At 37.3% G+C, this 72,089-nt stretch overlaps 1 protein-coding gene and 1 non-coding gene across 2 annotated transcripts; both read left to right on the top strand.

The window, feature by feature from the left end:
• Positions 1 to 43,590: 43,590 nt before the first annotated feature.
• Positions 43,591 to 45,947, top strand: LOC122917769 (cytochrome c oxidase subunit 7C, mitochondrial). Its single transcript, XM_044266036.1, has 3 exons — positions 43,591 to 43,794; positions 44,911 to 45,054; positions 45,845 to 45,947. Exons 1-2 carry the CDS (start codon positions 43,720 to 43,722, stop codon positions 45,025 to 45,027), a joined length of 192 nt encoding a protein of 63 aa, XP_044121971.1. The 5' UTR covers positions 43,591 to 43,719; the 3' UTR covers positions 45,028 to 45,054; positions 45,845 to 45,947.
• On the top strand, positions 45,688 to 45,750 carry LOC122898298. The gene has a single exon (XR_006382967.1). It is a non-coding gene; the product is annotated as a small nucleolar RNA Z39 (small nucleolar RNA).
• Positions 45,948 to 72,089: the final 26,142 nt, after the last annotated feature.

The raw sequence follows: 72,089 nt of genomic DNA, 5'->3' as shown, positions 1-72,089 counted from the left end.
TTGAAAGTGAGGGCACTAAGTCTTAACACAGTTAAGTAATATGCCTAAATTAGTAAGAAATGAGCCAAGGCTCATAATCAAGTCTATTTTACAATAAAGCCTGTTTAACCATTATGCATACAGCCCCCCATCTGCTTCATTCATCCAAAAGAGGATATTGCTCAGATGTTTGATAGCTTTACTCAAAATGAAAGAATGTGCTAATCTTCCATGCTCAGAGAAGCAAGGCAGCTAGGGGTGTGTGTGTGTGTGTGTGTGTGTTAAAATTGGAGGTCCAGCCTCTCAATCTAAAATTACTATTACTAAAGACTAATAGAATGTAATGAAACTCTCATCCCCATAGCAATATTTATAATATTAATTGTAACCCATAATTTCTATTTCCAGAGTTTGCTAAAATGCATTGCTCTTTATATCTTAAGATATATTTTGTGTCATTTATGATGTTTCGTATAGATATTTGTTTTTTAAAAGGGGCAGGCTAAAAATTGGCCATGTCCAAAACAAATAGGACAATAGAGTAACAAGAAATGGATTATGTACTATGTTTCTGATTTGGGCGAGATGACTATGATGAGAATTTCTGTTTAAAAAGAAATAACCATATGTAAGCAAATGTTTTCATTCTTTTACACAATTGACCAGACCAATGATAATATGTAAACCAAAGAAGTTTTATAAGGGAAGGACATTTTTGAAAACTATTTCAATTATGCTTTAAAAACATTCAGGGGTATGTAGGTGGCTCAGTCAGTTAAGTGTCTGACTCTTGATTTCGACTCAGGTCAGTGATCTCAGGGTCATGAGTCCCTACACTCAGCAGGGAGTCTGCTTGAGACTCTCTCCCTCTCTCTGCCTCTCCTCACCCCCCACTGTGTGTGTGTGCTCTGTCTCTCTTTCTCTCTAGAGTAAATAAATAAATCTTTTAAAAAATTAAATAAAATTAAAAGGTAAGAAAAAACTGTGGACATTCAAATGTTAGCAGATAACATTCATGAAAATCTACTAATAGGAAGAAAATAATAGCAGTTTCTAGCATTGATAACATTCTTATTATGAGGCAATAATAGAATAGCTAAAGTTGGTAACATTTAGTGGGTAGGCTTTTCTTTAGTCCACCCATCTGTTCTAGGGTTGATCCGTATTCCTTTCTGAAGTATTCTGCCCTTCTATATCTCTTCACATACCAGATGTGCTTCAACTCAAATGCTTCATTTGAAAACATATATCCAAGGGATCAGAGATATAGACTGAAGAGTATATAAGTTAATAGTCTACAAATTATCCTCAGAGAAGATCTTTATTTTGTAATAATTACAAGTAGAGTAGAAATCCAGGTAACTACTATTAACATTATTATTGTATTTCCCACACTTAATGCTTGTTATGTGCACACTAAACATTAAATATTGCAGCAGCTCAAAGTAGCAGGTACTATTTTCGTTTTACAAATGAAGAAGCTAAAGATTTCAAGTGATTCATCCAAGTTCATATAGTAAAGTGGAGAAATTTATGTGGTTCTTAAATTATTTCTCTCTGCATGTATGTATGTGTTTGTATGAGGTGAAGTAGGAGTAAAATATGTGCATTTCTTATCAGAAGTTATCATAAGAAAACCATTTGGTCTACATGTAAGGCTAAACTCAATTCAAATACATAGAAACTGTCACTGAACTTACACTTCCATCACTTTTTTTCTACTCTAATTTTGTAATACATTTTCTGTGTAGCCTTTGCTTTTCACCATCCTGTTTGCATTACAGTACTTTTGCTTTAATTGCATGAATATGCTAAATGTTTTTCCAAATATTACAATAATAAATACAAGTAGGGACATATGCCAGCATTTAGAAAGTATTTGCTGACCAAGAACAATAAATCAAGGCCTCAAAAAACAGAACTTAAGATATTTTGAGTTTAAGATCATTATTTTGCTTTGTCTGTATTGAAGGTGAATACAAAATCATTACAGCTTCCTCATCAAAATTCTGTGTGAGATGAGTAAGTGAGACACGCCATTTCTTTAAAAATAATACTATGTCAAAATCCAAAAACTTTGCTATCAAAACTGACACTAATTGGCATCCTTGTTAGCACTCTGAAAAGAGAGGTCAAAACTGGAGGTTCATAGAAGATGAATTGCCCCTTCTTATAAGTGGTTCCTCTGGGTTGAAGAGCAGAGATGTGGAAACCTTAGAAAAAGTCTGACATGTACCTTTACTATAAGAAAAACAAGAGACGTTAATGTTGATCTGTGTGTATTGATTGTTTGACATCTTGGTTGAATATTATATAGGAGGAAACTTATGAATAGTTGTCTAAAATAATTTAAAAGGTGAGTAATAGTAATTCCACCATTTTTTACTTGAAGATTTTGAGGCTATGGGTGGATATGTAGAGAATTCCAGAGAGGTGCAGAGGGACAGTACCTACACCTCATGTTATATACCACCCCAGTAGGGTAAGGGGTAGCATTACATTAATATTTCTACAACAAAATATAGGAATAGGCACACCAACTGCAATAAAGAGAGGCTATAAATACCCTCGTGGCACTTCAGATTGAAGTTTTCTGTTGAAAAAATGAGTTCACGTGAGGTTTTTGTTTTAAAACTTTCTCTTATCCAAGATTTTGTAACTTCTGAATTGCCAATATGGTAGTATATGTTTGTACAAGAACTGGGCTTATTTGACTTGAAGGAAAAAATACTGAAAATTAACTTAAATAAGGATTTTGTTTTTAATTAATATTTTCAACAAATATTTATCAAGCACCTACTATGTGCCAGTTCCTATGACAGGTGACACAGTGATGAACAAGACACATGTGGTCTTATATTTGAATGGTGTTTTGTGGCCAGCTTTCTTCATCTCCAGTGAAATCAGAAAAGGAAGCAAACATTTTAATGGTATCTCATAGAAATTAAGTAAAATAAGGAAAAATACTTCTAACTTCTAGGGTTATTTAACACAGGAAAAGGTTATCTAAGAAGTGTATGGAATCCACTGTTCTCTGGAAATCTTAAAAGATGAATCATCTGTTTTGGATGATTTGGAGACAACAGAATCAACACCATAGCTTTTTACAGTCTCTTGTTAGCCAATACTCTGTAATTCAATATTAATTTTCTGAGATCTTCCCTGATTATTATAATTTAATCATTTTCACAATACCAGAGTCTATAGGTTCATAAAAAAAATTATATTGCACACATGCTTGTACACACAAATCTAAATAGCCATGAGTAGAGATTTGGTGTTCATAAACCAATAAAAATCCAATTAAATTTTGGTTATTTAAAGTAACTAAAAAATAAATATAAACTAGTCCATGAAAAAGCCAGTATATTCATTCTGATTTTTCTTATTTTCATTAAGAATTTTATGAAAAATGGAAATCAAGTAGTCATTGCCATTGTCATTTGAAACATAATATTGAGGACTTTGTTGTTACTATTTTTTATCCACAGTGACTTGGGAAGCCAAAAATATAAGCGTATACACCACTGTTGCTTAGACGGAAAAGACATTTTCTGTTTTGTATTCTTCTAGAAATAGTGCCCTCTCACTAAGCAAGATTTTCAGAGACTCAATATGTACAGTTTATTAAGTATTAATATATGTAATAGTGATTCTAAATTTTTCTAGTTTATTTCTTCTTTTATATTCAGTAATGATCATTTTGTGAGCCATGCACACACAGATGATTAAACCAAACAGGGCATTGAATAGCTATTTTTCACACGTATATACTTTGGCAAACAGATTTATATATACATATATATATATACACACACACACACATATATATGTATACACACACACACACACACACACACACACATATATATATATACACATTTGATGAACAAATGAAAATTGCTGAAATTTAATGACCAAAGCTGAAATTCTACCATCATGCAGTCCCTTGCTAAGGCAGGCTGGGATACCAGGAGTCATCTTTTCAAAAGATACCTTCCAAAAATTCTAGGAAAAAGTTATTCTTGTAGAAAAATAATGATAGCTACTCCTAGAATAAAACAGAACTTTTTTTTTTTTAGTTCAAGGCTATTTCATTAAAAAAGATTTTCCCAGGAGTGCCTAGCTGGCTCAGTCAGTTAAGCATCTGACTCTTGTTTTGGCTCAGGTCATGATCTCAGGGTCATGAGATCAAGCCCTGCATCGGGCTCTGCGCTCCCCACAGTCTGCTTGAGACTCTCCCTCTCCCTCTCCCATCCTCTCCGCCCCTCACCTCAATCACACTTTCTGGTGTCCTCTCTTTCTCAAATAAATAAATAAACAAATAAATAAAACACATTTCCCATATAAATGGGAATTGAAACATTCTTTAGAATATGTTGTACCAGCATGGGGGACATTTGAGATGCTTTACATTTCCACTGAGGCATATATTCTGGACCATCTGGGAAAATTAAACAGCTCTAAAGTTCCATTGGGCCATCAATCTAACCCTTCTTATGGGTAGGTGAGAGAAACAACCATCAGGACAAGAAGTTTGATTTGTTTTTTTCTATCAGTCACAAAAGCTAAGAAAGGAGAGGAAAGCCATGCTCATTCATTAAATAAATGCAATGAAACTAGATGTGATTAAAGCAAGTGATGGATGTGTTAAGTGTAGCTTAACATTGTCTAGACAATAGCTAGACATTGGTCTTATTTCTTAGAATCAGCCACAGAGAAAATACACTCCTTCCCTATTGCCTTAGATTGCCTTAGATTGCATATAATCTTGACCCTGCTGGACATGTATTAGATGTTGTCCTGCTAATCAGTCTAGATACTAAACATGGCAGATGAAACTCAATCCTAGATCCTTCATGGATGCTGATGATTAAAAAATCCAAGTATTCATAAGGAAACAATGAAAGAGGACCTTCCCAAACAAATATTGAAGATTGCAAGGCCAAGCTATTTAATTCTGAATCCCCTAAAAATGTTTCCTCCAACTGGCTTGTATGCATGGGTTTGGAGTTGAAAAAGAGTCATATTGAAAGACTGTGTAATTTTGTATTGATAAAAGGTGCTTCTTGTGAGACTGTCAAAAAAATATCTGTTGTTAAAACTAGCTTGGAGGTGCCTTGCTGGTTCAGTTGGTAGAGCATGTGACTCTTGATCTCAGGGTCATGAGTTCAAGACCCATGCTGGGCATAGAGCTTACTTAAAAAAGGAAATAAAATACATTTTTAAATCAATTTAAAAAAATAAAAAGACTGGGTTGAGATGCTGGGCTGCCTGTCGCTCTCTGGCTCCAATTCCACACAAAGATAAAAAGTCAGGTGACATCTGCCTGATTAGTCTTTGTCTTGTTTCAAATTACCCTACTAGTTGTTAACTCAAAGGTCCATTGCAACAAAAAATGGGAGATGGATCCTGAATGATAAAATACATTTACCTTCTCTGAAATGTCATCTTACATAAGAAATGGGGCATTAATAATACTTCCATCGTAGGGTTTTTGTTAAATAAATTTACTAATGCAATGTAGAAAATTTATTGCAAAGTCCAGGGAAAGCTCAGTACATTTAACTATCATCATTATTTTAAGAATTGTAGTATGCTGCTTTGCACATGTGTAATGGATTCCTCTTTTAAGTGCTACTTTTCTAAGTGATAGCTGTGCATTAGGAGTGCTGTCCTACATTAGAAGGAACCCCAGACTGAATGGAGGTGAATTTCTATTCTGGTTCTTGTGTTGCCAGGGACTGGGCTTTTTTATATGACCTGGTACAAGTCACTTCATTATGACAGAATTCAGGTTCCTTGTCTGTGATATGTATTGAGCTCAACAGTTATAAATTGCCTTCTTGACCTCTGGGTTCATTGAATGCCTATGATTAAAATATATAATATATGTTGTTTATGCAGTCATAACCAAAAGTGAGTAAATATGTTCATCCCTATGGCTTTCTGAATAAGAAGATTTGAACAAATACAGTTTTCATGTTTTTCACATCTATCCACAATTTCTTAAAAATGCTTAGCTATCATGTCTTTGCACAATGTCAAAGTTGCGAGCAATAGCACCTACAACCCTCTGATAAGATTAAATATGTACCTTTAGTACTATAGAAGTTGCATACCACCTGACTTTGAATATATGAAATATCTAGATGGTCAATTCTATTTATTATTTAAGCACCTCCCTTAAACTAGTACATTGTTATATTACCTATCTAAGAAGGATAGTTTGAGAATATCTGCAGTATTTGGCTCTAATAAACCTTAAATGATCTGAATATATACTGGTGGTTGCCTAAAAGCTGTCCCTCTTTTCTTTACTAAAAGAATTCTGCTTTCATTCGGGTAATACTGGCCATGTATTTCGAAAAGACAAGTTCCCAAGGCTGTGTCTTGATTAGTCCACACCATTGCCCTTTCAAGTGATTGGTTTAGAAAAAAGCATGTGACTGACTCAGTTCTAGGAAATGAGACATAAGAAAAAGTCTGCAGGAAGGCTTGTGGGAAAGGTTTCTTTGTTCTTACGAAAGAGACAAGAGGGGGAATGTCTTTTTACCACTTCTGGCCATTATCATCTCTGTGTGATTCGGGAACTGCAGGAGCTGTTCTGTGACCAAAAGGTGAGCCAGCCTAAGAAGCTGCAGAGTAAAAAATGGAAAAATCTGGATCCTTCATGATTTTATCAAGTCGCTGAATTTATCCCACTGGAACTTAATCAACTTTAGACTTCTTGTTTTGTGATACTGTAGATGTCCTTATCGCTTAGGTCACTTTAAGTTGGGATTTGCATTACATCTGAAACATAATGTATGGTAAATAATGTATTACTTGGAAGAGCTAATTGCAATAACAGACATCCAAGATTTCAGTGGCTTAAGCCAATAGAAATGTGTTTCTTGCTCACAGTCACTTTTGAGTCAGCAGAGATCTGTGTTCCATGGGCCATCCATTGCCCTGTGTGGTTCCACCTTTTATATGCAGGCACATAATGAAAAAAAAAGAGGTAACGAGGAAACAAAGAGATACATTCCATACCAGGCCTCTGTCCTGTAACCCCACCTCGTCACTTGGGAAATGTATTCAATCCATGAGGAAGAAGAAATAGGTCTGACATATACATAATATTATTTCTCATTTTTCTTTAACAATTATATGATTAACAATTTTTTTAAAAAATCAGTGTTGTCTTAATCATGTGGGGTAGTAAACACAAAAATCATCTGCCGTACCACCTAATCAACTAAAAAGTGCTCTACCTTAAGAGTATCATGCTTTGGTGGAACGCCTGGCTGGCTCAGGGAGTGGAGCATGTGACTCTTGATCACAGGGTCATGAGTTCAAGCCCCACACTGGGCAGTAGAGCTTACTTAAAGAAAAAAAAAAGGATCCTGGTTTGAAAGATAAATTTTCCACTCATATATAGTCCACAAAGAATTCTTCTTCCTACTCCAGTTAAAATTAGGGATAGCCTGTCTACATACTGGAAAGTGATACAAAGTGGGTGGGGTTAATATACAGTATCTTCCCAAAGATCAAGTTTATTTTTCAATAGAAAGATATCTATTCAGTCAGACTGAGGACTTGATAAGGTAGATAATAAAAAAGAGTGACTTTCAAAATTTGGTTTAGAATGCAAAAGTGAATGTTATGTTTATTGATTCAGTGAATCCTAGTCATAGGAACGAACTTTCTCTGGGTGGTTTGTCAAAACCTAAAAAGTATCTTTAGTACCACTTCTGACTTGTTTTACTTTTAATGTTTCTTTACTACACTATGAAGATTCAAGATTAAAAGGAATTGTTGAATAAGCTATGGTTTCTTCTACATATCTTTAGGGAGTGTGTGTATGCATGTGTGTGTGTGTGTCTGTGTTTGGATATTCTCAGCAGCCTCATTTTACATACCGTATTTTAGAAATAAAGTTTTTGGTGTGACAGAGCAGTACACAGATCAATCACAAACAGTATCCTGTTGTTGTCTGTAGCCAATATCTGATACTTATGGGGAAAACTGGGAGAAAAGATAACACTGAACCACCCGTGGGAGATTTTTCATGTCTGGTGGGTGACAGAGAAAGTGAAGCAAAACCAATCCCATTACCACTAGTTATGCTTCAGCCACTCCAATTTCATTCATTTTGCTTTTATTTCTGATGTGCAGAAGCCGTTTGATAAATTCCCTTCTGGGGACAGGCCAGTCTTGGAAGAATGTACATTAAAAAGTTATGAAGAGTACATAATTTATTAAACCCAACTCATTATTGGAAACTGTTAGCATACAATTCATTTAATAGGAATCACTGGTGGAGAAAATGACTGTTGTTTTGATCTGATCACATAAGCTATGGCGTAATTTTCCTTGTCTGTGGTGATTTACTTAATCTTGAACAACATGAATACTCACTTAAAGTCTGCTTGCTGCTAGGAAACAGACACGTATGTTATGTTATTTATTAATGGCAATGGCTTTACATTTTTATTATGTTCTGTAACAAATAGACTCTCCAAGTTTTCAGCAAAATGATTGAATAATTGAATAGAGTAGCTATATCCCTGAGTATACAAAGGACAAGGATAGGAAGCAGTTTTACTGACAAACACCAAGGCTTAGGAGCCTGTCATCTGTTAACAAGTTTCACTCAGGAAAACAACTGATCAGTCAAAAAAGATTTTCTGTCTGCCTACTATGCACCAGATAAAGCCTTTACATTGTAAAGTGAAGACATAAAACTTCAGGGAACTAAGGAGACAAGATATATACATTAAAATAGTTAGCAAAAAAAAAAATAGCTAGCTAGAGATATAAGGAAGCATGTCATCAAACTCTAGATGATACAGACATGTACTAGAAAAGCTTAGGGAAGGTGAGAGCTCAATGCTGTCAGATGATCAGGGGTAATCTTTATAGTCTCATCTCTGGCCCTAGGGAGACTTTGTTCGTGTAATTTTGAACACTGTTTTGCAAGCCGATTGTTACAGACCTATGGCAGGATAATTTCAAGCGATAATATTGAAATATATTTATCCATTTCCCTATTAAGGAGCACTTACTTAATTTCCTGTGTTTCCCACTACAGAGATACCGTAATAAACAATTTTGAAGTAATTTTGCTCTTTTTGTCTGTAGGATACATTTCCAGAAGTGGACTTGCTGGGTAAAAATGTATACGTGTTTTTCTATTCTTACTATTATCCAGAAGGCATTCAAGCTCACCTTTCCCACAGCAAGGTCAGGAAGTCTCATTTTGCCCATGACAGCCAGAGGTGGCACTATCACTGTCCTAGTTTTTTTTTTTTTTTTTTTTTTACCTCAACATTTTTTTTTTTTATTAGATGCATTGTAAGGGCAAAACAGTAATTTTCTTTTTTTTTTTCCAATTTATTTATTTTCAGAAAAACATTATTCATTATTTTTTCACCACACCCAGTGCTCCATGCAAGCCGTGCCCTCTATAATACCCACCACCTGGTACCCCAACCTCCCACCCCCCCGCCACTTCAAACCCCTCAGATTGTTTTTCAGAGTCCATAGTCTCCCATGGTTCACCTCCCCTTCCAATTTACCCAAATTCCCTTCTCCTCTCTAATGCCCCTTGTCCTCCATGCTATTTGTTATGCTCCACAAATAAGTGAAACCATATGATAATTGACTCTCTCTGCTTGACTTATTTCACTCAGCATAATCTCTTCCAGTCCTGTCCATGTTGCTACAAAAGTTGGGTATTCATCCTTTCTGATGGAGGCATAATACTCCATAGTGTATATGGACCACATCTTCCTTATCCATTCATCCGTTGAAGGGCATCTTGGTTCTTTCCATAGTTTGGCGACCGTGGCCATTGCTGCTATAAACATTGGGGTACAGATGGCCCTTCTTTTCATGACATCTGTGTCACTGTCCTAGTTTTACCACAGCAGGAATCTCTCGTGACTTCCATTCTTACTTTCTGAAACTCTCAGTGGGTTTGGTATCTTTTTGTAAATGGTCATTTGGATTTTTTTTTTCTTTTATGAAATTCTTAGGTCCAACCTTTGTCTATTTCCCTGTTGTGTTGCCTTTCTTCTAACAAATGAAAAAATCTAAACTTTTACTTGCAGACTTTTAATGTTTAGTGAGGCTACATATTGAGTCCTGTTGCTGGTACTGTAGCTGTCTACAATGCCCAGTGCTAGGCAGACACCGTGGGGAATAGAAAATGCTCAAGTTTGGTAATAGAGCTAAGAGAGGTATGGAAACATCTATACCGCAAAGCAGTCCGCAATAAACACTTCAAAATAAAATATATCACACAGTTGGAGACTCCAGTCACGTTATTGGAGCCAAGAAGGAGAATGTATTTCTGGCTAATGAGGTCAAGAGAAGATTTATCAGTGAAGAGAATATGAATCTGGCTTTAATGGCTTGGTATGATTTTGGTGAGTATTATGTCTGAAGAGAGCAATCCACATGGGAGGAATTTTTAAAAATAAGAGAGACTTTAAAAAAACAAATGAGTAATTCAGATACCAGAAGAATTGACCTAAGAAACATGACCTTCTTAACTTTTAGTAAAAATTTCTTATTGTAACAATATATAATTTTTAAGTTCTAAAGAAGTTAGAATATAAATGACTTCCAATCGTAGTTTTAAAAAAATGATATTATGCTTCTTGTTGAGAAATGCAGAGAAATTTTTGTGTCTGTGTTTATAATTTAAAATTGTAGCAATCACTAAGTAATTTCTTAAGCTATAATATTTTGAAAATTGAGAAAATCTGGAATTTATACTAAAACTTTGTCTCCTTGACAAAATTATGAAGCAGTAGCTTGAAATTCTGAAAACTAAGACAACTTCCTAAAGCATCTATTTTGAAATTAGCTAGAATCTCTGTCTCAGCCTAAATTGTGATAGTATTTGACTTTTTAGCATGCCATTATTTACTCTCTGTATTATTCAAGGGTTACTGAAATACACATATAACCCCTGTTTCTGAAGATCCTTATTAGCTACATGGAACAAAGTAAATAATAATATTAATGACTCAGGACACCTTGGTGGCTCAGTGGGTTAAGCATCTGCCTTTGGCTTAGGTCATGATCCCAGGGTCCTGGGACCCAGTCCCCATCCAGCTCTTTGCTCAGCGGGGAGCCTGCTTCTCTCTCTATCTGCCCTCTCCCCTGCTTGTGCTCTCTCTCTCTCTCTAACAGATAAATAAATAAACAAATAAACTCTTTAAAAAATAATGATATTAATGACTCACTTGGGGTAGCTGGGTCAGCTGAACAAATGTGAATATATAGCGATTTCACAAAATAAACATAGAAGTCCCTGAGGGTAACTAAACTATTCTCAGAACTAGTGTAGTGTCCATTTAATGCTCTGCCTTTGTTGGGCATTGTAGCCTCTCAGGCATAGTGCCACTACTACCCTCTGTCACCCCTGCATTTTTCACACATCACTGCCTCTCTGATGACCACAGCAGCTGAATACAACTGCTTCCACCCTGCACACTCCATTTCTCCAGGTATAATTGCTGTTCATCTCCTGTCTGCTAAGGGCTGATGATTTCAAGATCAAGTACCAGAAACTTTACCATCTTCTCCCAGACAGCATCGTCTCCTGTAAGGTGCTTCCACTGAAGGGCCAGAGAGCAGAAGATGCCGAAGCTTCACATTGGCCTGGTACAAAGGAAAAGACTACTTCTCTTTGTTTTTTGGTTTTTCTGTTTGTTTGTTTGTTTGTTTGTTTGTTTGTTTTTAGGAGTCTCAGACAGTTGCCAGTTATTAAAACCCTCTCTCTTCTCAGACAGGAAGAGGGCTGGAGGGTGGGGGCAGATTGTTATAATGCCCTTACCATAGACCCTGAAACCTTCTCTCCTGCCCTGCTTGGCAAGGCAAGGATAGGGAGTTTCCAGGAAGCATTGGAAGGTCACACACCTTGAATGGTCTTAAAGGTCCACTGACTCTAAATGGTTCTGAAGTGACAAAGTATGGGGACGCTAGCAAGCTCCAGGTTCTAAGGGGGTGGAGGGGAGGTCCAGAGAGGGTTAGAGTGTGTTCCACATCCAAGCTGGTGAAACTGGTGGCACAGCAGTTCCCATGGGCAGCCTTGAAAGGACCCCAAAATGCTTTCCAAAAAATTAAGTGAGCTTTGAATATCTGTCTGCCCAGAAAACTCTGGTACCAGGTCATGTTAGGATCAACCAGTGAGTAAAGGTCTCTTCTGCATGTTAGTTCTCCTCACTCACCCTCCACAGTCCCAAGCTAGAAGGATCAGAAATTGAGCCAGGGAGTAAGGACGGGGTAGGAAGAGCACAAGTCTTGGGCAATATGAAAGATGTTGACAACACTACTTTACCCACAGTGGACATCAAGCCTGAGGCAGGCTCAAACCAGGAGAAAGGAGAAACTTTCACTCTCAACGCATTTATAACCATCTTAGATCTGACAATGAGATTCTGCAATTAAAATGGCCAGAGAATTATTTTAACTATCATAGAGTGACCAGAAAAGTCACAGGATCTGCGGTGATGGAAAAGTACTACCTCCAGAGAGCAAGTTACACGGAGTGATGGATAGAAAGAATAATGTTTTCTCCTGGAAACCCACTTACTTTGTTCTTTCATTTCATTGTAATGGTCACTGACTTTCTACTGTATGCCAGGCACTCTTCTTAGCTAAGAAGATTGCTAAAAATATATTGATAAACAATTTTTAAAATGACTGTGTGAAATGAACACTATCATTACTAACCTGGTTTTATAGATAAGGGCATTTAGGTACAAAGAGTTAAGATAATCTGTCAAATATCACTCAGCTAGTAAGTGGCAGAGCTGGGATACATTGTCCCCGGTAGGAATGAGTAAAAACCGAAACATCATAGGCTATGGAGAAATTCTGAATTTCAGAGGATGCTCTCCTTACTTCTGTAAAGATTATGAATTTTCTTTGAAATAAATAAACTACAAGAACACAAAAAATTTGAGATAATGTCCTTTATGTTCACACAAAGGCACTGCACATTTATATCCAGAATAAATCACCCGTAAAATGGAAAGTTATGAAAAAGAATAACTGCACACATTTTATTCAATTCTAAATTATGATCTGTGAATTTTACATATAATGATGTATAAGGCATATGAGATACTACAGAAAACCAAAGTAAAGATGTTGAAAAATATGAGAAATTCTTTTAAAACATAGAAGGATTAAAAGAATTAAAATGAGAAGAAAACAAGCTATATGGAAAACAAATTGGCAAAGTTTAATCAAAGTACACGAGAATAGACGGGGGAAAGTCAATAATCAAATAAAGAATGGGAAACTTTCTTCATCTAATAAAACATCATCTGAAATCTGAGCGTAACTGCAATATTTCAGGAAATCAATAAAAAGAAAACAATAGCAAAACATAGCTAGTGGAATTGTCACAGTTAAAAGGTAAAGAAATAATCTTACAGCCATCTAGGGAAAAAATAATAATGTGCACAGAAATAAGATACAATTGACCCAGATTGCTCTGCAACACTAAATGCCAGGGGACTGTGAGACAATATTTATCAAACTTTGAAGAAGTTATCCATGAATTCTATTTCCAGGAAGACTGTCAATTCTTGTGTGAAGGCAGGAGAAAGATATTGGATATGCAAGAGTGCAGATAACATTTCCCAGCTATATTTCCTGACCATACGAATTGAAGACGTTCTGAAGGACAAGAATAAAATCCAGGAATGAGAATGTCCTGCCTAAAAAGGAGTGGTGGTAAGCACTGACAGTTAACCATATTGAGATACTAATGCAATAGAAACCCTCTTATTTGAACTCAACTGCTTAACAAGAACCTCCATTCCTATGTAAATCATACTGACTCTCAGTGTCTGTGTTTGTTTTCTAAGGCTGCCATAACAAAATATCACAGTCTGAATGGCTTAAACAACAGCAATTTTTTTGGTCACAGTTCTGGGGGCTGGAATTTCAAAATCAAGGTCCCGGCAGAGTTGTTTTCTCGTGAAGCCTCCTTTCTTGGCTTGAAGGTAGTTGCCCATGTACCTGAACAACTAGTGTCTCTTCCTTTTTCTTTCTTTCTTTTTTTTTAAGTGATCTCCACACCCAGCATGGGGCTTGTACTCACAACTCCGAGGTCAGTAGTCGCCCACTTTACCAACTGAGCTAGCCAGGTGCCCCGTCTCTTTTTCTTCTTTTAGTCACACCAGCCCTATTGGAATAGGGCTTATGATCTCATTTATTAGATCACCCTTATGGTGATTTGGCCCTTTTATATACCAATTACAGTATAAGAAATACATATCTATATATATATGATTTTATTTCACATTGATATCTGGGATATTCAACAATGAAATTGCCAAACTATAATTGCCATAAATGAGCATGAACAAGGAGGGCCAAATATTTATTTCCCCTTAGTGAAAACAATTCAAGTGAACAAAAACACTATATAGGAAAAATTACTACTTAATCATTTTTACCAATTATAAATGCATATTTTTAATATACTTAATTACATATAAATTATTTTAACATGTGCTAAATTACCAAAAGAATGGATTATTGTCATCTTTCAGAGGAAATTTTAATTATTTTCCCCCTCTCTTATTTTTATTCTTGTGCTTCTTATTTTCTTAGAGTCACTCTGGTGTTGCTGTCAGGGAAGGAATGCCAATTGAAATAGGTATTATTGATGTTACATTAACAGACTCCACAGACAGCAATGTGGACTATGAATATAATAACTACATATATAAATGTTCTCAATGTTGGGAGGGGGAAGGGGAAAATGATAAATAAAAGCTTTAGAGGCGCCTGGGTGGCTGAGTTGGTTGAGCGACTGCCTTCGGCTCAGGTCATGATCCTGGAGTCCTGGGATGGAGTTCCGCACTGGGCTCTCGGCTCAGCGGGGAGTCTGCTTCTCCCTCTGAGCCTCCCCCCCTCAAACTCTGTCTCATTCTCTCTCTCTCTCTCAAATAAATAAATAAATAAAAACCTTTTAAATAAAATAAATGCTTTAAAAAATGTGTGAAAAGGAAATAAAACCTCATTCCAATGAACGAACAACCAAGACCCGTTAGACTTACTAAATGCAAAGCGCTATGCACTTTACATGAAGTTAAAAATCCAGATGGGACATATTTTATTAAGGAGGTGTTAAAAGTTACAAAAAGAATTGTAAGATAACTGGGGGTTGAAAGCTTGCTCAGAAATAACAACAACAATAATAATAATAAAGACTGAGATGTACGTCACAAGTAGAGTACAGGAACCTATTATGCAGTAGGTGCCGAGGATATCAAGGTGAATAAAAAATGTGCTTGCCAGGACTACCATGTATTGATAACCAGTTTTACTGCCTTAAAGTAGTTCACGGTCTAGTAGAGAAAAAGCAAAACAAAATACCGTGTAAAGAATAATTGGTCTTTCCCTCCATAATTACTACAGTACCTGTCCTCCCCACAAAACTTGAGTTCTCTGAGTGTAGGAACTATGTGTGCAGATTCTCCACTGTAACAGGGCAGGGAAGGCACTAAGCAAGCATATGTTCAATTGATTAATAAATAGTATAGGAAGAGCACCAATCTGGATTCTTACTCTGTCTCAACCATAAAACCAGAGTTAGCCAAGTAAGGCTAAACTAAACTATTACCACCTTTGCGTTACTACCGTATACATATTTTTTCCCATTCACAAAGACTGTTATTCCAAACTTAGAACTAACCAAAGTTCAGCTTCACTACCTTTGTCTTCATGCTCAGGGAACCTCCTTGATCTATCAGTTGGGAAATGTTGTATAGTCTCTTCAGGAACCCAGAGACCCACTGACTAGATTGACAATACAAAGGGGAAGCTTCAGAGCACATATCAAAAGCCCAGTTGGAAGTCAGCGGATCTAAGAGCCAGCATGCTGGGGAACGTGTGGTCCATCTGGTGCTATGACCTGCCCCCTTCCAGAATCTTTGTGACTCAGAGAGAAGTCGGGGTTTACATTTCACAGAATCCTCTTCACTGTTTGGTTCTAGGTCAGAATTTCCAAAGAGAGGTGCTGGCACAGGATTTTGAGAGCAGAAGAGGAGAATCCAGCTTCCTTGAGGTAAGTGCAGTCAACTACATGCACAGATCTGAGACTCACAGAAGCTTCCTGGCGAGTTTTTGCAAACCACCATTTCACAAATGCACGCTGAGAGAATTGTAGTTTCCCAGAGATTCTAGACTATTAAAGCAGTAAGTAAGGACTACCCACTTTGATATCTTAGGCTGAGACTTTTGCTGACATTTGTTCCCTTAGCTGCTCTAACAGTTGTATGAGCTTCTATTTCTTATCATAAACTTCTGTGTCCAAGTCACACAGTGAACAAATAAATAAGTGAATAATCTCAGACAATACCATTGTTGATATCCACCTCTAGTTCTTAGGTTCTCAGATAAAAGGCAAGAATGGAAGACCTCACATAATTATCTTTGTGTCTACAACATTAGCCAAAGGCAAAAGTAATCATATGAGTAGTAAAGAACCCCAACTCTGGTTTATGGATTTCTTAGGTTTCTCTGAAAATTGAAACGGATACCAGTGGTAGGACTGATTCAAACAACTTCCTGAGCTTGTAGGCAAGTAAGTTCATGTTGTGTGCTCCTCATCTCATTGGGAGATAAAAGCCATCTCTAAACTTGCTCAGTGTTTTCATTCTTTCAGCTGCATGTAATTGTGATAAAATTAAAATAGCCGACTCGTCCCAGCTATTGGACTGGCCTGCTCAAATAGAGATTCTCTACTCCACAACTGTACATGGCATGGCTCTATTACTTATTTTCTACACTCAAAGCCCCCCCAGCTTCATAGCTGGTTCTTGGTATTAGTGAAAATCTCACTCTTGTCCCCAGTGGCTGCTTTTTAGTCTTTTCTCTTCTCTGTCATTATCTTCTGAGGTTAACAGAGGTAAAGTCAGGCTATACATATATACATATATTTTACTAATACAAAGAGTGCCTTACTTTATAATTTTCACAAACCCTATTTTAAACAATATTATCAGAGTACTGCTGTATTAGAAATGTGGTCACTTTTAAATGTGTGTAGGGGATGCCTGGGTGGCTCAGTTGGTTAACCATCCAGCTCTTGATTTTTGTTCAGGTCATGATCTCGGGATCCTGGGATCGAGCCCTGTGTTGGGCATGGAGCTTGCTTAAGATTCTCTCTTTCCCTTTCCCTCTATCCCTTCCCTCCTCCCCCTCCCTCTCTAAAACAAACAAACAAATAAATCAATAATATAGAAATATGAGTCGAGGGGTTTTTTTCCAGCCCTCTCTATAACCAGGTCCTAACTATGCTACGCTGGACCAACGAATTGCTCTTTTAATTGGCCTTTCCTTCTTGAACATTATGTCTTTGCTCCATTTCTTCCAGACTACCTAGTCAACATTCCCTGAGATTAGATGGGATCGTGTAGATCAGTTCTGAGACAGTGTTGGCAGAACAGAAATGCTCTTTCAGTACTGCCCGCCCACCAAAAGAAAAATACTTCCCATACATTAAATCAGGTACAGAGGACTCAGTGGAAAACACTGGGGTCCTAGGAGCTAGTGAAAGGATCCCTTGATCCCTCAATGACTGGAGGAAGTAGAGCCTCCTGTTGACCTGCTAAACTATGATGTGAGCAGGAGGAAAGTGTTTACTTGTGAAACCACTGAAATTTTGGAGGGACCCAGCTAAGAGTAGAAAGCTTAAGCTGATTAAATAGGTTAGTCTACTCTGTTTCATCTCCAACATATCCCCAGTGTCTACAGAAAAGAGACTGAATATTTTAGAATGCTTTTCTAAGACATCCTTCCAACAAACTGTTCTAGTGTAAATTTCTCCCTTTCACAGACCTCATGCTTAAGATCAGAGTCAGAATTAACTGAACTAGATAATTTACATGGTCTGAATAATCTGAGAATATATCCATCATTTGCTCCCGCTTAGGATTTCTTTTCTCAGAAATTTGCCATGTGAAATCCTACATACATATCCTTTAAGGTGACTAAATTATCAGGGGCACTGTATTTTTTGTGACTGTATGTGTGAGCACACCTAAGTATGTGCATTTTAGAGGTTGTCATGACAATAAAATTGGATCTGCCTGGTAAAGATAAAGGTATTATGTCATACAAAAATTGAAACTCTCATCTGTGAACTATGGCTTGCAGCATTCTGATTTTTAAGTAAGCTGTACTGAGTGTCTTTTAAGGAAAAGATACTCTGGTTTCAGATGAAAAGCCAAGCCCCGCATCATATTCCAATCTCAATACCATGGTATGTTAGACAGAATATTAGGCAGAACATTGAATGCCAATCCTAATTTTTTTAAAACTGTCTCTGATTTTTCTTACCGACAGAGGTTGCGTATTTTGGAAATGGCATTTGTTTTGTAGTTTTCATACCTTACAAGAGGTAAGATCCATAAACAAAGACGCCTACTCCAAAGAGTGATAGTTTATTATTATTATAGACTCATATATGGCAAATCTATATAAACGCCTTACACTTCTTGAAACAAGGTTAAATATACAGTCTTTCCAAGATATTCTAAAATGTACGTATTTACTCATCAGCCAGCACTCAGAAGCATGAAAGGCATCTCTCCATGTTATCTAGGAGCTGGCTTCATACATGAGAGAGCATGGAACCTTAAGGCTTAATTGACATTTGTAAGAAACAATCTGTCCACACAGAGCACCATCTGTTTACGGTTATTGCCTAGCAAAATAATATAAGAATCATTATCTTGTGAACAGTCATTGTAGAAACCAGTGTATCATTCTCATTGAGTAGCTGAGTAGCAGAAAAATGCCATTTTGTTAGAAATTAGGCTGATTTCCACTTAGGAAAAACTATGGAATCCTTATTTCCCTCTTTCAGAATCAGCGTAATGTCTTGTCAATGCTTAAACTGTATATGGTAACCAAGAAGCCAGGTTTACTTCTTTTTTTTCTTGAGCAACTGGAATTATTAGAGGTGACCAATGGCTGAGAATAGTGTTGTGTCTTTATACCTCAGTGTCTTTCAGAGTTTTTATACATAGTAAGAAGGTAAACACGTGTTAAATTTAATTGAAGAAACTGATGTACCATCTCAACACACAAACTGAGTTTTTTTAAAAAATGTAAATATATTTAGACTAAGTGAACTTTTGCTTCCTACCTTGTCTTGGCATAAACACACACAATAAAAACTAACAAAGATGAAAATCTAACATCTATTATTTTGGATAGGACAAAAGCAATATAAGTCCTGCTGTTTGTGAACATAAAAGAAAATTGCTTATCTGCTTCAGGAAGGAGTTGAACCACTCTAAAAACATTTCTCTTATTCTTACAGTCTTTTTTTTTCTTTTCACCAGTCCTGATTTTTTTTTTAATTTTTTAAGCTGAGATTATCTATGCACAGGCTCGACAATATGGTTAAGTAGGAATAAGGCTAAATTAATCTAAAGAATTTTTGCTTACAATTTGAATGTCAATGATACACAGTTTTTGAGAGACAATGACTATAATTAAGTCCATTCCCCAATTTTTTTTATCTGCAGTGATAGAATGGCAAAACTATAATTATACAAAATGACACATTTCCCAAATTACGCATTCTGAAGACATTAAAGTAATGTCTTTATTTTTATTTAAAAAGTAATCACATGTAGATAAGAAAAGGCAAAAGACTGTTCTCTAATCCTTCAAATGAGATTGACTATCAAACTTCCACTTTTAAAATTTTAAGTAGATGTTCATGAGTTATTTCTCCTATGGTTTCAGTTTTCTTACATTCCCAAATTAACTCCTTGCCTGTATCTACAAGATAGTAAGCACCCAGATAACATTTAAATATGTACTTCACCAACAAGAAAAAACAGAGATAGAGACATGTAACATAATAAACTAAAGAGAACACAGAAACTGATTGAAATACGTTAATATGTTGGTAAATGTACTTAATTAATAATTTCATGTATTAAAAAGAAAAATTTGTGGCACCCAGCTAAAGCAGGGTTGAGAGAGAATTTTACATTAGAAAAATTTAAATTTTCAAATCAGTAATCTACACTATCACCTTACCTTTTACGAAGTTAGTATTATGCTGATACCAAACCCAGACAAAAACTGCACACTCGCACACACATGCACACACACACACACACGAAACCATAGCGCATTATTCTTCATGAATATAGATGTAAATATCTTTAACGAGATATTAACAAATAGAATTTAACAATATATGGAAAGAATTATGTTCTATGATCAAATGGTCAAGGTACAAGACTGGCTCAATATTCAGAAAGCAAATAACATAATTCACCATATTAACAGGTTTAAAAAGAAAATCACATGATCATATCAATTCATGCAGAAAACACAGCTGACAAAATGAAACATCCATTCATGATTTAAAAAAAAAAAAAAAACCTATCAGGAAACTGGGATTAGAGGACTTCAACTTAATAAAAAAATCTACAAATTTAGTTTGTAGCCAGAATCATACACAATGAGGAAAGACTTAATACTTATCCCTAAAATCAGAAAAAGTCACGTATCCACTCTTACCATTGCCATTAAACGTAGTATGAGAACTTTAGGTCAGTGATATAAAGCAAGAAAAAACACGACACATAGATGAGAAAGGAAGAAATGAAACTGCCTGTTTCTAGAAAACATGGTGGTCTCTGTAGAAGATGATGTTGAATGATAAAAGTTAATCTCAAAAGGTCTCATATTGTGTGGTGCCATTTAGATAACATTCTCAAAATAGCAAAATTAAAGGGGTGAATAATAGATTGGTAGTTGCCAGGGTTAAGCGGCTGCCTTCAGCTCAGGTCACGATCCCAAGGTCCTGGGATGGAGCCCCATATGGGCTCCCTGCTCAGTGGAGAGCCTGCTTCTCCCTCTCCCTCTGCTGCTCCTTTTGCTTCTGCTGTCTCGCTCATTCTCTCTTTCTCTCAAATAAATAATCTTTATAAATAAAGAAATAAATAAATAAATAAATAAAATTTTGTTTATAAAGAAAATCACAGTCTAGAAGAAGATATTTGCTATTATTATGCATGACAAAGAATTGTTACATAAAATTTATGAAGAATCTAACAATCAATAATAAAAAGTAAATAACCAATTAGAAGAATGTGCAAAGGCTGGCAGGAAATTCTTAGAGGAAGAAAAGTTGGCAGTAGACATCATTAATTCACCCTGTTCAGTATGGTACACTCTGTTTCCTGGATATTTAGAATATTTCATTAATAAAAACATGAATTTTCCACGTTATAAATGGAAAACTGGACACACAGATTTGTCCATACAGCTACCATTTGAGTTTGTCTTTTCTTCAATTTTATATAATATTCACACTTAAGAATAAAAACTACTTCAATCAGAAATTCTTTGAAATACTAAACGTTAGTTTACAACACCATTCCCAAACTCTTCGTTTAAAAGTCAGGATCTTCCAGTTTCTAACTACTTAAAAATACCATGAAATGGGTGCCTGGGTGGCTCAGTGGGTTAAGCCTCTACCTTTGGCTTAGGTCATGATCTCAGGGTCCTGGGATCAAGCCCCTCATCAGGCTCTCTGCTTGGCAGAGAGCCTGCTTCCCCCTCTCTCTCTCTGACTGCCTATCTGCCTACTTGTGATCTCTCTCTCTCTGTGTCAAATAAATAAATAAAATCTTTAAAAAAAAAAAGAAAGAAAAGAGAGAAAGAAAGAAAGAAAGAAAGCAAGCAAGCTAAAGACAGAATCTTGGCTAAAAAAAATACTATGAAATGAAATAAGACCACTTTATTTAATTTGTTTAATAAACTGTTGAGTAGCTATTAAGAGAAATAGGGGCATGCAAATGCTTGTGAGGATGGAGAGGAGTGTGGTTTACAGAACTAAACAAAACTGCAATCTAGCCAGGATATATAGAGTTTTGTAACTCAGACTGACAATGTTTTTCTTTTTAATTGATTATAGGAGTCATTTTTGAACAACAATGCCATGATTTCTGTCTCAGTTCAACTAAATGATCATGTTCATCTAGTTCTAACCTGAAGGGAAGGGAAGTTAAGCCTTCTACCAAGATATCAAAGTTACTTTCTATTATAACCAGGTATTTCTCCAAGCTCAATATTAATGAAAAAATAATCTCAGATAAACCAAAAGGAAAGAAATATACTATATAACAAACCTAGTTTGATTTTGAGTCTAGCTTTGTAACCATCTGAAATAAATACATATTTTCTGTAGCAGTATACATTTCCAGGTAGAGAGCATAACCAGAAAGTAAAGATTTGGTGTGTTGAGTGGGAAAATTACAATCAGGAACCTAGGTCAGCAAAATCATCCCTGAACTGTCCATTCCCTGAGCAACTTCCTGGTAAGGGTAGGGATGGGGGTGGGGTCCAAATCAGGATGGTTCTAGAGTCACAGAGTTTACGGTGATGACAGATTTATCAGTGTGGAAGTTCAGGTTGAAGTATTATGCATTTAGGAGGTAATTTAAGAAAACTAAGTCATTAGAAGAAAAAAAATGTGAGAAATAGCATCATTTGGAGACGAATAATATTTGTCTTTTATGTTTTCATAAAATTTAAAGTTGTTTTGTAAAATTATTTTATTAATAATAGAAAAGCTAGGATGTCTTAGATGTTATGAAATTTATATATGTTGAATAAACTGATTTCAGCTTAATACAGATTTATCTATGGTATGCAATAAATGAATTTCTAGCAACATTTTTGCAAAATAGATTTCCTAATATATTTTTAGATTTCCAGAGAAATTCTTCACCCCAGACTGTATCTATCAGAAATGATGTGCTGTTTGTATGGTATAGCATTTTGAGTTTAACCACAATGAATTCCAAATTAAAGAGCTTTCATCATCAATCACCCTGTAATTTATTTATCATTTTCTCAAAAAAGCTAGGTTGGAAAATCTGGTTATTGAGAATGCTTTGAAAATATAAATTAATTTTAAAGGACCAATGGCGACCCTTTTCTTCTTCCTACTTAAATATCAAAGACTTAAACAGATACAATCACTTTCTTTCCTTTTTGTTCACAAAAATGATTAATGTATGTTAGTGATGATGATACTCAAGCAGAAGAATAATTTCAGGGTAATTAAGTAGTTTCTTACATTTGAGGTTACTAAGATGTTTCCTGTTTATTTGCTTTTTCTACACACTTATTTTCTCCACATAGAAAAAGAATATTCCAGGGGTGCCTGACTGGTGCAGTCAGTTGAGCATCCAGCTCCTTGTTTTGACTCAGGAAATGAACTCCTGGTTGTAGGATCTAGCCCCGCATGGGATCTGTACTCAATATGGCCTCTGCTTCAGATTCTTTCTCCCTCTCCCTTTTCCCTCTGCCCCTCCGCCTCCCCACTAGTGTGTGTGTGTGTGTGTGTGTGTGTGTGTGTACTGTCTCTCTGATGAATAAAGTCTTTAAAAAAAAGAATATGCCAGAGGAAGTTATATAGCTTAATGGTCCACATAAATTAGCACCATTAGACTAGTAAAAAGATACCAGTGCATATGGCAGCTTTTTTGACAATAAATACTTTTCATTTTCTAATTCTCTTATTGTAAGTGTATTAAAGTTAGCATGCTTTTTATATGCATATATTGCTTTTACCTGATGTGAGATATACATTTGTTATTTAGTTATTCACCTTGGATTTATATGTTTACTGAGACTTTTTTTTTTTAAATCTGTTTGATTAGGGTACAAAGAAACACTATTATTTCCTGCAACCTCAACTATTAAAACTAAAGGATTTCAAAGGCAGCTAAAGAAAAAGAAATGGATATGATATTCCCGAGCAACAACAAAGCACTTAATGCATTCCATAGCAGTAGCAAAACTTTTCTCTTAAAATAGAGAAAACGTATTTATATGAAACTTCATCATCATAATCAAATACAGCATTACTATACTGAATATTGACTTTATACATCATGCAAGACTTTGCTATGACTGAAATGTATTATTAAAAGTAGAGTGACAGGTGTGACAAAATCTACTGCTGGTGTGCTTTCAACTACATTAAGTCTCATCACAAACTGAAAGAAAAATGTATCACACGGGATAAAGAATAAAAAGAACAACTCCAAGTGTTATTATCTTGTCACTTCCTATATATTGAGACTTACTCTATAGCCATTCTTTTAAGTGAATGAAGAGCCAGAATACATTACAGTCTATAGCATGTTTCTTTCTAAGACCTCTCTTTCAATTTACTCTTCTGTCCTTAAGTGATCACCTCCAAGCCGATGGCCTCAATCAATTCTAAAATGATGATGTTCTAAATTAGTTTTATCTCAGAATTCTTCTCTGAGGTCCATATCTACCAAGGGTAATGTCAACTCTATTTCTCTATTTAGACATCTCAAGAGTGCCTCAATTTCAACATATCCAAAACTGAACCAAGATTTGTCAGTTTCCATTTCTACCTTCTAAGTATTTTTCTCTTATTCATTTTGTCTCCATTGAGAGCTTCCCAGTCCAATCTATTATTATCTGTCATCAAATTCTACTATCACTAACAGCCTTCCCACCAGTCTCCCAGAAATCATTTTGGCTTTATCCTAGCAGTTCCTCACGCAACAGCCAGAAACATTTTTAAGACCAAAAAAATGACCTTGGGTCAAAGGGAATCATCAAATATATCTTGTACTACTTTCAAATAAAATGATAAATGACCAGAGAAAAGTGAACAGAAGAATTAACAAAAAGTAGGACCTTGGTGATTTGACAAGAGAGATCAGCTTCAGTGTAGTGGTAGAGATGCAAACCAGACTGCAGTGAGATGAGGAAGTAGAGATACTATGTGAAGACAATGGTTTTAAGGAATTAATGGACTGAAGCAGAAAAAGAGCACAGTTTTAACACTGAACTATTGAATCAAAGGAGGAATTTCCTAGGATGCAAGGTCACAGAAAATATTTGTATGCTGAGGGAGCCATCATGCCCCCGTAGGACAAAACCAAAAAGAACCAAAAAGGGTAGGTTTCTGTTTTTTGAGAGGAAGACACTTCTATTTTTTTAATTTTTTCAAAGATTTTTATTTATTTGACGGAAAGAGATCACAAGTAGGCAGAGAGGCAAGCAGAGAAAGAGGGAGAAGCAGGCTCCCCACTGAGCAGACAGCCTGATGCGGGGCTTGATCCCAGGACCCTGAGATCATGACCTGAGCTGAAGGCAGAGGATTAACTGAGCCACCCAGGTGCCCTGGAAGACATTTTTAGATAAAATCTGGGGCTCACAGAACATGTCTTCATCCAAAAACTTTGACCCTATGGACAAGATTGGGATCTTACTTAAGGCAATTAAGTAACTGGAGTAATGTTTTCCCACCATGCCCCCTCCCTACACCCTAGGGCTGAAGATTGTAAGGTATCCAGCTATATGATGTGTATGTTCATTAAGAACTCTAAATCAGGGGTACCCGGGTGCCTGAGTCAGTGGCTCTTACTCTTGGTTTCAGCTCAGGGCTGTGAGATCATGCCCCATGTCGGATTCTGTGCTCAGTGCTGAGTCTGCTTGAGATTCTCTCTGTCCTTGTCCACTATCCCTCCCCCACTCTCTCCCTCTCTATCTCTGAAGTAATAAATAAAATCTTAAAAAAAAAAAAAAAAGAACTCTAGATGAAAGGCATTAGAAAGTGATCATTGTAGAACTCTGCCAGATTATAGACTGCTGCAACTTCTCTTTCCTGCATCATTTGAGCACTAGTAATACCCAACTGTATTGATCCTTATGAACTATATCAATAACAAAGTGAGAAACAATTCGTATTAGCTTAATGGAGTGTCCAGTGACCAAATTTTCTCAGATACTGGGCAAAAGAGTTGTATTCCTTTTTTTTTTTTTTTTTAAGATTTTATTTATTTTTGTGAGAGAGATTGAAAGCAAGCCAGAGCGGAGAGAGAGGGGCGGAGGAAGAAGCAGACTCCCTGCTGAGTGGGGCTCAATCCCAGGACCCTGGGATCATGAACTGAGCCCAAGACAGATGCTTAACCTACCGAGCCACCCAGGCACCCCAAGAGTTGTATCCCCAATATACACAAGTTTCTGCCATAAAATTGTACCAAAATATGAAAGTAAAAGCAGTGGAGTCCTAGAGGCAGCTCCAAAGGGTGGGTAAAGGAATGAAATAGTGAAATTATTATAATAAAACAATGAAAGAAGTACTGAAGTTCCTCTACTTATAAAATTGCAAGTTCCATAGGTTTTTATTTAAAAGCCCAGACTCTGGAGTTAAACTGAGTTCAAAACTCATGTCAGCTCTGCCACTTAGGAGCAGAATAATTTTAAGCAATCAGGGTTCTGGAAAGATCAGTGTTCTTTGAACAACAGAACCATTTTTTTTTTTCAATTTCACATTTTTTTTTATTAATGCCAACTGTTGGGGTTTTTTTATTATTATTTTTTTAAAACAATAGTACAAAAATGTTTCAGGGAAGCAGTCTCACAATCTGATGACCTGAATACAGTTAAGCCACACTACAAGTGAATTCCCGATAATAATGTGCACAAAAAGAATTTTAAGGAAAATAAAAGGAAAAGGACAAAGAAAGAAAAACAATGTAGAGGAAGAGGAAAGCATTTAGATTTCAAGTGAAAACATGCTATATGAGACAGCTAAGGCCTGCCCGTAGCATACACCGTTGAAGCAGGTAAGTGCGCAGTAGTACTGTCTTTGTTACTGTTTTTTAAGCAGTTACCACTAATATACAGGCCCTGAGCACTGACTTCTCACATGTCCAAAATGAGTCAGTGTTGATACTGTCATAAAGAGGTTTAATGGACTGTCAAAAAACTAATACCATTTTTAGCAGAGTAACTTTTTCAGAAAAGCCTAGCTGAAAATCTTTTCATTTCTGATGTCTCACCTCTATGCATTTCAGGGTTCTGAAAACTCATCTTAAAAAATAAAGAAAAAATACTGTGCATCAGTTTCTTTTATTTAATGTGGCTATAAAGATACTTGACCCCAAAAACACTTGACTAAACCCTGTTCTAGATATATTAAAAAAGAAAAAGCTAAGACTCCTGTTAAACAATGTGATATTTCTGTTTCATCCTCACTATTGTATTCTGTAAATGTAAGGCAGGGGTATAGTAAAAAGAATTCAACTGATGTTACTCTTTTGTATTATTATGGATACAAGAGATTGGATGTCCCCGTGAAATACTATGTCTCCATTTGTATTAATAATATGATTGGAGGTGTGTCCCGCTAGTTCATTTGACAGAACTTGCAACTTGATCTTGGGTTTGTGAGTTTGAGCCCCACATTGGATATAGAGATTACTTTAAAACAGAATGATGGACAGATATAAAAGTAAAGCATTTTACCCCTAAAATTGTTATTTTAAGGAAATAATATTAAAATAAATCCATCAAAATTTAGTGTGGAATATCAGTCTTTGAAGGCTGGCATCTTCCCTCTTACTTTACTGCACTGTCAGTGGGAAGTAGAGTGTTTAATCAGCTTCTGGAGAAAAGGCAGCATTCTAAACAGGAATAATGGTTGACACACTTTCTTAAAAATAATGAGCAGCTTATTGCCATTAAGACAAGAAAATTACTATTGCAGACAGTCATCACTTGTAACTCTAATTGCAGGCATTCTAAAATGTCTGTTTAGGAAAATTACCTCTGGTATATTTATGGACTACTCTAAGATATGTAAATTAAAGATTTACAAAATTTTTTCTAGGGAACTAATCAATTGTAGATAAATACAGGTCTATCAGCAATTCAAAATACAAAGTAGCTACACTAACTTTAAAGACAGTAAGTATGTTTTATTCCATTACCTATACTTACTGTTTGTTTTAAAACAGCTCAGACATACGTGTAACAGAACTTAACTCAGTGCCTCGTTCCAGAAATAACTGTAGAATTTAAAGAATGATTCAATGACTGAATTAACAAAATAATTAAACAACTAGTAGAGAACATTTATAGAGTCAAACATAGGTGTTTTATTAAAAGACTGATTTGGAACTTTTTTTTTCCATTTGCAATGTAAATCTTTCTTGTGTCAAGATCTTTCTGCCTAGTGTCATACCTTTTATCTCAGCGCTGCTGAGGCTTGATGTTCTTTCTTTCGGTAACCACAGCATGTTATGATTACCTTATCACTTATTGAACTTTGTTATAATTATTTATATTTTGTGTACTCTACCTGGCTGTACACTACCTCCGAGCCTAGGTCTGTATCGGTATCTAGCAGATAGCTATACCTAGCACTATGTCTAGCACCGTACCACATTATATGCATTAAAATGTTTTGAATGAATTAATGAACAAGCTCATCTGGAATGGAATGAGTGATCGGTATAGACGCTGGGAGGTTAAGGAAGGCTGCTGTCAGGAGACAACAGTGTTTCTTAAAGTGAGGACACTTTCACTAAGGAGTGGATGCCAGGGACATACATGGTTTAGGCAACAATAGGCAAAGACATGAAGATTGGAATCTGAAAATGGTTTAGTATGTCAGTAATTTGGTATATCTAAAAACCAAAGGCAGGAGGAAACTGAGAATTTAGACACCTATTGAAGTCAGTGCTGTTGGTGCCCTGGCCAGATCCCCTCCACTTTCCTGGTGTTCCATTTTTATGGCTTAAACTGTGCCTCCCAAATAGATTGACATCCCGGTACCTGTGAATATGACCTTATTTGGAAATAAGGTCTTTGTCTTTGCAGATGTAGTCAAGTTAAGATGAGGCCATTAGGCTGAGACTACTACAACTGATTTCCTTTTAAAAAGAGGGAAATTTGGGTCCCTGGGTGGCTCAGTTTGTTGAGTGACTACCTTCAGCTCGAGTCATGATCCTGGAGTCCAGGGATCACGTCCCCTATCGGGCTCCCTGCTCGGCAGGGAGTCTGCTTCTTCCTCTCTCTGCCCTCTCATGCTCTCTCTCTCCCATTCTCTCTTTCAAATAAATAAATAAAAATATTTTTTTAAAAAGAGGGAAATTTGGGTACACACCCACACACACAGGAAGAATGCCATGTGACAACAGAAACACACGCAGGAAGGCACTACCTGATCCCAAAAGCAATGGCAGCACCTCACTTCCAAATACCAAATTCTGTTCCAGTGAGATATTGATACGTAAAAAACCATCCCAAACAGTAAACAACTGTTTCATTATACCCAGAGAAGTTAGATGTACTCCAGAATAAAATTTCATTATGTTTAAAAACCACACTCGTGCCTTCCTACAGAGTGATTGGGTTTCATTATCGGGGACAGACTACTGGGCTGGGAGGACTAGTGGTCTCACCAATTTGGAAGTTCCTTTTGGCTGTAGCTTGTATCTCACATCCATTTCTCTTTTATCCTTATAAGACAGAATTTAATAATCAGCAAGAAAATCTGAAATCTGCATTGCTGGCAGATAAAACACGTTCCTACTAACAAAAATTCTGCTTTTCTTCCTGTAGTTAATTTTTTGCTTAATCTCTCTAGATTATTTTATAGTTCAAAGTTACACACAGCTGTAATTAAAATCCAATAAAACATCCATCATTCTTTATGATTTCTGGTACCATTTATGCATACATAGGCAAGAATATTCCCAGACAGCAGACTGGGCATTTTTTAATGTGCTAGAAAAAAAAAAAGAAGGAGAGAGGCGCCTGGGTGGCTCAGTGGGTTAAAGCCTCTGCCTTCGGCTCAGGTCATGATCCTAGGGTCCTGGGATCAAGCCCTGTATCAGGCTCTCTGCTCAGCGGGGAGCCTGCTTCCTCCTCTCCCTCTGTCTGCCTCTCTGCCTCCTTGTGATCTCTGTATGTCAAATAAATAAATAAAATCTTAAAAAAAAAAAAAAGAATGCTAAGGTAATATTAGCTATTTTCTTTGCTTCATTTACATTTTTTATTAGTTCGGACATGTTCTGTGTACTATACAATATAAAATAAGCATTTTAATTCAATTGGCTAAAAGTATTGATTAGTAAAAATCAGAATTTAGTAATTAAATGTTGAACATCTTACAAAACATTCTCTTCTACCTTCTGCTGCAAAAGAATAAACTTAAAAGAAGCCCTGAAATTACCTCTGTTCTCACTGTGTTGCCTAAAACAGTATACATTTAATGAACATAATCGAATTGATTTTTTAAACTTACACAATTTGGGAAATTTTTCTTTAGTCCACTCACGTTTTAATTACTTAATCCATCTCTTCCTTTTAAAAAAAGTTACTCATACTTAAGGAAATAAATGTTTGTTTTAAGTAAACAAAATATGAGGCTAATAAATAAGATAAACTTTCATACTCTATTCTTTTTTGGTACTGAAGCACCTGTCAGCCTATCTTATTTTCAAGTACACAAAACACGTCACAGATTTTGTTAATAAAATTTAAGAAGGGGCAAACAAGTTTAAGCAACATATCCTTTTTTTCTTAGCAACTGAAAATCAACAAACTTAAAACCTGTAGCACTGGTTTCTGATAGACCAATTGTTTTTCAAAGAAAAGCCATACCTGAAAATTAGGTAATGCTTACCTGAAATTTTAGGTAATGCTAAAAGGTAAATGCTATATATTCCCATTTTACAAATACCTAGTTATGAGTAAATGTCTCAAATTATTGTATCCTATTTAAGAAAAATCCACTGTTTTGCATTGTTTGATCACTTCCTCTTTCGAAGTGAATTTTTAGATTTAATTTTGTTCATTATTTTGTAAATTATCTTCTTTTCTAAAGATTCTATTTATTTATATGCCAGAGAGAGAGTGAGCTCACAAGCAGGGAGAGAGGCAGGCAGAGGAAGAAGCAGGCTCTCTGCTGAGCAAGGAGCCCAGTGTGGTACTCCAACCCAGAACCCTGGGATCATGACCTGAGCCACCCAGACATCCCTGTAAATTCTTTTAAAAATTCATTATATGCTTATCGCTACAAGCACCAAAGTGAAGTCAAATGGAGCATTAAGGCTTGTGCCACAATCTATTTCCTTGTGTCAGTTATCTGAATATTTCACAAGGAAAAGACTTGTGGTTACTTTTTGATATTTGAAGATTATTTCCTTAAAATCATCTTGTATACTATAACCAAGCTTAATATGCACACATTATTAAAGATATGATATAGCATTTTCTTGAAAAATTGATTTTAAAATTTTTGCATCTGTTTTTTCTGGCATATCCAAATTTTCCTTGCATTATTTATGATCTTAATTGCCACATTAATAAAATCATATACCATCTAACATTATGTACTACATGCACAAGTAGAATCACTAACACCTTAAATTTCTCTTTGAAATTATGTTTGTACATTAATATGCTTGAAAGGGATAAAAAGGAGTTAATATTGCCAAGAATGATAAAATTTTGTGAAAAATTAATACAATAGAGCACGTTTTCTTATACTTTCAAGTTGAACATACCTTTCTACCAACATGGAAGAATTGAAACTGTTACTTAAAAATTATTCCTGAATATGCTAATTTCAAATACCAAGAAAAATTGTAATCTAAGATATAATATGTAAATTATATAGTTGCACACATGCCCAGGAAAGAAACTTATCTAGAAACTTCCATGACTTCATAAAATGTACATGGTACAGAAATCACCTGAATATCTTAAATTTCATCCATAATAGCCTGTCCTAATTAAACAAAACAAACAATCTTCCTCTTCTTCCTGTTGTCTGAAATTCTCTGTAGAAGCATCATTTCTTTTGGTTAGGCTTTGATTCTTGCTAACTTGCAAAGTCTTCCAAGACATTAGCATTCCCATATAATGTCAAGTGTTTATTTTTTTAAAGATATTAATTTTAGATCTCGTGAAAGCCCATTTTTCTCAGAGAGAGTGTTCTTCTTGAGTACTGGAGAAGAACATGCAGAAGGGAAGAGTCAGAGTGTGGTAGGAACAGGAGTAGAGCAGAAACTAAAAGACTGGGACAACTGAGTGGCTCAGGAGGTTAAGTGTCAGCCTTTGGCTCATGTCATGGTCCTGGAGCCCCAGGATCAAGCCCCATGTGGGGCTCCCCTCTCAGTGGGATGTCTGTTTCTCCCACTCCCTCTGCACTTCCCACCCCAGCCTTGTTCTCTTTCTCTCATTCACTCTGTCTCAAATTAATAAATAAAATCTTTAAAAAAAAAAAAAAAACTTAACTAAGGACACCATTTTTCTACCTAAGAGTTGTATTTAATGTAGTTGCTATGCGCATATAGAACCAGGGCTCTATATGATTTCAGAACCTCTGAAATCAGAGGCTAGAAAGTCAAGTGTAAAGTTTTTAACTTTCATAGAGCAATGCAGAGGATGCATTTTTCTTTCATCCTTCCACTTTGAGAGAAATAACCAGCTATTGTCATCCCTGAGATACTCACATAAAACAATCAGCACTGCAACACTGAGCAGCTCTGCGTGCAAGGAGGAGGGAAAAAGTTTTCAGCTCGGTGTCTAGACCCTTCCTGCTTGTACATATTTAAAACATTCTGGGTTTTTATTTCTTTTCACCCTATCCTGTTAAATGCCAAGCCCCTTGAAAAGAGAGAAAAAGAAGTTCAAAGACAAGTCTCAGATTCTGGACTGGGGTGACCAGAAAATGAAATGACATCAATGAAAAGAAAATTGGGAGGAAGAGTAGATTTGTGGTGCGGGAAGGACTTGTGCCAACATAACACCTTCACTTTTACACACACTGTCCGTAGTGCTTTTATGACTTCATAGGGGAGCTTATTGCCATCTTCAATGATGGCAGCATCGACAGAAATCAGGTTGGGTACAGAAGGCGGAGAGCATTGCTTTCAAAAAGAAGATGACCAGTTTGGCATCTAAGAGGGAAAGGAATGCGAACTTTGTCTCTTAGTATCATTATCAAATGACCTTGTTACGCCTTTTTAGTTTTTATGATTCAAACTTTGGAATCTAGCATGCTATTTTCCTGATATATTTTAATTTGGTGTCCTTAATCTTTAACTCCTGGTTCTGTCATTCCTTTTCTAGAATTACAAATCATTTGAAGTTGCAAAATGATTTTAACATTGGATCTGTATATTTCCACCAAATTCTCACAGTTCCCATGAGAGAGAGAGAGAGAGAGAGAGAGAGAGAGAGAAAGGGAAAAATCTTGTCCGGAACAAAATTATGCAGTTAGGTATATGTTTGATAATATCTTGCCTGTTGATCTAACCATTCTCTTTAATCCCTTGCTGCTTCCAGGAATCAACACTGCCCTCCCCCAACCTTTCCTAGGTAATCTTGCCTTCTAGAAAGTTCTTGGATTGTGAATTTAAGTCAAATTCTTACATCTGTTCTTTATGTGTATCCAAGCCTTTGTCTCTAAGTTTAGAAACAAAAATTTTACTATCCTTTTGAGAATGATGGGAAAGTACTGGGATTTTTTTTATTCCACTGTAGTCAGGTTTGTCTGCTTCCCCAATATATGCACAGTACTGCTCTGAGAAGTGGATATTGTGGAGGCAGAGAAAAATCAAGGCCATCCCACCTCAGGTTTAGCCTTAGCGTAAGTACAGCCATCTCAGACCCCTGTACCCAAGGGCTGGACTTTACCCTACTTTACTTTAGTTCCAGGAAGGCCCACCCTACTTTAGTTCTAAGGACCCCCACCCTGCTTTAGTAACAGGAACCCATAAATACCCCTGCCTTAACTAAGCTCGGGGTCCAAGTCCTTACTCCACTGCGTTGGGTATACTTGGGCCCAATCTTAAGCTTGTCAAATAAACCCTCAAGTGATTGCATCGATGTCGGCTCCTTGGTGGTCTCTCGGACACAAAAACTCAGGTCCAACAGATATAATTCACATCAGTTATTTCACTTCACATAGTAAAAAACTGTGTCCTGGGAAAATAACTTTCAATTCATCACCTGTTTTTTATTAACATAAATTGCCTTTAACTCTGCTCTCTTCCATCGTTTCTTTCCTTCATGGTAGGATTTCAATAGCAGGAATGCAAAGAGAAAGAGGGGGGAAAAAAAACACCTCCATTCAGCTCATGAGTTTCTGAGAAGACTTTGGAAAATACCAGGTGATACAATAGGTTGAGTACTAAGGATTTTAGATCTTGCATCCCTGAATACTGAGTGTCAAAAGACATGTTAATGCTGATAGCTGTGGCATGAAAATATAAAATTCAGACTTGTTCAGCAATGACTTCAAAACTTTCCCAAATTGGTAATAACCTATACATCTACAGATAATACAGTAATAATAATAATAACCTACACTTCAGTAGTCCTCTCACTCAAGGTCATGATTCAGGTTCTTCTTCTCACGATAAATGAATGATATTCTGATGTCCTCATTTGGTAAGAGAGGTATTCTCTCTCACATTTTAAGTTTATATTCTCTTTTTAACAGTTATGTTATTTGTCTGTAATGAACTGTAGTAGATGTTTTTAATCTGATGCTCTGTTTACCCTTGTTAGTCAAAAAGTGCATGAGGTCTGATAACAGAACTCTGTAGCTCTTCCAGACAAGAACAGTGAGGAAACTAGGAAACTATTAGAGATAGAATGTCTGGGGTTTTTCCTTCAGAGGATAGTTTTCCTCGTGGCACCAGTCAAGAAAGAACTTCCTTCCCAGTCAAATGATGATAGAATTCCCTAAGGAACTGATTTTCTAAAATGTTCCATGAAGAGCTGGGAAATGTGTGATCAGTGACCCAAGAGGCCAGGAGGGTAGGAGTGCCTTGATGACGTGGGTGGCTTGACAAGGTTATCGCTGGGACATATGAGCACAGATTTTGCAACCTTAATACCAAAGCTGATGATACAAACAGAGACAGTGCAGCAAGTATGAGGAAGTTAGGAGTGATCCCACAAGAGGGGAAAATAGCACAGACAAACAGTGGTATGGAAGTAATGATAATATCTGCTATGTATTGAGCATTGCTACTTGCCAGATACAGTGCTAAGCGCACATGTTCATTTAATTAAAAACTAATTGTCTATTTTAAAGGTTGAACTAAGGATAGGTTCATTACCTTCTAAATGAGTGGCTCTCAGAGAACACAGATTCACAAGACAGGAATAAAACAAAAGCAAGCGTTAATATCACTTCCCATCTGCCCTCCACGCAGTGTGGAGCAGAGGGGAGGATCAATGGAAGCTTATAAATGTTCAACACTACAGGCAATAGGTAGCACACTCTGTTGACAGAAAAGGGAGTGGGCAGTCTGCTAGCAGACCGTACAATCCTAAGGCAGTTGGCCCTTCCCTCGTTGAGAACGGTGAGTCATTGCAGTTCTCCAGGTGGATCTCAGGGAGTGCAGAAGGATTGGCTCACACCAAGTCTATGTTCTGCTGACTTACGCGTTTCTGAAGAGATAGCCATAGAGCAGTGGTTTTCAACTAGAACAATTTTGCCAGCAGAGGGCGCCCTTGGTAACATCTCCACAACTTGGGAGGGGAAGTGCTAGTAGAATCTAGTGGGTAGATGGCAGAAATGTAGCTAAGCATCCTATAATGCAGGACATTACCCTCAACAAAAAATTATCTAGCCCATAATGTAAGTGGTCTCCTGTTGAAAAAACTTTGCCGAAGAGCCAAATCAATAGGACTGAGTGCTGTTTTGGTTTTAAATAAGAATAGCCAGGCATCAAAGGTCAGGGTGCTCAGAGGCAATTAACAAGTCAATCCTCTTAAAGAATTATTTCATTGCTAAAAGTAAATTATGGGTGATTGAGATGTTCTATATCTTAATTGTGGCGTTGGTTAACAATGTATACAGTGATCAAACTCATTAAACAGTCTGCTCAAAATAGACATGTTTTATTGCACATTACTAATGCTTCAGTTATGTGGATTTTAAAAACTAAATCGTAATCTCACACTCAAAACACAGTATTTGTATTTAAATTGAAACTGCAACATAATGTGTCCATTGTTTTCAGCCAACACGTTAAGGAGTGTCTCTATGAAGGATTCTCAGGATAGATACATAAGGGATAAGAAAAAAACAAAACTTGCTGCCCTCAGAGAGCTTACATTCTAGTAGAGCATTAACTTCTTTGTGTTTCAGACCTACACACTCCAGACCATTGAAAAAAGCTTAATTAAAAAGTGACATATGGAGAGTCACAGGGAATTTGCTAATGTAACACTTTGAGGCAGCAAATATTTCAGTTAACCCTTCTTGTAGCCACATAAAGTAGGTAACTTTATTGCCCCATTTGAAAGATGAGAAAAAGTCATGCAGCTTGCCCAAAGCTAAATAATTAGGGTAGATTGTGAATTTGAATCCATGTCAGTCTGATTCTGGGTAATATATTGCCTGGAGTGTGGCCCTCTGAGGACATGTGCAAGAACAAGAAATTCTAGAACAATTATGACAATTTACAACCACTTTAGCAAAATTCTGAGAGTATATATAACCCCTGGAATTGAATTCTTATGGAGGCACTCTCTCAGATTTCAGCAAGAATCTAGGTCTCCACAGAGAGGCCATTATATGTGCAGCCAAACCATTTCTGATTTCCTCTAGGACACACAGACATCTCAAGTCCTCAGAGCCCCTGCATCTAGGTGGTAGCACATGACTGATTCGGAAAATAGCATTTGGGTACAAGCAGTGCTTCTGACCTACCGAACAACTGTGAGTGAGCCTCTACTTTCTCTTTCTTCGCATGGTGGCAAGCAGGGTCAGTCCAGAGGACTGAGTGGAGCACAAGAGGATGATGACTCTTGAATTACCATGTGGAAGATCACATGCTGAACATCTGATTCAGACTGTCATAGAGTGAGGAAAAAAAAATCTTTATCATAGTAAGCCATTAAAATTTTGGGATCATTTGTTATGTTAGCTAGCTTTAATTACCTTATCTAGCCCAGGCTCCATAAAGCAAAGAAGAGAAAGACTGATAAAGTAAGTAATTTTACAACAACTTTCTATGTGGGGGAAAAAAAATGTATGATTTATTAGGTTATTTTCATGCTCCAGAAGACATTTGAGGTATAGAACAAAGGCACATACTGTATAACAAGATAAAATAAATTTAAAATTGGGGAGGAAAGTGAAACAAGGGAAAATACATTTAGAAAAGCAGATGGAGCTGGGAGTGAAGTAAACATAAGAGATCCATTGTCTCCACTAAAGTGGTCACACATTTGGCTCTAGGCATCCTAGGAACATAGCATAAGAAGAAAATTACAATGAAGTCTGTTATTCGCAGTACTCATAAGGCAAAAGCAAATCAGCTACCTAGGACAAGCATGTTTATTCTAGTTCTAAGACCGGAGAAAAATTTGTCCTGTGGGCCCTCATAAAAATGACAATGTGAAATATATTGAAACACATCCTCAAAGGAAAAAAAAAAACTCTCCACACTAAACCCTGCAATGAAATTCATGAGTCTGATCATTTATAAAATCCCTTAGTACAAAGTATTAAGATGATGTTGAGCACAACTCACATGCAATGATACAGTTTTAGAATGCTGCTCCGTGAGGGTTTAATTTAAATTCAGAGATGTAAAGAGAACTGGAAATTTAAGCCTAACCCATTTTGTGTCGTAATTTTATAATTAGTTGAAATGTTTAAAAGAATCATTTGGTGAGTTTGGTAATAATTTATTCAAACTGCATAAATATGCTCAAGAAATACACATGTTTCTTAATTGTAAATTCAGACTGAAAAGCCAAATACAAAAACTCTCACAGCATAAGCAAATATACTTTGATGGACTGTATTAACCATACAGTTGCCAGCCCATTTTGTAGAGGAACAGAGTGCCTTTGGTCTGATTCCTTCAGTCTCAGCTGAATGGTCAAAACAGAGTAGCAGCTTATATGCAATGATCAGCAGTAATGGGCCTGGTCATAAATCAAGATTTCTAGGTGGTTCTTATTTGCAAAATTTTTTACAATCAACACATGTAATGTAATAAAGTTGGTTGTACTCTCATGTATCTCCTCTGTTTTTCTTCTACTCTAGCAAAAAAGAATTTCTTTTTAGAATGATGCATCAAATTGATTTTCATAATCCCCTTTCTCATTTAAACTATGTTTCCCTAAAATAAGTAAATAAAATTATTTAATCACTTAGTATCCTAGTTAGAGAAACAACCAGGAGATGCCATGGGGAATTTAAAGAAAACATTCAAGGCAATAACAAGTTCCAGTGCAAGTTAAGTCAGGATGGAGATGGAACATAAATATAATTAGAATCAGTGATTTTCAAATTAAGAAATGTTAGTTTCTGCATTCATTTTGTAAAAATGTACCAACATATACTTGGCGATTCTCAGTGAAGGGTAGTAGGGTGCTTGTCTCACAGAGTTGAAGAATGAATCTCGCCAACAAAAGGGTGAAGGGAAAGTTTAGTAAGTGAAGGAGAGAACAGAAAGGAAAGAAAAGGAGCTCTGCTAAAGTGGGAAGGGGTCCCAAATGGGTTGCCATTGAAGGCTTTTATGATCAGTCTTTTATAGAAAACTGACCAGGGAACTTGGTAAATATCTTGTCTATAACGTTTAAGACAAACCAAGTGGATTTGTAAATATGAAAATATTTCATCCATATTTAGAGCAAACAAGGTGGATTTGCCTATAACATTTCTCCACATCTGGGATTTCAGTGATCCTGGTTACTTAGCCCACTGCATGCCCTTAGTCATGTCGCCCCCTACCTGTCTCTCTCGACCTACCCTTGACTGTCCCTTACCCACTGTGAGTGAATCTATCCCAAAAAAGGAATCGTTTTTTTTTTTTTTAAAGATTTTATTTATTTATTTGACAGAGAGAGATTACAAGTAGGCAGAGAGGCAGGCAGAGAGAGAGGAGGAAGCAGGCTCCCTGCTGAGCAGAGAGCCCAATGCTGGACTCGATCCCAGGACCCTGAGATCATGACCTGAGCCGAAGGCAGCGGCTTAACCCACTGAGCCACCCAGGCGCCCAAAAAATGAATCGTTTTTAAACCTACAATAAAATTGGAATAAGAAACATGAAAGACTTTTAAGGGAAAAAAATGGTATTCAAAAGTAATGAAACAAACGGAAGAGTAAAATATACAGCTTGATCGAGTAAGCCTTTTTTTGGCAGAACTTTTCATCTGGTTGGTCATCACTAAATCATTCAGAAGGTTGGCAGAATATTTTCCAACCCTCATTGCCACACGGGAATCACATTTTGTCTTTTCCTAAAACCGGGTGGTTTTTTTTTATCTCCCTACAAATGTAAAATTTCAAATAAAAGCTAACATAGAGTTCTGACTTTAATTCTGCAGCATGAGAAATTCTAAAAACTTGAGACCAAAAGAAACATATTAACTTGAGTTTTTCAATGTAGGACAGAAACATAATTTCTTCACTAAACAATCTATTTCTAAATAAACTCTACCCTAGTTCTTAAAACCCTATATAGTAGCTGTTGAGAGAAATGACAAATATTGTACTTTAATTTTTAGAAATACTGTTCTATATAATGTAATTTCAGTCTCCAAAGACTCGTGTGGGTCTAGAAAGTACATTGCTCACTCTATGATATACACCCTCCTCACTACTTAAAATAATTGGATTTTATTTTTAAAATATAACTTTGGAGTAAACCTCATGTCCCTAAAGATGTTTTCTATTTTGTACCAATATGAGAAATGTCTCATTTCTCTTGAAATTCATTTTATAGCAGAAGAGTATCATACTGAATCAAAAGTTTCTCTAGGATGATTCACATTTTTCTTGCCAAGTATTATGACTGGATTTAGATTGTTAGGCTACATGTATAAGAAACTATGTATGATATGATACCAGTTCCAGGTTTGTATTTCTGTATAACAACCTACCCCAAAATTTAGCAGCTTAAAACAATCATTTATTATTTTCTCTTATAGTTCTGGAGACTGATGGGTTCAGCTGGGTAATTCTTGTTTAATGTAACTCATAAAACTGTAGGCAAATCATAACCATAGCTGGAGTCATCTGAAGGCTTCTTTACTCCTATATCTGGTGCCCAGGCTGAGGGATGGCGAGAAGAGCTAGGAGCTGATCTGGCCTATTTTTTCCCCTCATCTTCCCTGCCTTTTCCCCATGTGGCTTCTCTAAATGGTTAGCTTGGGCACCCTTATAGTCCTAGTATTCTGATGGTAGTTAAACTTCTTAACATGGTGACTGACCTCTCCAGAAGACATTCCAATTTGTCTGAACGGAAAGTGCAAGGCTTTTGCTAAGCCAGCCTCAGAAGTCTCAGGAGGTTACTCTGTTGCACTCTATTGGTCAAGCAGGTCACTAAAATCAAGAGGAGGGGACTTAGATCGCACCTCTCACAGGAAGAGTTACAAAGATATTATGACCATCTTTAATTTACCACAGTACCTGTTCAAAAGTAGAAGATTGCCAAATTTCTTTAAACTTTTTCTTCACTCCATAGCGAATTTTAAGAGATTGTGATTAATTTAAAACCGCTAAACTCGGGGTATGTTAGTTATTTAACTAATTTATTAGTTATTAGTTAGCAATTAAGAAAAATAATACGGAAACTAATATGAAGTTTCCCCTAATGCTCAGTTTGCTTTCTAACAAAAACACTTTTAAGACAATGTGTTCTGCAGGTGGTATCTAGCCATTAATAAAAAGGTAGGTAATCATAGAGGGAATAAGAGATCTCCGCAACTTTCTTTTCTGTTCCCAGGATTGTGAGATCATAACCTGAGCCCAAGTCAGATGTTTAAGCGACTGAGCCATCCAAGTGCCTTTCTCATCAACTTTCAGTCACATTCCAATTTACCTTCTAAGTTATCAGGAGCGTCTGAAAGTCACAGAATGCATTTCTGAGGATATTTAGCACTCCCTGAATCAGGCCTGCTGCTGCTTCACCATCAAGGGAACCACTCTGCTACCCAGACTCTAAGTAGCATTGACTGGGGCCGCTCACTGATACTCAGCTGGTGGCTGGACTGAGCTGGAGGGTCCAAGATAGCTTCCCTCACATGCCTGACACCTGAGCTGCCCTCTACCTCCTTTTGGTGCACTCCTAGAGACTCTCCAGGAAGCCTCTCCAGCAGAGTAGTCAAACATCTTACATGAATACTCAGGGTTACAAGGGCAGATGCTCCAAAAGATAGGAAAGGAAGCTACCAGTATAAGACATGGGCAGGACACTGGCACAGAGTCACTTATAACACATTCTCTTGGTCAGAGAGTCCAGGGTGCCTGGGTGGCTCAGTCGTTAAGTGTCTGCCTTCAGCTCGGGTCATGCTCCTAGGGTCCTGGGATCAAGCCCCGAATCTGGCTCCCTACTGGGCCGGAAGCCTGCTTTTCCCCTCCCACTCCCCCTGCTTATATTCCCTCTCTCACTGTGTCTCTCTCTGTAAAATAAAATCTTAAAAACAAAAACACAGAGAGTCCACCTACATTTGGTGAGAGAAGGCATAGACTTTGTCCTGATAAAAGGATTTGCAGCTATCTTTAATTTGTCACAGGGCCCATGGGAAGACTGACAGTTCTGAAGTCACCTACTAGAGTCTATCCTGAAATTCCCTTTGGAGTTAGCTGAAAGCCAGATACACAGTGGAGACTCAAATAGTATGAACTAGAAGTTACAATGAAACAAATATATAGGAGACATTGAGTAAGGAAAGGGTTAAGGTAAGTATAGGCAAGGAGAGATGGTGGGTGGGGGTTGTTGCTGCCTAGACTCTGAAACCATCCCTGGCAAGAGGAAGCACTAAGACAGAATGAACAAGAGATAAAGGAATAGACCAGACCACCTGACCCTGGATGTTAGGGAATATTTTTCTTTGGAGGCTACATTGTTATTACAGAAAATGACCAGATGAAAGAAGTAAGTCATTAAGGGTGTTATCAGTAGTCCTTACTCAAAGCAAGACGGCATAAGAATCTTAAGGCAACAAGCTTCAGGGTCACGTTTTCAATAAAAGACTGGTCCTAAAATCCCTCAGTGGCATCCCATTTGAGACCAATAGCTTTCACTTTCTGATCTCACCTTAACTTACTAAGCTTTCACTTCACTTCACCCTTTTGTGTCCTTGAGATTCATTCTTTGACTCCATGAGATAAGAACCCTGCAGTCTTGCAAAAAATATTATTTACATTAGACTGAAAAGGACAATCCAGAAATACTAAACGTGAAAATGTTTCCCAATTATAGTTAAATCAAAATCCTTTACTATATAAAAGCCTTGAGAGACACTTAAGAAAACTTAATGTCCTATAACCTCTATTAGGAGGACACCAATTATAATGCATTATTACACGCATCTCTACTTAATCAGAAGTTACTCATAGCAATGAAACTTTCTAATTTTTTTTAAGTGGGTTGAGGATGGAGAAGCATGACTTTTCTCTTTCAAAAGTTAAATAAGATGAAAGCATTTATTTTATACCCACTTTTCAAAGCAAGACTTCGTTTACTATTGCTGTATAAATGAGCCATCTGAGGCAATATATGCTCTCCCACAGATGAGTAACATAAACCTTAGGTTAGCAGGGCCTTTCACAAATCTCATTTAATACCACTTTCCAGCCTTATGCATCACTGCTTTCTTCCTGATTCCCACCGGTCAAAAGATCACCAGGAACACACTTAAAATTAAACAAGCTGGGCTTATTACTCACTGCATTAAAGGAGACAGAATACTGTGAGGAACCATGGGCATCTCAGCAAAAAAAAAAAAAAAAAAGATGTCAAGACTTACAAGATTTGGGCTTGTTTTCTGTTACTTTGTCTACCTTACTAAATTTCACTTGGAAGAAAGACTAATCCAAGGTTAAGGTGGTAATTGGTAAAAAGGCAGAACTCATTGTATTGGACTGGATATGGTGATGTTTGGTCATTTTTGTTACTTGAACAATGTTCATTTTTGTCTATGGTCAGACACGATAAAGGAGTGACCTTACCGTTTTTTCTTGAACCACTGTGAACAGAGTAACTTTGTCTGATGCTGATGTTCTGTGAAATTGTTTACATTCACGACACCAATTCCCAGTCGAGGCTAACTCCAGATGTGAGGGGCTGCTTTTCTCTTTCATGCTCCAAATATGGCATACCCATACCGGCCTTCAGTTTGCTCTGCCCTGTCTTAATTCTGATCTATTCAGTGACCTATATTTTCAAGAATCCTCCCCTTAGCACTGCAACTCGGTTTCCTGACATTTTTTTGTACTGCTTATTATTTGGTTACTTGTGTTTACACTGTGTTTCCTCGGATAAGATCACAGCATACATCTCTCTCAGCGCTGGCAGAGTACTGCAAATTACAAGTACCAAGCATATTTTAAAATAAATAAAAAATAAATAATTAAAAATCACCAAAAAAGAAAAGGGAAGGTTTATTGGTTTATTTTTGTGTTCCATAAACTAGATGAAACTGCGTCACTAGATTCAGTGAAATCATTCTGGAATCCGATTCCAAAAATCCTGACAGGAACTCAGGTTTGAATAAATCATTGAGGATAAGAAACGCAGTAGGTTCTTGTCCTTCCAGAGACGCCAACACACCCCCGCCCCCCACCACTGCTCTCACAATCCCCCTCACTGTCCGGTTTGCTTGTCAGACTACATTTCCCATAATCCTTTAGAGCCGATAAGGCGGTACTATGTTCTAAACTACAATTCCCACAATCCTTGGATCCCACCATCTTGTCTCATTTTCTGCCGTCGCTCCCCGTTTCCCATCTTCCCTTTCGGCTCCTGCGCGCTGAGGAACAAGGTCGCGAAAAGAGGAGGACGTTGGGGGTGCTGCCATTTGTACCGTCTTGGGCTCTGCGCTTTTCGCAGAACCTCCAACGGCGCTATGTTGGGACAGAGCATCCGGAGGTTCACAACCTCTGTGGTCCGTAGGAGCCACTATGAGGAGGGCCCAGGGAAGGTTAGTGTGTAAGGGGCCCAGCTTCGTTGGGGGAGGGGGTACCTGGCTGCGACTAGCCGAACCCCAAGGCCTCCTGTGGACTGTGGAAAGGGAGGCGGGAACTGAAAATGTGAGCTGGGTTGTCGAGTAGCATTCCGCTTTCCCCTGGAACCAGGCCAAAGCACAGGACTCTGGCTGCGCTCCGTCACGGTGGAAAAGAATGAGTAGGAAGAGCCGTAGACCCTACCTCGCCCTAGTGCTCTCCTTTGGGCCCTCCAGGAGCTGGAGGGTCCTTGAGGCCAGGGCTGCAGGTATTTGTGGCTTGAAGCTAAGCTAGAGGTCACCGGACTCGTAGTGAAGGTCATTGGAAACAATGAGGATGTGAGGCCTATAGCTGTGGGTCCAGTCTTCTAAGCACTAGAAGTATTAAACCTCTAGTTCAGGTTGGGTTGAGCTTCAGGTGTAAATAGATTAAATCGAGTAATTAGAAGTAAATACTCCAGTGATCGAGGCCTAGTAGTAAAGGGCTGAGAAAACGTGTACAAGGTAGGGCTTCTTGGTTGTGAAAAAGTCAAAACTTCATAATGCAGTTAACATGGCCTGTGCCTTTACCAGGTGGCTAGTTTCTAGCAAATAGGAAACTAGAACAATGCATTCTATTTATAAAATAACTCCCTTGAAGAAAAGGATTTTTCGATTTTCTAAAATAAAACTTAGCACTGTGTTACACCTAACTTACTAAGACCACAGCTTGGTGCTCAGTAAAGCCAGTTGTTTTTTACTGTATAGTGTTAAGTGTGACGAAGATCATGGGATGTAGAATATAGTAATGTTTAAAAAGATGGGGGTGCCTGGATGGCTCAGTGGTTTAAAGCCTCTGCCTTCAGCTCAGGTCATGATCTCAGGGTCCTGGCTTTTAGCCCCACATCTGGCTCTCTGCCCAGCAGGCAGCCTGCTGCCCCCTCTCTCTCTGCCTACTTGTGATCTCTGTCTGTCAAATAAATAAATAAAATCTGTAAAAAAAAAAAAAAAGATGGCATGATATATGGCATACATAACCTGATTACATTAAAAAAATAATCTAGCATCAGATGATTTGAAGTTCTGGTTTTGTTGCTTGTTCCCTTTCCCCAACAGAATTTGCCATTTTCAGTGGAAAACAAGTGGCGATTACTAGTTATGATGACTTTGTACTTTGGATCTGGATTTGCTGCACCTTTTTTTATAGTAAGACATCAACTGCTTAAGAAATAAGGATGTTTTAATTGATCCATCAAACAGGTAATTAATGGATTTCTAATCATCCCAAAGCAATGTTTTCCCTTACATGTCTTTCTTCCTTCCCTCCCCACAACCCCAATCTCACACACAGTGTAGGGCTGATAGAGGTGACATCAGTGGAGACAGGTTGATAAACCTATAAACAGATGTTTCTTTCTCTCAAAACCAGTTTTTATTGGATACTAGTGTTTGTGAGGCACGCTTTATATTAATAATCTCATTTTGTTACCTAGCAAGCCTGTGAGGTGGGTGGCTTAATCCAATCTCAAGACATAAAGATGTTAAGTTGCCCAATACCTCATAGCTAGCAATGGTGGACCAGGATTTTTACCATCTTGTTCCAGAGTTCACACTTCAAACCACCTAAAGTTCTGGTTAGATGATCTTGAGGGCAGTATATGCCGAAACCAATCTTGTGTGTTGGAAAGTTAGTGGTTACTTTGTGTGAGAGGAAAAGATTTATTTCTTTTATTATTGATTGTAATCAGAATTTTCCTCAAAGCGACATTATGGGCAGCTCTGTGAGCTGATTAAGATAAATTCCAAAAATATCTTTTGAGAAGAAAAGACTTCATTTATCTTCATTTATAAGGGAATTGATTTACCCAAGCGATCTACAATAGAAAGACTTTGGTGCATGTGATGAAGCAAATCAGTATGAATAAAGTCATGATACTGTAAACGCTTTCTGATGTACCAGTCATGAACTGATAAACAATACGTTAATGAAACTCATTTCTTTTTAATGACTGACATTTTAATGCAAATAACTTTTTGTCTTTATTTGCAGATGTGGAAAGGAACATTTTAAGAGGTGCAGTCTCTTTGAAAAATGGATCAAACTCTTGAATTCAACATACTCAATATGTTTGTAAATAAACTTATGGCATGAATCCTTAATGCCTCGTCTCTGAAACATGGAATATAATAATTGTGCTTACTTTTTTATTTGAGAAATAGACCAGGATTAGTTTGTTTCATCAAAATATGTATGTTAATTAGCCTCTTTCTTGTTTTTAGATTTTAAGGGTTTGTTTAATTTTTGATTACTAGGTCTGGACCTTGTTGGTAATTTTTTTAATTAAAAAAGGAAGAAGTGCACTTTTAGTTTTCCTTACTTTAAAGCAGTAAAATTGGTTTTCATCATGAGGAAAACCAGTAGTGTATACACAGTGAAATCCAAGAAGTTATTTTTGCACTTCAGAACTGTGATCTAAAACTAAAATTTGGCCTTGATAAGTTTGCTGTTGACCAATACTGGTTTTGTTTAGACTAAAATAAAAGAACATATGAAATGAAATGTAACAGCATCTAAGATGGAATATGGAAATATTCCTTTATTCTGGAATTTTAGTGGGATTGGACTAAAAGATGGCTCTGATCAGTAGTTGAATCAGTGAATCAAATTTATATTATGGATAGTGAAATGCTGCTAGCCACATAAAATGTAATGACTTCGTTCCTAGGGCTTTGAATTGGGGCAGAGAAAAGATAGCGGCTGAATGTTTTAGTCCTAGTTGGGTCATTTTTGGAATACCACCCTGGTATTAGAAGAATGCTGTAAAGTAGAGGTTGTAAACTGGTGGTGCGTTTGAGTACTGGCCTTTTTGTGATTAGGTGTGCTGTACTTCTTAAACCAATATTTAAAAACTAGAATAGTTACAAGAAAGTATGGATTCTTGAAAAATTGCGGTGGGTGGTTCTATATCCTTTCATAGAACAAAGCCACTGCCTAAATTAGTCCTCACCATAACGTTAGATGTCCTGTATATCCTTAATATTAAACTGTTGATTTGCTGGAACCTTAAAAAACTTTCTTGCTCTAAGTTTATGTGACAGGGCCTATCTTGACACTCTTCAATAACCATGCAATAACTGCCTAAGTATGGATATATAATTAAATCTTTATGACTGGGCAGCTTATTCCCTGTACTTGGATTTCATTGTTTTTTGTTTTGTTGTTTTGTTTTGTTTTTTATCCATTGATGAATTAGATATTATCCTGTGTTTACGCAAAATTAAGGCTTTCTGCCTTTGGGAAGATGAAAACAGGAGTTCAGTGTTCATAAAATGATTTCAAATCCTTGGTTCAAATCTCTGCTATAAATTATAAACCTAACTGTCTATATTTTTTTGGAGGAAATGGGAATAGAACCTTGCGTATTGTTTTCGGATTCAGTAAGCTAAAAACATTTTGGCTCCTGGCAAGTCTTAAATGATTTTTTTTCTGAAATAAAATACATCACAAATCACACGTTACCGTTAGCAGCAAGGTCTAGGTAGAAAATAACTGATTTATTAAATTTGTCTTTTATATGAATGAGGAGAAAAAACCTTTTCCTCTCCTGGGAGAGGAGCACAGATTGCCCCATCGTAAAAAGGTTTCAGCTAGCTGGCTCTTAGTGCATGAGTACATTGAGTGGCAGAGGCAGAAACTGTTCAGTTTCTGTATTTGGGTTCTCCAGAGGAACAACCAACCAGATACGTATATAGACAAGATTTGTTTTAAGGAATTAGCTCATGTGATTGTGGAGGTGAGACAGGTCCAAAATGTGATGGGGGTAGTGGTGAAGGCTGGAGAGCCAGGGAAGAATTGCTGTTCCATTCTCTGCCAAAGCTGTCATGTTAGCAGAATTTCCTCTCGGGGTGCCTGGCTGGCTCAGTAGTGTGTGAATGCAACTCTTGATTTTAGGATTATAAATTTGAGCCCATGTTGGGTGTAGAGATTACTTAAAAACGAAATCTTTAAAAGAAAAAAAAAGTCCTCTTCCAGGGAAGTTAGTCTTTTTCTGTTAAGGTCTGCAGCTGATTGCATGAGGGTAACCCACCTTATAGAGAATAATAAGCTTTGCTGAAACTCCTTCAGTTTAAATGTTATCTCTCCAAAAAACTCTTACAGAAATACACAGAAAAAGGTTTGACCAAATATCTGGACATAAGACTCAGTCAGGTTGACATTAAACTAACTGTGACAGGGATGTCTGGGTGGCTCAGTTGGTTAAGCTTCTGCCTTTGGCTCAGGTCATGATCCCATGGTCCTGGGCTCCAGTCCCAGGTTGGGCTCCCTGCTGCGCAGGGAGCCTGCTTGTGCTCTTTCTCAGACAAGTGGATAAAATCTTTTTAAAAAGTAACCATGATAATTTCATACAAGCATGCAGCTTCATCCGGTGTAATATTTAAAGTGTTGGGTTGGATTTTTAAAAGGCCCAAGGTAACCCATGAAAAACCCAGGTTCTCTTGGAAAATTTAAACTTGATGGACCTGTACATCTTGCTTGCAGTTGAGCCAGTCCAAGTGAAGTACCTTACACAGATGGCTTCCTTGATTACAGAAGACCTGAATAGATTTTGGCAGGGGGCAAGAACTCAGGATTTGTTTTTAAGAAGAACCACGATTCTTCCATAATTAAGGTTTGACTGCCCTGAAGGAAGGGAAATTACCCATATTTTGCTACAGAGGCAGAACTGTTATAGGATTAGGACTAAAACTTGCCTGGATACCAAGCCAGGCTTTGATCACGTATTCCCTTCTAGTAGGAGACTGTCTCAATTCCTGTTGTATCAAGAGTATCTAGTTGTGAAGATCAAAAGTGGAAGTAGATGTCAATTTAGGCAGATTGTTAGGCTCCTAGTGTAGAGTACTTAAAAGTGAGGTGGAGGAAATAAAGTGGACATTGTTAAAATTGTTGAAGTTGATTCCAAAGCCATTCTGCAGTTATAGGTTGGTGCTTTCAATTACATGAGCTATAGTTCTAAATGGGTCTCCAGCAGGTATTTCAACCTTACCATGTCCAGAAGTGCCTGGATGCATATAGTAAGCTGTCAGCGTCAGTAAAATTCCAGCTCCTTAGCATGTCATTAGTCATTTCCCTGGAATTTTCAACCTTACCCTGAACGTAGAGTTCCAGTTTTATGTACCACTTCCAAGTCTTCGTTCACATGCCATGTTTTCTGTAAAGCTTTCTCCTGCTGATTCCTCCCCATTAGCTTGAACACATTACACTTAAGTCTCTAATCCCTTATAACCAGCTTTATAATTACATCAGCGTGTACTGTAATTACTGATTTCCTTCCCTAGTTCATACCAGCGTATGATCTGAGACCAGAAGGACTATTACTTATTCATGTATCCTGCATGTATAATTTAGTGAGTGGTCAATGGACATTTATCGAATGGAAGTCAAGAATGATAGAACTACTTAAAAAGAGCAAATTCCAGGCCTAATCTACACACCAAAATGGTATATGTTACAGTGTTTTCTGGATAAAAATGGGTTTTTCCCCAATACTTGCTGAGTTGATTTTTCCAACCAAATGTATATTGAAATAATCCAGTTACTGCAGTTTGTACCAAAATGTAATTGAACTACATCATAGCCCACACTGCTTAGTCCATCTATGCAATGTGAGCAGTGCATCTAAGACAAGCTGATGAAACTAAGTGTGTTGACTTAAAATTCTAGCCATGAATCTTTCAGACCAGTATTTTGGGAATTAGGAAATGTATACTTTTACTTCACAATAAATAGATCTGAGTGGACTTAAGGGTCTTCTACCTTACTCGGCCTGTTGTTCCTAATCTCTTTCTTTGTCACATGATGGCTGCCGTAGTTCCAACCATCCCATACAGATTTTACAATATCCAACAAGAAAAATGCAGTTTCAAGTTATTTTTAAGAGTTAAGAAAGATTGTCTAGAAACCCACCACTCCCTGGGTATAAGAGCCATGTATTCATTACTAACTACACTAGCAAGGGGAATGGCTGGCACCATAGTTACTAGATTTGAGCAGTTAAGACTTTCTTTGATGTCTTCTGTGGGAAGGATGGACACTGAAACATGTATGTTTTCTACTAAAAAGGGAAAAGAAAGTGGCTATTAGTGATTGAAAGACAGTGCCTGCTGCAACTATTCTGTATAGTACAGGTTCCAACTTAGAATGTTTGACTTAAGTTTTTGTTTTGTTTTTTATTGTGGTTATGGAAAGTGATAGGAATTCAGTAGAAACTAGAATACTTAAAGTTTTGAATTTTGATCTTTTCGGACTAGTGATAAGCAGTAGGATACTATCTTGTGATGCTGGGCAGCAGGAGTAAGCCACTATTCCCAAACAACCACACAATAAATTTTTAAGGACCATACTGTTGTTCACTTCAGTACAATATTCATTAAACTACATGAGATATTCAACACTATTATAAAAAAAGTTCTTTATGTTAGGTGATTTTGCCCAGTGTAGGCTAATGCTAGTGTTCTGAGTGTGTTTGAAGTATGTGAGGCTCCCCTATGATACTCAGTAGGTTAGATGTATTAAACGCATTTTTTAATTTAATATTTTCTACTTAATATGTGTGTATCAGGATGTAACCCCATCATAAGGAAGATCTGTATACTGAGAAAAGGACCCAAATGTCAAAATGTAATAAGCTTTTTATTTTAGTGTATCCAATAAGTAAAAGTCTTTAGATTATAACCAGATCAGGTCATTATAGAAGAGAGGAGAAATAGTATTGTGGGTTATTTTTTCTATCTCTTTTAAGTAGAAAATAATTTCTCTGTAGTAAATAGTGGAAGCTATTACATGGTTTATACTCTGCCTCATCAAAACTTCTACAAAAATTTGGGGGCACCTGGATGGTTCAATTGGTTAAGCACCTGTCTTGGGCTCAGGTCATGATCTCGCAGTCTCAGGATCTAGTCCCACATTGGGGCTTCCTGCTCAGCAGGGAGTCTGATACTCCTTTTGACCCTCACCCATCTCAAGCAGTCTCTCCCTCAAATAAATAGCTAAAAATCTTAAAATAAATAAAACACGGTTGGGGTGCTTGGGTGGCTCAGTTGGTTAAGCATCTGCCTTCGGCTCAGGTCATGATCCTAGGGCCCTGGGATCAAGCCCCACATTGGGCTTTCTGCTCAGTAGGGAGTCCCCCCCGCCCCCCGCATCTCCCCTGGCTTGTGCCCTCTCTCTCACTCTCACTCTCTCAAATAAATAAAATCTTTAAGGACAATTTTAATCTACTACAAAATATTTTGTTCTCCCATCTACTGAAATTTTATGGATCTGAGGAACATATAGCTACTTTCTATATGTTTAACATTAATACAATTAAGATTTTTTTTAGTGAACATATAATCCAAATAATTTATAGTTGATTTTGGACAGACTTAATTGAACTCATATTTGAATATGGGTACAAGCTGTTCAGTCTTTCCCTAACCCCATATAGTAGTCATTAGGGTTTTTGTAAGCATGCCAGTTCTTCTATGTGCATGGCAGGATTGAACTCTGTCTCCTTTGCTTTGACAAATGAAAATATCAGCAGAAGTGATCTGTTACTTCTTCATGGAAGCTTAAAAAAGTGAACAATTCATCAAGTTCCCTTCCTCATGTTAACAGGGAGAAGGCCTCCATTAGCCTGAGTTCCTGAGACCAGAGACTGCAGCCATTTGTCCAATGTATAGAATGTTGCATTATTTCAAGCCTCTGGGGTTAGGATTGTTCCTGCAGCAAAATTTGGCCTACCCTCAATTTAATACTTTGTACTCCGTATGACCTTGAAAAAGATGACTTCTCTGTATCTGATTCTTCTGTTGTGGAATTCCATGTCAACTGGATTGGGGCACCTGGGTGGCTCAGTTGGTTAAGCATCTGACTCTTCATTTTGACTCAGGTCAGCATCTCAGGGCTCTAAGATCAAGCCCAGTGCTGGGCTTCCAGCTCAGCAGGGAATCTGCTTGAGATCATCTCAATCCCTCTGCTTCTTCCCACCACCACCTTGCTCCCTGCCCTACCCCTGACTCACACACAGGCTGGCTTACTCTCTCTTTCTCAAATAAATAAATAAATCTTTATGAGATGAATTGTATGTACAATTGCAAATATGGGTACTACACAAAAGCCTGACTAGGTTAGTAAGGAAAAATCTCTTTAGTACTTCCCATATGTGTTCCCATATGTGGACAGGAGCAAGAATGATGGAGGTAAATAGCTTTTGGCTTTCAAGTTTCCTTCTGAGCTACAATTTTGAGTAACTACCAGCTAGGCATTTCCATCTTATCTCTCATTCTAATGGACCTCGCTTACCCATTGGACATCTATCTTTGTAAAAATTAATCTCTTCTTCCAGGTAGACACAGCATCATGCCAGAGCACATTTGTTCCCTAATCTAGTCATCTTCATTTTACTTTGTACATTGGAAAACAGTACAACTCTGTAGTATTCCTGCACAATCATCTCAAATTTGAGTTTTTCAGATTATTCCTACTAAAATTCACTGTCCTCTCCCAGTTTCCCCAGATATGACAAAAGGCAGATACACAATAACTGATAGTGAATAATTTTTCAGTATTTTAACAGGACTCTAGAGCAAGCTTTTTGTGTTTTCTTTGGTGGATTCCAAAACTTAGGACCATGCTTGGTAAATACTAAGTTTCAACATATATATTAAGAAAGGTGGAGGTAAGATGAACATTAATTGGATTTAATAACATTTCCCAAGTATATGAGGAGCTAGTCTAGGAAATTCTTTCCTGATGCCTACTGACATGAGATGATCAGTTAAATATCTTAACCCTGATTTGCTCTAATTAATATAAAAACTTCCCATACATGATGTTCTAAGAGCTTTTCTCAGTGCAGTTCTACCTATAGACTAGTGAGAAATCTCTATTCATGCTCTAGCTCTCATGCTAACTGTCAAAATCCGTCGCACATTCCCCAGACAGTATATATTAAGGTGAAACATGTAAAATTACCAATGTTTCACATTTTGACCCAGAAAATGGCAATTTCTGATTGGTCAATGGTCATGGTTTCCCTCTTTAGTTCCTGGACCTCTCATGGCATTTCTTCTCTCCATATATAAGAAGGAAGCCTTGGATTTTCCCCAAAACCAGAGATTAAATGGTTTGTCTGCATGCAGTATAGCAGAACTGAAACTGTTTAACTTGAGTATATTTTATTATCCCCGTAATATAATATATATATATAATATATGTTATACTATCATTATTTCATTGCCAATTAAAATAAACAGGATAATCTAGAATTCTCAGATGCTGCTTTTTCCTTAACAGTCTGAGCTCTCAGGGACATTGTTCCCAATTACAGTACAAAAAAATACTTTCTCATGCACACAGTAGTGATGTGATGTGATGTGGAGAGTGAACCATCAAGAGAGATTTTTGGTGAAAAAAGGCAAGTTTTTTTTTAAAGCAAGAGGACAGGACCCATGGGCAGAAAGAGCTGTGCTGTGATTGTGAGGAGTGATTGAGAGGAGTGATTGATTATATACTTTTAAGTTGGGGGGGTAGAGATAAAGGAAGTTTCTAAAGGGATTTTCATAAGTTAAAAAGACTTCCAGGATCCTGGAGATCTGGCTATTGTCAAGTTAAGGTTGCTTTTTGCCTCTAGCAAAGCATTAACGTTAAGGCAGTTGTGAGTTTCTTGAGGGATGTCTCAGGTGTTTATCACTCTGTCTCAGGTGTTTATCAATGGGCTGTAAATAGTAAAGAAATTTAATTTTATCTATATTTCTTTTGCCTTTTTTCTCCTCATCAGTAGGATGAGTTTACAGCAAGAATCTGGCTTGCAATTTTTTCCCTTATGGGATTTAATATAAATTGTCTGAATTTTAGAAAGAAAATTCTAAATATTTTTGTTGTCATAGGAAAAAAGAGGGAAATTCCTGCTATGGACTGAATGTATGTGTCCCCCAAGAATTCATACGTTGAAAACTAATCCCCTGTGGGATGATATTTGCAGGTGGGGCCTATGGGAAGTGATTAGATCATGATATTGAAGTAGTCATGAATGGAGTTAATTGCCCTTTTAAGAGACACCCCTAAAAAAAAAGAGACACCCCTAAGAGCTCCCTCACTTCTTTCTGCCCTGTGAAGACACAAGAAGAAGACACTGATCTGTATAAACCAGGAAGCAGGCTCTCACCAGACACTGAATCTATCAGCACTTTGATATTGGACTTCCCAGCCACCAAAACTGTGAGAAAATAAACCTCTGTTATTTATAAAACACCAGTGATATTCTGGGATAGCAGCCTGAAGGGATTAAGACACCTTCTAAATCTAAATTCCCTTCATGTCCTCCCAAAACCCTTACTGATCAGCAGGGAAGATAATACACCCACAATCTATGACTTGACCGTAAGTTTGATACAGTGATTTATAAGAAATGCATATATTTGGTCATTTAGATGACCAAAATATGTTCCTCCTATATACTTAGTATTCATTCACTGTTCCTGGCTCACAGATCTCAAAACCCTTGGAAAGGAGCATCTTTTGCTATAATATTTGGTCTCTTGCCCTCCGTTCCCCAAAATGCTTCAGAGCCCTGAAGGAAATGGGTGTGTTGTTATTCATTAGTCCCTTTCCATCACAACAGGATTTATGTTAAAGAAGGGAACTTTGGAAAGCACCTAAAGATGCAGGCTGGTTGCCAGGAGAAACAACATTAAGTAAGAGGGTTGGAAATTGCTATCTCATTCCCCACCTTGCAGGGAGAGGAGAGGGCTAGGAGTTGAATCAATCACTAATAGCCAATGAGTTAATCAATCATGCTTCTGTAATAAAGCCTTCATAAAAACCCCAAAGGAGGGAGTTCAAAGAGCTTCATCAGAATGCTTCCATGTGCCACAGTGCCAGTCCCCAAGTCCCATGAAGACAGAAGCTCCTTCATTTGGGAACTTGTCCTAGGTATCTCCATCTGGCTGTTGATTTGGATCTTTTAATATCTTTTGCAATATGGCCGTAACCTAGTGAATAAATGAGTTTCCTGGGTTTTGTGAGCCTTTCTAGCAAATTATTTGAACCTAAGAGAGGTTTGTGGGAACCTCTGATTTATAGCCAGTGAGTCAGAGCACAGGTAACAACCTGGGCTTGCAATTGACCTCTGAACTGGTGGGTGGCCTCGTGGGACTAAGTGAGCCCTTTATGTGTGGAATCTGATAACTACCTTCAGGTAGATAGTGTCAGAATTGAGCTATTGGGTCCAGGAACCACAAGACTAAGGCAGATTTTAAGTTACCTATCAGCAGAAAAATAAGCATTAGGAGCAGCAACATTATGTTGACAGCCTCTACCCCAGGGGACACTTAAACAGAGATGGGGTAGGGGTAGAGGAGATATGGAGGAGGAGAAGAGGCAGGGATACTGGGGATGTTAGGGTACAGATAAAATCACTCTCAGAAACCACATGTACTCAGAGTAGGAAAACACTGAGCATCCGCTTGAGATCTTGTAAACTGGAGCACTGGATATTGTGCAAATAAAAGGAAGGGACTTCAGAATGAGCAGAACCCGAGGTAGGAATTTTTGAATGGCATCACTTCTGAGTAAATGCAAGTAGCAGGAAAATGCACCTTTAGAGGCTTGCTGGTGGATGAGGAAAAGGAAGCAAGAGGGATAAATTAAGTCTTTTGTTTAAAAAAAAAAAAGGGAGGGGGGGAGTCATAAGGGGAAAATTAAAGTTCTTATAAAAAAGGAGAGAGAAAGAGAGAGTCATAAAAACAGTAGACAAAACAAGCCGTCTCTCACTGAAACAAGTGAGATCTTGGTTAAAGAAAGAGTAATATTCCACCACATCGAAAGAAAAGAATTCCTTTGAATTAAGAAACCTAGTTAGCCTCCTCAAACTTTCTCTGGCTATGTAAATTATATTACTAGTACAGGAAAACAATATTTCAAAGTGAATTGCATATGCCCGCTCATACAAAGTTACTATAAGAAATTTAGATTGATAAAATTTCATTTCAACTGATGACAGTTCCACAATAAAAACCATCCTTGAAGCAGAAGAAATCTTAACACATCTAATTTGAATAAAATATCTTTAAACATTTGCAAATACTGAAGAAAAGACACTTTAAATTAAAAATTCAAAAACTGGGTTATGGACATTGGGGAGGGTATGTGCTATGGTGAGTGCTGTGAAGTGTGTAAGTCTGATGATTCATAAACCTATACCCCTGGGGCAAATAATAGATGTTAAAATAAATAAATAATAAAAATTCAAAAACTTAGTACAGGAGTTAGGGTTGGGGGTGTGAAACAAAAGCTGACCAAACAGGAAAAAAAATAGAGGAAAAAACCAACAATGATCTTTGGAGTTGTAAGTTATAAGTTATAAGATGGAGTTTTATCCTAAAAAAGGATAGATTTGCCAAAAATTTAATAAGGGAACCAAGGGAAAGGCATAAAACAGCTCAGAAATAAACACATAACAAAGACTTAAAGAAGTAAAATTTACATACAGTGAAAAGGACGAAATCTTAGTGGCTATTTGATGAATTTAGATGAATACATGCCCCTATTTAATGCAAAGCTTAAGTGTAAAAAGTTCCCTGCTACCCTTCCCAATCAATCCTTATCCCCATCTCCCAGAAGCAACATGTCTTTTTGATTATTTTCACTATAGATTAGTCTCTTCTACAACTCCGCAGGATATGTAATTTTTATGTATAAAAGTTTCAGAGCAGAAGGATGCTTTAGATATTCCTATTAAATGACCTGTTAAATTATCTTAGGAAACATGAACATTATTATAACTTCCAGTATTTTCAAAGCAAATCCCAGAGAGAACCTGACCCAAGAAGTTACAGATGACATAACACAGCTGAAGAAGAGCTATGGAATAATACGGAGTAAGAGAATGTATGGAGTGAGGACGCCTGGGTGGCTCAGTTGGTTAAGCCACTGCCTTCGGCTCAGGTCATGATCCTAGCGTCCTGGGATCGAGTGCTGCATCAGATTCCTTGTTTGGCAAGGAGCCTGCTTCTCTCTCCGCCTCTATCTGCCATTCTGCCTGCTTGTGTGTTTGCGTGCTCTCTCTCTAACAAATAAATAAATAAAATCTTAAAAAAAAAAAAAAAAACAACTATGGACCGAAAGAATGAGCAGCATCAGGTCAGACTAATAAGAATTTTTTTTTCTCAGAAGTGTCTTAAGAAACATGCACAGAAAAGACTAAAAGGATTGACAAAGAAAAAGAATGAAATATCCTTCAAGGCACCTGCTGCATATTTACATTTTTGTGTCCCTAGTACCTAGCCCAGTGTCTGGTAAGCAAGTAAGTACTCAGTTAATGTTTGTGGAAGTGAATAAACTGAAGAGTATTTCAAGTATACAGAAGAACACAAACATAGCTGAATATATGAGAATAAGTAAGACTTCCGGGAATCTGAAGAGACCCTTGGCCTTACTGACAAGGTTACGTTAAGATGACACTAGCCCGGTAAGTGTGGTACAGCTAAGGTCATGGTGGGACAGGATTGGTGGGTGGGGGAAGAATGTGACAACTTAAGATCTAGGATTGATGGTGGGCTACAACCACTTACAATTCTGAACATTTGGGTGACAAGAGCAATATTAATTTGCAACTACCTGCCTGATAGCCTAATAAGTAAAGAAACTGGGAAAGAAGAATAACCAGGAAGAGGTAACCTGAGAATGGGAATATGAGGGTCAGTCAAGGTTAGAACATTAAAAGTGTCAGGGTAGCATACTCACGATGAGATATTTGGAAATGAAATGCAAGAAAGTACTGGTTCTTGTTGCCCCTAATTGTCTTTTTTCCATAACAGGCTTGCAATGTCTGTGCACTTTATTAGATTATTTAGTGATTGTATTAAATTGTGGAAAATGCAAAAACTGGTTTTACTGTGACTCAAAAAAGAAATGAGAATAGGAAATTCTTCAGGAGGCCAGCCAATGTGAAGAGTATCTTGACTTTTTTGTCTCTACTGCTAATTTAATTCTAGCCTTAAAATCTTAAGGCCCCTACATTCCAAGACCTGTGGTAAAATAAAGTCTTTTGATGTCTTGAATACTTAGCACTTTCTCTGACATTATAAAATAACTTTATAGTGCAGTTAATCAAGTGACAGTAAGAAGTAGTACTCTACAGAGAGCTCATTTTAATATTTAATAAGATGAATGTGAACTCTAAAGTAGAAGGCAGCCTCATTTGCATATGTACATAGGATGTCACTATTCCATCAAGCAGAACACTGTGTGCCCTGCCCAAGGAGTTGCTTGACAAAGACATATATTCATTTCATTTAATATCTACTTAAGTCCTATGTTTTAAGTTACTGTAGTGGTCTCTGAGAGAAACACAGTGAAAAGTTGGTATTTCCAACATTCCAAAAGATGGTACAGGAGGGCAGAAACCTGGAAGAAAGACAGATGCTTACACACATAAATGGAGTACAGTTAGGCTAGGATAAGTGCTGGAAAAGAGGTTCAGAAAGGCTATGAGAGCGTGGGGAGGCTGGGTACCTGGTGTATCTGAGACAGTTTTGTGTCTTTTTAAAGATTTTGTTTATTTATTTGGCAGAGAGGGAGAGATCACAAACAAGGAGGCAGAGCAGCAGGCAGAGAGAGAGGGGGAAGCAGGCTCCCTGCTGAGCAGGGAGGCAGATGTGGGGCTCGATCCCAGGACCCTGAGATCATGACCTGAGCTGAAGGCAGAGGCTTAACCCACTGAGCCACCCAGACACTCCTATCTGAGACAGTTTTATGGAATTTGGGTCTTGAGGGATGGGTAGAACTTGAGGTCAGAGAGATGAGGGGAAGAGGATATGTCATACTGATCTAAAACATATATTAACATATATATTACAGATCAAACTTATACACACATACATTTATACAGGGACATACATTGTTGAATTGCACAGATTAATTTATAGGAAATTCCTTAAGCATTCCTTTTTAATGCTTATGGTAAACATTTTATTTATTTGTGGTTCAAGTGGTTCAAGCACTGCAGAGAGATGATAATACTTAAGTATGAAAAATAAATCTGAAAATCTGGAACACTAAGCTACTAAATTTTGGTTATTTTGACAACTTCTTTTGTATAGTTTGTAAGTAATCACGGATAGACTGACTCCAAAATATCACACTGTTGCAAAATATCACATTGTTAAGAGGAATCTCCACTAAGACAAAACTTTGAATCTCAGTGCCCTGGAGTCAAATCAATCATCACTTTGCAAATGTGAAAAAACTTTCCAAGCAACAAACTAAAATAACATGTTAAGATAACTTAAAAAGGCTAAAATGCAGCTTTTAAAATATAACCTATGAGACACAAAAATGGTTGCTAAAAAGGATGGTAGCAAGGGTTGACAGATTTAGAAACAGTTTTTGACAGCATTTGTTAAAGTTTTCATTTGATTTCTATGTTCATAGAACTCAATATATTCATTTGTGTAGATCTTTGAGTTGCCCTCAAGGATTTTTAGGCAGATACTTCAGACTTTTAACCTGTTAATTTGCTTTAAAAAGAAAAAAAGATTTATTTATTTGAGAGAGAGAAAGAGCACAAAGAGGGACAGAGAGAGAGGTAGAGAAGCAGACTCCCCACTAAGAACGGAGCCCCACAGTGGCCCTGGAGCCTTTGAACCCAACATTACGACCTGAGCTGAAATCTAGAGTCGGGCACTCAACCAGCTGAGCCACCAGGTGACCCTAACCTTTTAGTGTGCGCACACACACACACACACACACACCCCAATCATTTCAAGAGAACAAATTTAAAAAATCAATTTTTTATCTCTTGAGTCCATAGAGAATTTCCTAAAGGAGACTGTGTCCTGAAACTTACTGAAAGATTGTAATTACCTTTGGGATATGGTAGAGACAGACTAGTGGGCCATTTCAGGCTGTGTTTGTGAGGAGTTTGCATGGGTCCAGAGACTAGACATCAGGTTTAAGCATTCAATTTTGTTATTTTATTTGTGTGGGGTAATCAAAATCACAGAAGAATGGGTCATGAATGAGAATGACAGTATATTAGTGTATGCATAATCTGCACAGATTATTATTATTATTATCTCAAGAGGGTGATTATTGGGGAAACTAATATAAAAAGTATGCTTTGCTTGTTATAATCAGAGAAAATAAAATTTAAAAAACATGAAACAATTTTGACATCAAACTATATAGTGCAGTATACCTGCTTTTTAATATTCAAAATCAACTGTTTATTGAGGATTAAGTGCTGTATTTGGGAACCTTCTCACATTATATAATGCATGTTTTACCACAATTCAAGGAGGTATTAATATTTATCTTTTTTTTCTGTGCTTGTCATGTAGTTTACTAAGCTGGTTATGTGTTAACTGAGATGGAAACATTTAGATGTCAGTATGTTTTGTCACGTCTTAGTGCTATTGCTGGGAGTTTCCTTCATTCACTTGATCTTAAAACTGGCTATTATTTCAGAATGTGTGTGTGTGTGTATTTACTGTTTCCACAGAGGTTTAATCTCTTCAGGGTGTTCTGTTAGCAGTAGGATTAACTAGAATGCATCTAATAAAGCTATGAATGTGTCAGTGGCCCAGGGCCCTCAGCCTCAAAGCAAGGAAGCATATTAATGAAGCAAAAATATATATATATAGCTCATTGTAGTCTTTTTAAAACTTTACATTGTGTCTTTTTATGTTTAATTCTGTTCCAATTGAGAATATGAGGATAACTGATGATATTTTATAAACAGAAAAGCTTAAAAAATATCTAGGCAAAAATATAGTAGCACTATTAAACTATTTAACCTCCAAAACAACCCTTATTGGCATAGGTACTTATTCATTCGTTCACTTAACAAATATTTATTGAGCACCTACTAGTTTCAATCCACTGCTCCAGGAACTTGATACACATCAGTGAACAAAACAAAAAAAATCCCTCTTTTGTTAAGTTTATTTCCTAAAGGGGGAAGAGAGCTAATAAACAATAAGAATAGCAAGCAAATTATATAGTATCTTAGACATTAGAGTGCTATGGGAAAAAATTGAACTGAGACAGAGGAATAGTGAGTAGGGCAGGGAGTGGTAAGTCATAATTTTAATGTGATAAAAGAAAGTCTCATTGAGGAGTTAACATTTCAGCAGAAATTTGAGATATCTGGGGGAAGAGTATTCCTAAGGCAGGTGCCTGTTGGATTCAAAGAATGGTAAAAACTTCAGAGTGGCAGGAGCATAGCAAGGAGAGAGCCTAGTTAGAGAGAAGTCACTGTGGACAGAGTGAGTGAGGGCTTATAAGCCTTTATAAGAACCTTGGCTTTACTCTGGCTGAGAAGGGAAGTCACTGAAGGTTTAGAGGAGCAGAGTGACACGATTTGGCTTCAGTTTTCAAAGGTTCACTGTGGCTGCTGCATTAAGGACAGAAAGGAGCAAGATTGGAAGCGGGAGGCAAAGGAGAAGCATATTGTGATATTTAGATGAGGGATAATGGGGACTTGGAGCAACATGGACGTATTTCAAGCTAGAGCAAGTAGGATTTCTTAACGAAGGATTCCTAGGTGTTAAATTAACGGTTAAGGAGTGAGAGAAAGAGAGAAGATGCTCTCTTTCCAAATTAAGAACCTACAGCTAAGAGAGTGGTGTGTCCAAGGACATGTTCCTATTAAATGACAGACATATGGACATTTAAATTCATGTGTGTCTCATGTCACAGAACCTCTAAACCACTACATACTGTTGGGGAGGAGAGGAAGGAAGCTCTAGGGTCACTTATTTTCCCTCCAAAGTATTTCCTATGTAAATAACTTTTTTTTGTATGCCTCCGTGCCCTCTAGTTCTCATTCATTTCTCTATGTTTTTGTCTTCTAAATTATTTAAGTTTGCCTTTAATTCAGTTTTCAACATGTCACTTCGCATTTGGATCCTTATCAAGGCTAAAATAAATTCTCAAATTTTGAGCCAACACTACTGAAAAACATAATTATGAGAAAAGAAAATAAGTTAAACCATTGAAAGAGGCTCTGTCAAAAGAATTACAAGGAAGAAAGTTTCTTATTTACTTTCAATAGTTGATATGAAAATTAGTATGTGCTTATCATCTACAAGCATATTGTTTACACGTCAATTAAATTCACAATGCCTATAAACACTTTAATTACACACTATTAAGAGCTAGAAAATTATAACTAGGCATGCTTCAGATATTCATTCCCAGATGTCAAACTACATTACAGGTGAGGATAAAACAAATATCATGTGAACTGCTATAACCATATGAGCAATTGACATAACAAATATAGTCACTATTTCTTTACCTCAATTTTTTATTGCAATAAAAATTGGTATATAACATATACATTTCCAGTGTACAATATAATAATTAGATATTTGTGATCATCACAGTAAGTCTAGTTATCCCCCATCACCATCCATTTTAACCCCCTTCATGCTTTTTGTTCACTCTCCAATCTCCTCCCCCTCTGATAACCAGCAATCTATTCTCTGTCTCTATAAATTTTGTTTTCTTTGTTTGCTTGTTTTTTAGATTCACATGAAAGTGAAATGATACAGTATTTGTCTTTGTCTGACTTACTTCACTTAGCATGGTACCCTTAAGGTTCTTCCATTTTGTCACAAAATGGCAAGATTTTCTTTTTATGGCTAAATAGTATTCCTGTGTGTGTGTGTATGTGTGTGTGTGTGTGTGTGTGTGTGTGTGTTTATCATATCTTCTTTAACCACCCATCCATTGATGGGCACTAAGGTTCTTTCCAGGTCTTGGCTATTGTAAATAATGCTGCAGTTAACATGGGAGTGCATGTATCGTTTCAAGTTAGTGTTTTCATTTTGTTCTAGTATGTACCCAAAGGTAATACAGCTGAATCATATAGTAGTTTTATTTATTTTTATTTTTTATTTTTAAAGATTTTTGTGCATTTGTTTGAGAGAGAGAACGTGGGAGGAGCAGAGAGAGAGGAAAAGGGACAAGCAGACTCTGCGGTGAGCACAGAGCCCAGTGTGGGGCTCAGTCCCAGGATCCTAAGATCATGACCTGAGCCAAAATCAAGAGTTGGACACTTAACCAACCAAGCTACGCAGGTGCCCCATATTTTTAATTTTTTGAGGAACCTCTGTATTGTTTACCACAGTGGCTGCAGCAATTTATATTCCCATCAACTTGCACAAGTATTCCCTTTGTTCCACATCCTCTCCAATACTTGTTATTTCTTGTCTTTTTGATAATAATCATTCTAACAGATGAGAGGTAATATCTCATTGTGGTTTTCAGTTGCCATTCTGTGATGATGAGTGATGCTAAACATTATTTCATGGGCCTGTTGAATATCTGTATGTCTTTGGAAAATATCTGTTTAGATTCTCTACGCATTTTAAAATCAGATTACTTGTTTCCTTGTTGCAGTTAAGTTGTCTGAATTCTTTATGTGTTTGGGATATTAATATTTTATCAGATATATGATTTACAAATATTTTCTCTTATTCAGTAGGTTACCTTTTCATTTTGTTTATGACTTCCTTTGCTGTTTTCACTGCTTTTAGTTTCATGTATTCCCACTTGTTAATTTTTGCTTTTGTTGCCTCTGCTTTGGGAGTCAAATATAAAAATTGAAAACAAGGAGCACTATCAAGGACTTTATTGCCTAAGTTTTCGTCTAGGAGTTATGTGGTTTCAGGTTTTACATTCATGTCTTTAATACATCTTTTTTTTATAAAACTAGAAAATTAAGATTTTTTTTTTTTTTTTAATTTGACAGACAGAGATCACAAGTAGGCAGAGAGGCAGGCAGCGAGAGAGAGAGAGTGGGAAGCAGGCTCCTCGCTGAGCAGAGAGCCCGATGCAGGGCTCAATCCCAGGACCCCAGGATCATGACCTGAGCTGAAGGCAGAGGCTTAACCCACTGAGCCACCCAGGCGCCCCTCTTTAATACATCTTTTTTTTTTTTAAAGATTTTATTTATTTATTTGACAGAGCGAGATCACAAGCAGGCAGAGAGGCAGGCAGAGAGAGAGGAGGAAGCAGGCTCCCTGCTGAGCAGAGAGCCCGATGTGGGCCTCGATCCCAGGACCCTGAGATCATGACCTGAGCCGAAGGCAGCGGCTTAACCCACTGAGCCACCCAGGCGCCCTCTTTAATACATCTTAAGTTGATTTTTGTGTATGGTATAAGATCTTAGTTTAGTTTTATTCTTTTTTTATATGGCTGTCTAGTTTTCTCAGCACCTTCTATTGAAAAGACTGTTCTTTCCCCATTGTATATTCTTGACTCCTTTATTGTAAATTAAGGCCATATGTATATGGGCTTTTGGTTGTGGTGGGGGTCTCTATTATGTTTCATTCATCTATATGTCTGCTTTAATGCCAATTCCATGCTGTTTTGATTAGTGTAGCTTTGTAGCATAATTTGAAATCAGGGAGTATGATATCTCCAGCTCTGTTCTTCTTTCTTAAGATTGCTTTGACTACTTGGTATACTTTGTGGTTCCATAAAATTTAAGATTATTTTTTCTAGTTCTATAAAAAATGCGATGGTATTTGACAGGGATTATGTTTAATCTATAGCTTTCTTTGTGTAGTATGGACATTTTAACAATATTGTTTCTTTCAATCCTTAAATATAGATTATCTTTTCATTTATCTGTGTCTTATTCAATTTTTTCATCACTGTTATAGTTTTCAGTTCAGGTCTTTTACCTCCTTGGTTAAATCTATTCCTAGGTATTTTATTTGTTTGGATGCAATTATAGATATGGTTGGTTGTTTTTATGTTTATTTCTGGTGTTCATTTTTAGTGCTTTGATACACAACAGATTTCTGGTTTTGTATCCTTCAACTTGACTGAATTAATTTATAGTTCCAATAGTTTTTCTGTGAAGTCTTTATGGTTTTCTATATATAATATCATGTCATCATTTCCAATCTGGATGCCTTTTTAAATTTTTCTTGCCTAAGTGCTCTGCCTGGACTGCTAATAGTATGATGAATCAAAGTAGTAAAAGTGAACATGTTATTTCCCTGTTTCCATATATATTCCATATATATATGTTATATATATATTATATATATATGTCCACTATATCATACTTTCCCCTAGCTCTGGAATTCCGCTGTTCTTGATCAGTGGACTTGGTCTCGGCTGGATGTCCTTGCTGATCTTCTGTGGGAGGGGCCTGTTGCAGTGATTCTCAAATGTCTTTGCCCCAGGCGGAATTGCACCACCCTTGCCAGGGACCAGGCTAAGTAATCTGCTTGGGTTCGCTCCTAGAGCTTTTGTTCCCTGAATGCTTTCTGTACCACTTTGTAGGATGGGAATGAAAATGGTGGCCTCTCAATCTCCAGCCCATAGGAGCCGAGAACTCAGGGCCCCACTCCTCAGTGTGCTCTCAGAGATAAGCAGTGAATCACTCCTATCTCCTTGGTCTCCAGCCACACGCCAAGCTCACCCAGCCCGTGACTGAGCTTTCCTATCTCTGGCACATGGCCCTGTTTGGAGTCTCCAAACCCAGCAGATTCCTGCCACGCTGCTTCTCCCAGAGGAGGAAGGTGAGTCTCCCCACATCTGCCACTTGTGGGGTCCCTGCTTGAAGAGCAGTGGCCTGACTGTGCCTTGGATTATGGTTTAAGGTAATCCAAGATCACTCTTTGGCTCTGTCTCTGTAGTCTGCTTCCCTGCTCTGATACATGGCAGCTCTGCCACACTAAGACACCTCCAATCTCTTTTTTTCCCATTTTATTTATTTTATTTTTTTTCAGTGTTCCAAAATTCATTTTTTATGGCACCATACCCATTTCTCCATGCAATACATGCCTTCCATAATACCCACCACCAAGCTCACCCAACCTCCTACCCGCCTCCCCTCCAAAACCCTCAGTTTGTTTCTCAGAGTCCACAGTCTCTCATGGTTCATCTCCCCCTCCAGTTTCCCCCATCTCACTTCTCCGCTCCATCTTCCTCTATCCTCTGTGTTATTCCTTATGCTTCACAAGTAAGTGAAACCATATGATACTTGACACTCTCTGCTTGACTTATTTCACTCAGCATAATCTCTTCCAGTCCCATCCATGTTGATATAAAAGTTGGGTATTCATCCTTTCTGATGGAGGCATAATATTCCATTGTATATATGGACCATATCTTCTTTATCCATTCATCTGTTGAAGGGCATCTTGGTTCTTTCCATAGTTGGCGACTGTACAAACACCCCTGATCTTTCTGTGACCCCACAGGAATTGAGACCACATTGTCCTCGAGAGGGCTCCACCCCTTCTTAGTCTCTGGAATGATGTCCCTCAGTGGAGCAGACTTCTAAAAGTTCTGATTTTTGTGCTCCACTGCTCCACCACTTGCTGGGAGCCAGCACCACCCACCCCGTGGTCTGCCACCCCATGGTCTGTCTTCCTGTGACTTTGGATTCACTTCTCCACATGTCCTACTTTTCAAAAGTGGTGACTTTTCTGTTCCTAGAACTGCTTCTCTTTTTCTCTTCTATCTCCTATTGAGTTTGTTGGTGCTCAGAATGGTTTGATACTTATGTAGCTGAGCTCTTGGGATCTGATGTCATTTCAGTCTGCCACTCCTCCACCATTTTCCCTATCACCCCCAGTCATATTGTTTTCTAAGGTCAGACATTTTTAGAGCCCTTTCTTTTCCAGTACAAGTCCCAAGGGTTGGATTGCCTGATTTGGGGTAAAACCTCTCACTGCACAGGAAAAAGCTCTAGAACTATGAGATCAATCTCTATTGTGGTTTGCTCTACTGGGGGCAGGGGGGTTTGGTCTCTGCCTCTCCTATTCATCTTAATGTGACCCTTTTGTGGATCCTTTGTTGTGGATAGTTTTCAGTTCTTTTTCACCAGGAATTATTCCCTATATAGCTATAGATTTGGTGTATCCCTGGGAGGAGGTGAGTTCAGGCTCTTCCTACACTACCATCTTGGACCACTTTCCTCTTTACCTCAATATTTTGAGGATTTGGATTTTATTAGAGAGCAACTTTTTTTTTCTTCCCATCAGCAAGTCTAACCTCAAGGCAAAGGCAGATCCCTGTGTCTCTGTGTTCATGAACTAAATTCAAGAAGAAAAGATTAAAGCCATGGATAAATTTCATGATTTTTTATGTTATGTTCTGCTAGTCTTTCTGTTTACAGAAGAAGGAAGCTTTGGCACACAGTATACCAAAAATTTATATTCATAAAACCCTGGTCCCTCAAGAGAATCTCACGTCCCTCTTGAAATTTGGATTAGAATTTACATTTGGAAAAATTTTATAGCTGATATTTAGATCTCCATTTAACTTCATTTAATGGAATAAGAACATAACCTAAATTTGAGAGTTTTATTTTAACCTTTAAAGGAAAAAAACTTGAAATTTCATTTGTTCCTTTTGATACCAAGTCCAATTTACAGTTTGTTTGAATGACGACTCCTAGAGGTCATTGCAAGAGAAAAGTGTGGTGAAGGTGACAGCAGAAGCCAAGCCTGAGGAGATGTTTATCCCCTTTGGACACATTCTGGGCTAGGTCCATGTGGTTAAATTACTTTAAGTTATTATACAAAATTTGTATCAGATTTCAAGAAGTAAGAGTCCCCAGCCTTTTCTAAAGACCATGGCTTTTTCAGAATTTATAACAGGTGAGTTCTTTTTTTTTACTAGAGACTTACTACTGCTTTGAGCCTCTCTCACATTTGAATATACCAGACACTTGTTAAAAATCTCCAGTGGATTACTCAGCCATCAGAAAGGATAAATACCCCCCATTTGCATTGACATGGATGGAACTGGAGGGGGTTATGCTGAGTGAAGTAAGTCAAGCAGAGAAAGTCAATTATCATATGGTTTCACTTATATGCAGAACATACGGAAGAGCATGGAGGACATTAGGAGAAGGAAGGGGAAAATGAAGGGGGGAATCAGAGTGGGAGGCAAATTGTGAGAGACTATGGACTCTGGGAAACAAACTGAGGGTTTCAGAGGGGAGTGGGTTGGGAAGATGGGTTGACCTGGTGATTAGGAAGGGCAACATATTGCATGGAGTTATAACTGGGGTTATATACAAACACTAAATCATGGAATACTACATCAAAAACTAATGAAGCATTGTATGATGGCTAACATTACATAATAAATTAAAATAAAATAAATAGAAAAAAATCTTCAGTGGATATATAGACATCTTTGAATAACAAGGCCTTGAAAGTCATTATAATACTTCTGGATGAATATAATAGGGTATCCTTGCCAAGACACTCTTAGTTCTCAGAAGCATATATATGCAGGCTACCTTTTCAGGCTCATCATTTCTATTTTTATTTAAGTAAACTCTTCTTTAGCCAAATTAGTCTAACTCTTAACTCTTTTATTATTCAGGTGAGACCTGTATTATAAGGCGGGACCATAAGTGTGGGGAAATAAAATTTCCCTGTATTTCTCAATGCTCCTGCTATAGCTCTTAGGCCACAGAAGCTTAAAAACTATAAAATCAGAATGTTTGTTTTCATTTCTCTTTAGAACATAAAAAGCACCTCACATACCATGAAAATTAGTTTTGTAATCATTTGTCTACTTAATTTCTCTAATTTGAAAGAATACTAAAACTTCTCTTATCTTCCAAGAAAATCAACTGATTAGAGCTTGGACTAGGTTCCTAGCTTAGACCCCAAAGTGCCTGGAAGTCTGGAGGGCCATCTCAGTAGGGATTTACATGTCAACAAGGGATGAAGCTCCAAAACTTGAAGACTTCTCGAGGTAGATAATTTTTACAAGTTGAGACATATAGGGGCTATATAGCTCCTGGAGAGATTTTATTTACAAAAGGGGAGGGGGACAAATGCCTTCTTCCTTTTTATAAGCAGAGAAAAATAAATTTTTCTCATCTCTACCATGGGTGTCTGGCCACTCACATAAGACAATTGACATGCCTTTCATTGTACTACTCTAAAGGTAAGGACTAGAGCAAATGTGGCCCAATATACTTATTATTTACTGTGAAGAATTTACTATAAATCTGTCTCTGACCCAGTATACTTTATATGTACATTCAGAATAAAATGAATAAAGAGGGTTGTGTAGGTTATTTCTGAAGAACTGCCATTGTTCTCATGCTTTCTAGCATTACAAATTACAAATTTTAGCGATGATTTAAAAGTAGTTTTCTTGTCGTATTTCTCTATCATGTCACTACTCATTTTCTAGCCAGGGTTAATACGGTTTTGCTGTTTCTCTATCACTTCCATGGGGGTTGATTACGAACTCACTTCAGTGGGCTATAATTTATGGCTATTTTTGCAAAAAAGAATTCTTGACAGAAAAAAAGCACAGTAGAAGTCTTGTTGACAGGAATAATAATCATAGGTAATATGATTTGTAATTTTTTTTTCTCATTAGAAATTATAAGTGATACCATAAAATGCATTCTTTCAGCAGTGAGAATCTAAAGTTCTACACTGTCATTTGAATCTACTAAGATACACAAAGGAAAGTTCAGTACTCATTCCTATACTGGCTATTTGTGATACGCTTTTTTGTCCAGTCCATTCTCAGGAGTCACAGTATGTGAATGTTCTATAATTGTTGCCACAAAAACTGAACGTTGCATAGTGAATATTGAATCTTTGTTACTATGACAAATATAGGGTTAGGTTCCTATGAGTCACTGTTTACAACTTTTTGTCAGCGGATCAATAATAACTTTGTATTATGTGTGTTTCTGTTTAAAGTTGCCGTATTAAATATATACTGTTGAGTCATTAATGTTGAACTCCTGGCCAACAGCACTCTACATTTTGCCTAAGTGAAGCTTTCCTAACAGTTATATATTCTCTAATAAGGTACAGCACAGCCTGTGCTTGGAACACCTGACCACAGTTTAACATTAAGACCGGGGGCTGTTTTAAATGAAATCGTCAACAAAAATGAAAAAAAAAAAAAAAAAGAAAGAAAGAAAATGAAACAACCAAAAATCCCAAAGCATGGTTCTAAATAGATCACCAAAAATAACACTTGTTTACAGATTGAGGTGTAAAACAAGAAGGCAGAGTGTTGTTTTGCTCCTCAGCTGGGAGGGAGCATGTCCTATAATTAAGAAATTTTTGCCACTTTGTGCATGTCCATGAATGGCTGTGAAAATGCTATGAGTATGGATTTTGAGGTTACAAATTAATTTTTGTGCATAGGCAAATTTTAAAGTACAGAATCCACAAATAATGAGAACTGACTGTATTTTCAGAGACTAAAAATGAAACAAGTACCACATAGCTGAATACAGGTATCCATGTTTTGAACTTTCACTGGACTTGTTTAAACAGAAACTTGAACAAGCTTGATGAGACATTTTGTGGAATAGATCAAACATAATAGAAGTATGGGGACTAGATGATTCTTTAACCCTATAAACACTGAGATTTTAAGACTTTGTTTTGTACAGATTATACTCCAGAATGTTAAACCTAAAAAAGGCCCATATCTTCAGATTTTTAAAAATATATTTTTAATAATTAGACGAGGTTTTAAGGTGTCATATAATTATAACTCTCTTTCATGTGATAAATAGTTTCTTCTGGCAATGTCTTAGACATTGTTTTGATCTTCAAAAAAAATGTCTTAGGGTAAGGGGGATACTTACACACATACACACACACACACACACACACTCACAAACACCCTTACAGGTTATATGCTAAAACACTTAGATTACATTTAAATTCACATAATTAAGTGAACATGTTATTTCCAATAAGTTTCCTTGGAGAAACGACCTAAGTTTCTTTTTTGTCCTGTTGCCATGCGGTAAAAACTTTTTTCCTCTTTAAAACTGCCCTGAAGGACCAGCTGAAGCTGAAGTGGGTATGGGCTAGAGGGTCCCAGGGTGTCATTCACTAAGGCTGTCTTGGTTGGTCAAGGAGTTAGTGCAGGCAGAATCTGGGGATCCTAAGATGTGCTATCCCAGGGTCGCCTTGGCAGGATGGTTGGAGCTGCAGTGGCTGTGGATGGGGTGTTCCTGTGGTACTCTACACCAAGGGTCTCCAAGCTTGAGTGGGCTTGGGCTGGGGGACTCCAGGGTGCTCTGTGTCAGGATGACTCCAGTGGCATGGCTGGAGCTAGTGTGGGCATGGGCTGAGGATATCATGGGGCATACCATGCCAGTGCTGCTTCACTGCGTTAGCTAGACCTGCAGTAGTTATGGGCAGTGGGGCCTAGAGTTCACCAAGCCAGGACCACCTTGATGGAATGGTTGGAGCTGGTGTATTCCAGGGACCTGAGGTGCACTGATATGGCCCTAGCAGGCTGACTCAAGCTCTTGCACCCTGTTCCCATATATCCCATCAAAGTAGAAGGCGAAAGTAAAAAAAGATGGCACTCTCCAGTGCCTCCAACCATGGTGAGTACCAGCAGTTCACTGCCCACTTGGCAGATGATCTATGATTAGTAAATGGATCTCCTTCATTTGTAGTTTAGTTGCCTTTTATACCATTGTGGTGCTTTTTTGTTTGTTGGTTTTTTGTTTTTTGGTTTTTTTTTACCCTGTACCCCAGAGTAGGTGAGCCCTGCATGGGCCCCTTCATGATATCCCTTCTTAACAAAAGTTGTCAGGTTATATGTGTGGGGTGGGGTTTCCATCAATATCATTTCTCCGTCTCTTCCACCCTTCTCTGTGTGGACCCTCTTTCATTTGCTCTACAGAACCTGTTCAGTCAGCCTTCAATTCTTCAGGAAGAATTGCTGTGTGTGTAGGTGTGGATTCAGTATGTCTGTGGGAGGAGATGAAATCAGGGTCTTCCAATGTCACTATCTTGGACCACCTTCCTCAATGAGTATCTTTCTAAGAATATAAATTTTGGGGTACAGAAGTGCATAATATGTTAAAAAGTTATAAGAAAAAGTTGCATTGTTTGAAATCAGAGTTTTCTTTTTAATTTCTCAAGTATTTTAAAGAAGTCCACTTTTGCATCTTTACTGTAGAAAGCACTTTGATGAAAGAGTTGGCTTTTGATTTAAAAAAAATGGTTCAAATTAATAGTTATTTCTATTTTGCATCAAATGGATACATTTTGTGTTTTATCCAAGTCTTCTCAGCCCACATACTCCATCAACATTCTTTTACATTTTTTCCTAATGCTGTTTCTGATGGGTTATTATCTGAGAGTGGGTTGGTAGAGATTCAGTTTAATAGTTTCTTAACTCCAAAAATAATTTCTTTTCACACTAAAAGAAAGCCCTGCTTTGGTTGCTTTTAAGTTTGTTATATCAAGAT

Source organism: Neovison vison, chromosome 1 (genome assembly GCF_020171115.1).
Source record: "Neovison vison isolate M4711 chromosome 1, ASM_NN_V1, whole genome shotgun sequence".
Classification (NCBI taxonomy): Eukaryota; Metazoa; Chordata; class Mammalia; order Carnivora; family Mustelidae; genus Neogale; species Neogale vison.
Note: the sequence above shows the minus strand (reverse complement) of the source record. Positions and strands in the feature narration are given on the sequence as shown.

Excerpts from the sequence above, each read along its gene's own strand:
- LOC122917769 (XM_044266036.1), top strand. The coding sequence starts at position 43,720 with ATGTTGGGACAGAGCATCCGGAGGTTCACAACCTCTGTGGTCCGTAGG. Across the intron at positions 43,795-44,910 it reads ATGAGGAGGGCCCAGGGAAG|AATTTGCCATTTTCAGTGGA; the intron begins GTTAGTGTGTAA and ends TTTCCCCAACAG.